General features: G+C 39.2%; 1 protein-coding gene across 1 annotated transcript; it reads right to left on the bottom strand.

Annotated features, from left to right (window-relative positions):
- Positions 1–8,083: 8,083 nt before the first annotated feature.
- Positions 8,084–36,240, bottom strand: lmo1 (LIM domain only 1). Its single transcript, XM_052029290.1, has 4 exons — positions 35,623–36,240; positions 16,667–16,880; positions 9,537–9,662; positions 8,084–8,510 (listed from the first exon to the last, which is right to left on the bottom strand). The coding sequence occupies exons 1-4, from the start codon at positions 35,642–35,644 to the stop codon at positions 8,405–8,407; spliced, it is 468 nt and encodes a 155-aa protein (XP_051885250.1). The 5' UTR covers positions 35,645–36,240; the 3' UTR covers positions 8,084–8,404.
- Between the last annotated feature and the right edge of the window lie 31,766 nt (positions 36,241–68,006).

The raw sequence follows: 68,006 nt of genomic DNA, 5'->3' as shown, positions 1-68,006 counted from the left end.
ACCATGGTCGAGAGAGCTCGTACCTGAATCTCTGCCATTTCCTGCACCTCAGCTCTCACCCCCACCCCTCCCAGACCCAACAGGGATAGGGCCCCCTTGCCCTCACATTTCATCCCATCAGCCTACATATCCAACACATCATTCTCCACCACTTCTGCCATCTCCAACAGGACCCCACTACCATGCATATCTTCCCCTCCCCACCACTTTCTGCCTTTCACAGGGACTGCTCTCTCTCTGACTCCCTAGTTCACTCCTCCCCCCGCCCCCCACCCACTCACCCATCCCACTCCCACCCCAGGAACTTTCCACTGCACCCACCATAGGTGCAACACCTGCCCCTACACCACCTCCATCCAGAGACCCAAATAATCCTTTCAGGTGAGACAGAGATGCCCCTGCACCTCCCTTAATATCATCTACTGCATTTGGTGCTCCAAGTGTGGCCTCCTCTACATTGGTGAGGCCTAATGCAGGCTAGATGACCATTTTGCAGAACACCTGCGCTCTGCATTTCCCTGTTGCCAGTCACTTCAACTCCCCCTCCCACACTATCACTGATATGTCAGTCCTCAGCCTCCTCCACTGGCAGGAGAATTCCAAGTGCAAACTGGAGGAACAGCACCTCATTTTCCATCTTGGAACCTTGCAGCCTAACGGGAAACACATGCTCAGTCTAATCAATGATATGCCAACCATTCCAGTACTGGTGCTAGTTGGAGGTTTAAAAAAAAGCAAATTAAGATCGGTTTTACTTTAAAGACTGCCTGAAATTTACTTAAAAACATTGGCCGCCATTCTACTTTCAAAAAAATTGCATGCCTGCCAGCTCTCTTCCTTGAGTAGAAAATTTGCCAGTAGTACAAGACACATGTGAATTATCTTTCATACATGCACTCAAATCTCCAATAGCAACAGCCACAACTACCTTCACTGACTTAGCACTATTAACTCAGTAAAAGACCCAAGCTCCATAGGAGCATTATTGCAGTACAAGCATACAGCTTGGTCCTGCTCATGTTACTCTGCAAGCATAGTATTAGCAAGGAAAAAAAGTGGGATAATTCACATTTTTAATCAGTTTCCCACTTTAAATCACATCCAACAATGATTGGCTTATAATAAATACAATGTAAACATTGCAAAACATTTCAGTGATAAATTTGATTTATTTCATAATATTTTAGAAATATTTTGTTTGAAGGGAATTTGTTAATTTTGCACTGGGAACAAATACAAGTACAGAATTCATGTCCACTGATCCTTGATGACATGTGTATGTAGCCTTCCTGAACACAGACCAGTTAGCACTAGCCAGATTCATATTAAGATGGTTTCTTGGTCACAATGTCTAACACAGGAGAAATTCCTAGCCCCCTCCTCCAACTTCCCCCACCTCCTCCCCCCCCCCCCCCAAAAAAGAGGGAATGAACATTAGAATAAATATGGGTGCCAACATAATGGAAACTAATAATTTGATATTAAGAAGGGTAATCCAAAACCTGTGTGATTTGTGACATGCTTGAGATTGCAGAACTTTAAGGTTGTAGGCCTGTCAACCTAGTGTTGAATAATCAAGGTTGGAATGAGTTGTGGATGATTGTCTCAGCAGTAGGTGGATGAAACAGGGATAATATTTAGAGAAGTGAAACGCAGCATCTTTTGCAATTGTGGAAATGAATCCCAGCTCAAGTAAGACACTAAAATCACAAGCCAATTAATTCAACCTTGGCTACTCAGAAAGAAAAAAAGCAACACCAGTCGTGTAGCTTGTGGTAGGTGACGATCTTATCAATCTGTAACTGGAGGGATTTGAAGCTCCAGCAGGACCAACCGTCAGATAACTATAGCTGGATGTTGTGGACATGTAGAAAATAAGATGCATTTGGGAGTTTAAATAAAGCTTTAGCTTTACTGCCTTCTCAAGTTCATCCAAATTTAGCAAGACTTCTTAAATAGACAGTGCATTGAGAAACAATCATTATGGAGGCACAAGTTAAAGCAGCGTTGCTTAAACTTTGACTTTGCACCTTGGTGAGCCAAGTTTGAACTATTTCTATTCCATGAATTTTCATATTATGGATAGAGAACAAAAAAATACCAAATATAAATATCATTTGTGTTGTGGTACACTTGTTGGAATGACAGGCTTTTGGGATTTCAATGGGTAATTTGTTAAATTTAGTTCCATTGTAACCAGATTACAAAAGCCTCTCTTTTTGATCACACTACATTTAAAACTATGAACAACTGGATCATTACCACTGGAAAACAATCATATAAAGATCCACCTTAAACCCATAAAATTAGTTCTTCTATAAATGATAAACATGTCAATACTAGCCTATCTTGGTAAAATATTACTTAAATTTTCTTTTAATAAATTAGAGATGGAATCAATTTTAAAATCAGTTCATCATTGGATTGTTATTGCAATACAACAATAATGGACCAAAGATCTTCCAAATACAAACCAAATTACTATGCACAATTCCCTCAAATGGCACTCATAATAAGAGATGCCACGATGACTAGCACCACTACTAGACTTTCACCCTGCATGCCTCAGAGTCAGTTTATTATGTTGTGCAAATGAAAAATTACACTCCTGTCAGCACTTGTGTAAAGTTGAAGTGCAGACCTCTGGGAATGTTTTCTCAATGCTGCTTATTGTATCAAATCTCCATTAATAATATCATTGATAGGAGTGGGCATCAAAATACAAATAGCTCCATAGGAAACCTCTGGAAGACATAACATGTTGGGTCTGATTTTGCTTTAGATCATACTTAGTTTCAATATCTTTTTTCACCTGTGGGCATCACTGGTAAGAAAGTGATGATACAACTAAGGTTTGCTAGGTAATTTTAAAGGACAATTAAGAATCACCAGGTAAAGATGGCCTTCTTTGAATCAGATTTTACCACCTTTTGAGACTAGTTTTGAAACCCCAGATTTAATTGAATCTTAAGCTCCATTGCTACCACAGTGAAATTTGAACAGGCCTCCATTGATAGTGCACACCTCTGGATTATTGATAATTTAACAATGTATGAACTGTATTCAAGGTGGTCTTATAAATAGCACCAGCACACATCTAACATGGACTGAAACAATGGTCCAGTATTAAAACACATTCCCCCCACCTCCACTCTCTTAAAAGCTAACAGCATTTAAAATAACCTCTAATGAATTGGGGAGGAACTGTAGGTTTTAAAGTTTAATATTAGTTTATTGTTATCTTTGATCATTTTTGACTCTTTTCCCAAAGCCATAAACTGCTGGCATTACTTTAAATATTCAGGGGGTCATCCATTAATCAATTAAACTTACACCACTGTTTCATTTTGTTCCCCAGTGAATTACCAGCTAGATTGCTGATAATTGCATCAAATGCTAATGTCAATTCCAACAAAACAATTTGCTCATTGTTACCATACCTGTTATAACAATGTAATAAAAGCAACTGTACTGCCAGTTACAGCACTAGCCCCCATGTAGAGGAAACAAACAAACTACAGCAATAAAGTAGATGAAATCTGAGTAATGATTATTGCAAAGATCCTGGTGCCATTGGTACTTTAATATTTGTCAGAGAAAAACTGGAATGTACATCTTCCAATAATTGAGACATTCAGGGGAAACCTTGATTTCTAAATCACATTTCTAACTATTAAGTAATGTCATCAGAATTGTTTGCATCTTGAATAGCTCATCAATGTTTGTAAACAAGCTTGCTGGACAATTTCAGGAGATCAGATCCACCCACAAATGCAAGATGGACTTGGGAAGTTGCAGGTCAAAACTAAGAACTTGCACATTGGAGCAACAGGGAGTGCTATCACTTTACACCACATCTTCAATATGCCTGCAGGAGCCTTGATTTGGACTGTTCTGGTGGCAGGGATTTAACATTCAGCAATTCAGCTGAAGCTTGCAGGCAACCACTGGTTTTGACCAGAGCTACTTATTTCTCTTCCTTGCTGGATTCACAAACCACACAAATTTTGTTGCTTTGCTTTCTGTGTGTTTAAAAATACAGCCAATGCAATTCCCAAGTATTTGGAAAGTGATAAGGACTTGAGGGATGGCAGACAGAATTAGCCATCTTGTCAGCTCATGCCCTCCACCTCTAGAGGGAAATTAACTTGTAGCAAATTTTGCTCTGCTGTTCCCAAGGATTAGTGTTGTTCCCCATTCTTCAAGATTAGGGTAGGAGACAACTGCTCCAATTGGACAACTCATCAAAAGCACTATATTACTGTGCTACTACTTAAGATACACCAGAATCATCATGACAGCAACTTGACCACAAATAAAAGTGTGATAATGGCTAGAAAATTTTAAATGTGATTTTGCTTGAAGGATAAATGTTGATTAATAAAGTGCCTTTAAATACTTTCACAAGGTAATACGAAAGGATAGAGGGACATTGTTCTACATCCAAGGATGGCATCTGTGATAATGCACCCATTCCTTGAAATGGAGCTGGCACTTTGAACAAGGCAGAGCCTCAAACTCTGAACTCGTTCATGCCACTGTTCAGCCATGGCTGATACCTTAACAACCAGGACTTAAGCCTTTGCAGCCTCCAAGGTGACAATCACATTTGAAATTCCTAATAACTGTCTATACTAGACACAGGGAAGCTGCAGCTATAGAGGTCCAGGAAATATCAGGGCAGCGAAACAAACTCCACATTCAAGTCCAAGTAGAGAGCACAGATTTGTCTGCATGGGTTTCCTCCACATCCCAAAGACATACGGGTTAGGAAGTTGTGGGCATGCTATGCTGGCACCAGAAGCATGGTGACACTTGCAGGCTACCCCCAGAATACTCTACGCAAAAGATGTATTTCACTGTTTTTGATGTACATGTGACTAATAAAGAAATCTGATCTAAAGGGGACGTATTTTCCTCCCCCTATCTGGGAGTGGTTGAATCTGGAATGCACTCAGCAGGTACTCAATATTTAGATGAGCATCATGGCATAGAAAAAGTCCCAGCTGAGTGAAAGAAAATGAGATTAGCATAAATAGGATTTGATGGGCATAGACACTGGGACAAAGGGTCTTTTTCCATGCTGGATGAATGAATCCATATATACATTAGTGCTATATAATTGCATAGCACTGCTCTGTAACAGCCAAACAGGATGTAAGTGGCAAAATAGCAACACCTCTATATACTTGAGCCCACTTCCAGGACCCATGATTTTGCCATTTGTCTATTCCTTCAGTCTTACCAGATTTTGTTCCCCTCACCACATTAAACTGTTCATCATTCTTTTAAATGTCATTTCTTCCCATAAATCAATTTCCAAAACTCCATACTTCTATTTTTGTCAAGCCCTTTAGAATTGAACCAGAAAACAAATGGCTATAGTTGTCAGACCAAATCAGTCAACATGCACAAACGAAATAAATGCTAACCTACAACAGGTTGCAATTCTTAAGTCAAAGGACATTGTACTGAACAGCTTTTGAATCTATTTATGGTTTTATAGTAATCCATTTCATTTACATTTGGAGGTTATAAAAGTTTACAGAACTCTAATGGGAATATTCCATTGTGAAAGATAGGCCCAGTTGTAACTGTTAGTTGGAGTTAATACTAACATTAGTTTGCAACATTTCTCAACTAAAGGTGGATTGGGGTAAGGGGCATGGGCAACAGTACTGAAGTAATTATATAAATTTGAAATCAAGTACCTTATGTTAAACTCAAATGTAACATTAAATACACTCATTGTAACTTCATAAGTGGGACAAATAGTTCAATTTTACAAGCAATGGGTTGGGAGACTGGTCACTAAAAGAACAAATTGGGAGTTCAGTTTTTATAGACCAACAGAAAACCTGGTTATAGAAAACATTGGAAATACTCATTTGAAAATTGAAGTCAAGTTCTCTTTAGAAAAGACTCATCTCTACCTGGACTATTCCTCTATCCCAGTCCTCTAAGATGCAGATGCATTCTGTGTACCTTTACTTATACTGGAGTGGTAGATGACATACAAGGAAGTCAAGAGAAAGTCTATGTTTTTAAATGGTACAATTTCCTCATCAACCCTGTCAGTTGTTTGATCTTGTCCAAATCTAGTGCTGAGTTGAACAGAAAGGTACAGTACTGTTAGTAGTTCCTTATAGCTGACATTGATTTTGAAATTAGACAAATGATCTCAGCAATGGGATTTACCACTCAACTAATATTTCCAGAAGCTACCCAGTCAGCATCACATTGATGCTCAAGATCTTGTGTAATTTGTTACCATATTTCCTACATTACTGGCTGCAAAATATTCTTAACAGAAGTGCACCAATGCCCTGAAAGTGACAATGCTAGGTGCTACAACGAATCTGCACAACCTTTCAGACTTGCATTTAGAAAAATTAAACTCATTTCTTTAAAATACAAATATTAACACTTAAAACCCATTAAACACTTTACTTGCATCGATTTGATAGTCAAATCCTGGATTTAGAAACAAAGTCATTGGACAATGATCCTCAAATCATTTTACAAGGTCATTTACAACCTCAAGGATAAATTACTACCCTTTGGAAAACCATTATTCGCCAGTGTTTTGATTTTCTCCTTAGAGTAAAAACTGCAAGATGCTTTTTTAACCAAGGGTTCATAACAAATGCCTACTGGAATGCACAAATTAGAACCTACTTTGCAGATCCAGATGCAGTGAAAATCACCCAAATCCAAGAAGGAACTTTTCTTTAAAGCTCTCATGGAACAGACTTACAGGGAAAATTCATTAGTGTAAACATATCTATAAACATTTATGACAGGTGCAAGTGCATCATAAGACAGAGGCAGACAAGATTCTTAATATGCATCCAACAGCACAGTAACAAGTTATTGTGACGCTATTACAGTGCCAGTGATCAGAATTCAATTCCCTTCACTGTCTACATATTGTAGATTTTCCCCATGTCTGCATGGGTTTCCTCCAGCTACTCCAAGGACATACAGGTAGGTTAACATGGGTTTAAATGGGCAGCGTGGACTTGTTGGGCAGAAGGGCCTGTTACTGTGCTGTAAATAAAAGTTTAAGTTCAAACACCATCAGGGTTTACTTATGAAATTAGAGTCACTGTAGCACATCTGCCAAACCAGCAGTGATCAGAAAAGTTTTTCATATTGCCACTGCATAAAATATATTCAGATGCACCTGCAAGTGAAGGAACAACATCCACTTGGCATTTTTCATGTTATGTACGCATTATTAGCAATTGCAAGTTAGAAAACAAAAATGCTTGAAGCGTTCAGGTCAGGCAGTATGAGGAAGGAGAAAAAAGTGTCATTCATAAGCAGTGTGAAAGGAAACTAGTTTTCAGTAGCAGGGAAGGCAGAGGGATGGGTAGAACGAAGCAAAAGGGAATATCTGATCTTCTCACCTATTGTTTTACTCATCCCTCCCCCACCTCTGCCGCTGAAACTTTCTTCCTCAGTTTAAGGTCTTGGACTTGAAATATTAACTTGTTCTTTCCACTGACATTGCCCAACCAGCTGAATGTTTCCAGCACTGTTTATTTCCAGTTTCCATGATAGTTTTTTTGATCCAGAAGTTAAACTATTTTGTAGTAACAACATGACAAGTACTTGCAATGAATTGGACACTATATGCATGTTCATCTCAGAATGAAGGCAGCACAGAATACATCTAGCTTATGATGTTTGATTTAGTACGTGATAAACAATACTCAGTTTGGCCCACAAGGATCATTAAACTTAATTCACATAGATGTGCTGCTTACAGGAGCAATGATTCCCCTGAACCCAGTTCCCCATGACATTCCCAAATTCCTAGAGGGCAAGTAAAATTTGACATTTTACAAAAATAGTGTTTAATGGCATGAGTGCCATTTCACAGATTTTTCAATAGTGGCAATGTACTTGTCTAATTGTAGACCAAGGCCTATAATGAAGATGCATGGCTCAATTAGATATCTTGCAGCTTCACGAGCTATTAGAAGTGTAGCAGCTTTTCATGACAGTTTCAATTTTACATCTTTGAGATAATTTCCATGTTCCAAAATAGTTTTAAAAGAATCCATGTTCACAAGCAAAACATTTAATTTTCTTTAATGCACACCAGTAATAATAAAATTGCAATACATTTATGTAAAATAAATGTTCCAGTTTATATATACAGAAACAGACTGTACATACCCCTCCCAGACCCAACATCACAAAACATACAGGCAAAGCACTGCCCAGCTAAACAAGCACAGCTGTGCATCTAAAATCTTAACTGCTCAGTGTTGGAGATTGTTACTTTAATCCATCCTGGACTATTTGAAGTGTTGCAAGCAAGCCGACAGATGCTCTCCATTTATGTTTAAGCATTGGAGCTCACCCCACAATGCTTTTGAAGGCCACGGGCAAGTCACTGAACTTGTGATGAGAAACTTCCATTCATTGCCCCTTCCTCATAGTCCATTTGGCAGAGGATCATGTTATTCTTCAGAAAAAACTTGTCTCCCACACAAAACCTAGAGAAAATTTACAAGGTGAGCTTGACTTTCCATATAATTGATATCCTGCAACAATGTCATTAGGCCCACAGAGATCGCATAACATTAGAGTTTGATGCCACTATTTAAACATAGCACTGAATGTTTGAAGTTTCACAGCTCAGGACCAGAAGGATTATTTTTTTAAACAAATCCACCTGTATTCATTTTGAATGCATAATACCATTGATAGAGTATCCAACATGCTTTCAGCAAACAATACTGAACTAGTCAAAATCAGTCTGGATTATAAGATCCTGAAATTAAACTCTGTACACATCAATAAATGCAGATCTTAAAGCTCATTGGCTGTAGGCACCAGCACATTGAAGTTTTTAAATTTATCCCACTTCATTCCTAATTGTAGATAGGTAAATTATCCACCTGTAGTAAATATGAGGCTTTATGGCCATTGGCTGTGATTTGGATGGTCAAATCAGCTTTCAGAGACAGGTTACACAGAATCTAATATGTAATCAACTGGACCAGAAAGTTCCCTGTAGCATTTCCACTAAACACTGATTAGAATTGTTTCAGATTATTTTTGCCAAAAGACAACTTAATTGGCTTCATAACTGGCCAATCCCCGGAGTGCTCTGGAAGATCAAGAGGTTGGAATTTCTGCCTTCCTGTCAGCCAAAGGCAATCTGGAAAAGCAGGCAAACTCTTTCCCCCTTCTCCACTCATTATTTACTACTGACAATTTTAAGATGCATTGATACAGCTTCCAAGACAACCTGTTTATTCTGTAGAACTGTCCTCCTTTTCCAAAAAAGGAAGAATGCAAAAGGCACATTCAACTTGTCAATATTTTTTGAATTTGTGGTAAGACAGTTCAATTTAGCACCTTTCCACATCTAGAGCTGGAATAGGAAAACTTTAAAACAGAAATTAGACACACAAATCAAGGGACCATTCCAGCTGGAGCTATTTTTATAGACAAAATTGAGGGAGGCTGCATGTTTAACCTTAAGCATGATGCAATTTCTCTCCTGTCCAACTTACCTCTGATTACAAAGTTGACAGGCAAAGCAGTCCAAGTGGTAGACATTATCACGGGCTCTCATCACCATCTCAAAGGCCGGGATCAGTTTACTGCATGCTGCGCAATTCCCGGTGGTACCAAAGAGCCTAGACAAATAAAACAATGATAAAATGCAATGAGCATAAAAGGCAAATGGATAAAACAATACAAAATCCAAATTTAGGGCCTTGAGCTTGAGGATATTAAATTGATGCATTTTACTAGATAGAATATCAAATAACAGTTTGGCAGAGTGGTGTTTTCTCTTCAGATGAGTTTAGTTTCGAGCTCTATCATACAAATCAACAGTTCCATTCAATATTGAGTGCAGATTACTGCAAGGCACATCATACAAGCCCCCACCACTTCCATTTGTTTGTGGACAAGGATCTTTGACCACTATCAAGTACAAGCAATCTGATCTTTAGCTGCTCAGTGTTAACCACCCATCTGCAACAGTCTGCCACATCTATCCAGAGGCTACACAAGATACACAATACCAAGGGTCCCAGAAATCATAATTCTGGGCTGTCAAGCAGCACCTGTGGAGAAAAATCATCGAGTCAATGACCTTTCATCAGAAAAGGATGAGGGAGAAACTGAATGTCATAGTATGGAACTCAATAAAGATGAAGGAGCGAGGCAAAAACCGGTGTTGATGGTCTAGAGGGCATGAAGATAGAAGCTGAAGATTGTTTAAAGCCTCCAATGCTGCCAGAATATTTCAACACTTCAACCATTTGAAAACTAGGGAGCTGGCTCACGATCTAAGCAATTTCCAATTAGCATTCCTTAAATGCTGCCCAGGTGCAATTTAAAAACATTAAAGGCATTTTTCAAAGACAATCAGCATACCCACTCCATTTCCAAAGTCCTTGGGTCAAGTTGCTCACATTATTCACCTCCATTGACTCAAGTCTGCCAGTGGCATCCATCAATACTCAAGCATGACAATCTGGCACACTTTGACACCTACCCTTGCACCTGCTCTGCCCAAGAGGACACAAGTTACAATATCCAACTTTGGAAAAATTAAAAACAGCAAGTCCCTGAACCCTTCCTGGAGAAAACATACCATCTTTCTGCCTATTAACTTTTTAATAAAATTGCTATCAAATCCATAGGCAACAGTTTAAGCTATAAACCAAGAATTTATAGAAGCTAAATTTAAAATCAACTAACATCATATCTGTAAAGTCCTGCATTTTGGTATTAACACCACCCCCACCCCAAACAAATAAAAGCTGGTTCAAACTTACATATTAATTTACTGGTGTTCCCAATGGTCAAAAACTTGGTTTAATTAGTCAACTAATTAGATTGAACCAGATGTTAATGCAGGTGGTAATTGTCTAATCACCTTTGCAATGGTGTTTGTTATTTAGAACCATTTATACATTCCATTCCCCTTAGGTTATTGGCGATGGGGGAAAGGGAAAAATATGCATCTCTAATCTCTTGGTAAAGCATCCATTTCAAATTAATTTTACTCAAATATCTGCATCAGCAGTTTGAAACAGCACAGATTTTTACTCTACATCCCAAATTGTTTGTTGCCAATTGTCCCTAGTCAGCCAGCCTCTTGCTGGATCATTAGAATCAAATTTTGCACCAGCATAATTTAATCAAGTACAGATCAATCCAAATGACAGATTTCTGAGACACTCCACATTTCAGGAATCTTCAATCTATTCATTGCTTGCTGTCAATGTTTAATCCATCCATTTCTTTAGCCATGATCAAAGCTTCAGTTCAAATAAACTGTCCCAGCATTCCATCTCCCCTCCCTTCCCCCAAAGACTTGTTCTGGGAAGCATATCACTTGGGTTGGAATGACTGACCCACGAGCTTGTGGCTATTCCATGGGCATCAAGTCTTTTCACCTGGTTAAAAGATGATGCTCTGTACTTTAGCATTACAAGCATCCCTTCAATTAGAGGACTATTACCCTCCCACTTGTGCTTGTAGGAACCCACTTGTATACAAAGTCAAAATTGTAGTCAATTGACATTTCTCTTAAAGTTTGTGGCATGTTTGACATTTAATCTCCAGCCCCTCAACCTAACTTTTTACCATCTTCCCTTGAATTTTTGTGCATCTCCAACTTCTTTGATGGACATTACTAGAATAGGCTTTTTAGACCTTCAATAAAATTTTAGTTGACCAACATTCCAATTGCATAAACCCTTCCCACCCTCAACAGTTTAACATTGTGATCTTGGATAATCGACTCCAATTGGTATCTGCAAGAATTCAAAACTCACTTCTTGTTGACTTAAAAGATCTGGCTTTAAATTTTAGACAACCTTACTTAGTAAACCCAACCTTAGACTCCATCTGGCAGAGGTAGTTTCTCTTCATCTCCCTTGCTGCCCCCACAATATGCTAAAGATCAATCCTCAGCCCAAACTGATACAAACCCTTGACTTCTCTCAATTTTGTTCACAAATCTATGCAGCAAAGCACATGGTTAATGTCCTTTCTATCACTGCATATCCCTTAATACTCCTGTTTATCAAATGCCAGAATTCCATTAGCCTATGATTTTCTGAATGTCCCAGGCATTCAGGACTTGCACTATTTAGTAGCTTTACCATTCAAAATATTCTTTAGGTCTACCTCACCATCGAGTACTGTTACATCTTATTAAAAATGTGCACTCCCTCCATTGTCAATGCCACCTTAATGAAACAAACCATGCTATCTTAATAAACGAATACAACAACTTTCCTATTCCATTATCCAAGTCCTTTAAAGAGCAAGTAGCTGTGGGTCCCCTAATTCATGCCAAAAATTGCCTGCACATTAAATCCTTCATCTCCAGCCAGCCATTTTTATATCAAGTTATTCCATAAGCATCATGAAGTTATTCAAAACTTGTCACTTTCATGAATGTTTTCACATACTAGTTCATTGAACCACATCATGGGAACAATAGGCATACATTGTCCATGTTCAGTCAATGTTTCCTTTGGCAAGAAAGCAGTGCACTGTAGTTTATAAGCGTTTTATATGCACAAGGAGTGAATTGGTACTCACTTGGAGCTGATAGACTGCCTTTAGTCTATTTGCATTCATGAATTATTGCTCCAAATTTCCTCTTACTTGCTGCCCTTCAATAGATGTTTGCTCTCTTCCCAGAAACACAAGGGCAGAGGATCGCAAGCCACACTGAGAAAGGCCATCTTACCAAGTTGTAGAACAATTCTGGCAACTGAACCAGTGTAGACTGTTCAAGAATGATAGTCATCTTATTACATTTGACTCAAAGAATGTTCATTAGCACCACACCTCCCACCCAAATTCCAGGTCACATCTGCATACTGAACCTTTTAATCAGGCAAAGCAGTATAGCACCCAAATATGTAAATTGGAGTTAAGACTTCAGTCTTATTTGCAAGTTTACTGTAAAATTTACATTTGTGGAATGAGAAAAATGATTGTACACTTTTTTGTACACCCTTTGACTTGAGTGGTCCTGACAACTTTTAAATTACACAACTGGTTTCTTCCAACTAATCAAATTAGTGGTTGACAATTTGAAATGAAAGCCATCCTAGAAGCTGGCTATGCAATTTACAGGGAAACTTCACAATGGTGGACAGGTGAAAATTAGTCTGTACAGTTCCAAAGCACTTAAAGATTAGCTAATAAACTTAGTTCAACTACTGGATAAAAGCCACCATGACTATCATGGAGCAAAGGTTAAAATGTACAGAAATCTCTGGAAATTATAACCCTAGTATGACAGGAGAAATTGCACATCTTTAAAAAGGGAAAATCAAATATTTGATGCTAAATGATGCAGTAATGGAGTGGGCATGGAGGAGGAAATGAGCAGTGGGTTTAAGTTTAGGTTAGATTGCAGGCTAAAATGATCTCATTTCCCCCTAAAAACAGCTAAACTTAGAAATGATACCCTAAAATAAGCAAATCTAGAACACACCCATCACTATTATGGAAAAGATTGAAACTCAAAGTTGATTCGATTGCTGAAATCTCTTGACAATATCACATGCACTATCAAAAGACTTCCAGAACCCTGCCTCATTTGATCACTCGTGCAGTTAAAGCAACCGAAAGATCCAATTGAAAAATAGCTAATGCTTAACTTTTAATTGCAAACTATTTCAACACAAGCCTAGTCATACAAATGAGGTGCACAAGTATTCAATTGAACTGAGTCATACGTAATTTTAATGCCCTGTGTGAATATTTAAGGCCAATGATTAAATAAGTCAGTTAACAGCATCTTTTAAGCCCCACAGCAGAATTAGAATGCAAAATACAGTCAGTGGGTTTATGCAGGTGGGGGGGAATGGAAATCATGTCAAAACAAATCCCAGCTACTTAAAATTAGATTTTAAAATTCCCTACATTTTCCTAGTTTAAAAAGTCAAAACACATACTTCCAATATTTTGCATCTGGAGTACAATGTTTAAACATGGACAAGGCAGAATTGAGTAACCAGATTTGCTGGCTTGAGTGGAAGTGGTATCTCGTCAAGGTGCCAGCAAATCATTGTAATTTTATTTTTGCACTGATACAGTTCGTCAGGACTTGAGACTATAAGCTTCCACTCACTTCCATATTCAAGTTATGCTCTGAGGAGAATTACAAGGGAATAGGTTTTAAAATTTGCAAAATCTCTTCCATGTAGCTTGAAGACTGAAGAATGCATTACTAAATTCCAATGGTGATGGGTTTCAACATGCTTTGTTTTTTTAAACACTGCATTACAATTATGACAAAGTAATTTTGAAATCCATCAGGGAGACGTCCATTCTAGTAGTACATAGCATGCAGTCTGGTCTCAGGTTACTTGCAAGACACTTTTGCAATGACCAAATTGAAGCAAAATTTATCATTTCTGTAGTGCTTTATTTTAATTTAAAACTTTGGGAGTGCAATTGGCAATCATACTGCATCTGATTAAGGGCAAAAGGATAACAAGAATTGAAACTCAATTACAAATTAGCCCAATAATTGTGCATTATTCCAACAGGCAGTTGATGACCCAAGTATCTTTCATTAAATGTCTTCCAGTGATGCATACACTAGTTTCAATGTGCGCTTTGCCTAAACTACACCAAATAGCCATGTCATTTGAAGCATTCATTACTCAACTGGAACAGAAATCAAAGCATAAAGACCTCTGATCTGGAATCAGGTCTCAAATCTGGACCAGAATAAAGTGACCAGTATAAAATCTGTTTCTGTTTTCAGGAAGCTTTGTATTTGCCATGTACCCTAAACAGAACAAAATTCCTGGACTCTAACCATTATGTAGGAAACATGCAGAAATATACAAAATTGGCCAGCAATTATACAAGTTTCAGACTATGGGACAATAAGTCTGAAACACTAGGGCAATAAGTCTAATGTAGTCAAATTTCAAGGCTGGCCATACAAGCTTAGAAGCTAGGCTTTATCATTGACTCATTCATGTCTGAAAATGGGGATGGAGTTCTATATTCCTACAAAGGAAATATTGTTATCTAATTTCAACTTTAAAAATCAGAATAAAATTTTTTTAAAAACCTTAAACATTACTCAATTTGGTAAGCAATGTTAGCATTTAAGTCCATTACACCCAATTGACCTTTTGTCCAGAATTAAAAGGTAGTATTCCAGATGAAAACTGGCCAAAGCTCTATGCAGAAGTGTTTCAGAATTACACCAATTTTTTCTTAAGAAATGGATGCATTCCTGGCCACATGTCTGTCCTTTTAAAGGAAAGATGGACAAATTTGTAAATTGAGTATGGCCAGTTTTCCCTCATCCTCAATTGCCACCTTCTTGAGCCACGAGTCCTTTTAAAGACCTCCCAGTGTTAAGCAGGGAGTTCCAGGATTTAGAACTAACAAGCAGTGATACAATTTCCAAGTTAGGGTGTGATGTACAGGGAATCAGGAGATGCTTCACATGCTAGCTACCCTGGTTTTCTGCTAGTGATGGTTACACACGAGGTCTTTCATAGTCCAGGAAAATAATTGCAATACATTTTATAGATGGCGTATACAGCAGAGGGAGCAAATATTCAGGATGGATGGGATACCACGCATGCAGACTACATTGTCCTGGTCAAGTAATAGGATGTGTTTTGTTGAAGTTGTAGTCATTCAAGTAAATTTATTCCATCACACTCCTGATGTAGGTGGTAGGAAGGTATTAAATGCATGGAAATTTCACTTGCATTAGAATACCCAGCCTCCAGCCTGGTATGTGGCTGATCAGTTTGATTTTCTGGACCATGGGTAACCCCACCCAATCTTACTGGTGGCAAGGGACTCTATACCATTGAATATCGGGTGGTTAGACTCCAGATGAGTTGTCATTGTTTGACACTTGTAGGGAAAAAAGTTACTCATTTCCCAAAATAGTGCCAAGGTCATCTGCAAGCAGCAAGACATTGCATGCAGAGCTCAGTTCCATTTGCATCATTAAATATACACTTTATACCCCCTGCTGGAAGTCAGTGATGAAGCACTAAGATGGTTGGCTCTCAGATACCATCAGGAACTCCTGCAGTAATGTCCTGGGTCAGGAATGATTGACGTCCAAGAGCCACAACCACATTGCTTGTGCAAGACACTCCAACTGGAGGGGTTCCCCTTTAACCAAGACCCCAGTGCCAAACAAGTTCTGTGAAGGGCAGCCAATCTCACCAAGTTCAGTTCTTTAGTCAATTTTACAACCATAATCTCACTAAATCACAGATATTCAGTTATTCTGGAATCTGTATTTGAATATGGGACATAACACTAGATTTTGTAGAACAGCGAGATGAGGTTTGTAAAAGTCGGCTCTTCAGTTTGAATTGCAGGTAAAAGACAGCATTGCTATAGATTTATAAACACTTGATGTGGACCCAAATATTTTTGGACAGCACGTGAAAAAATGTCCTTCAGCATACCAACCACTCCCTAGCCCTCTCCTTCAACCCAAAACAAACCAGATTTTCACAAGTTTGTTAATCCATGTGCTATGGAACTATGATTTCTTGAATACATTACCTTGGGAGCAGCCAATTAGTACTGAGATCTTGCATCACTCAAGTGTTCCCACTTAACTAGTTCAGATTTTATGCTTTCTCACAACTATATTTACCTCAAGTAGTCTCTACGGCAGAGAATTAGATTTGCTTTTGTATAGAGAGTTGATCCGACTTCTCCAAGGCGGCAGTCACAACAGGCACATTTTAGACAGTCTTCATGCCAATATTTGTCCAGTGCCTTTAGCAGGTACCGATCCTTGATCTTGCGATTGCAGCCTGCACAGCCTTTCTGCTTTCCTTTTGGTTGCACAGAAAGCATTGGTACACCTATAATTCAAGAGGAATTTAGTTAGAAAGATTAAAAAGTTCAAAGAAAAATCCTTTTCCAAGATTAGAGGAAAAAACAATTCTAACCCAGATATGATCCTCCAGTTTCTCAACCCCCATTGTGTACAGAAGGACTAGTAAAATAGCTGAACTTGGATCTGCATTTATAGTTTCACCACCTCAGGATCTGAGATTGTTTAAAAAAAGTCAATATTTTATTCCACCACAAAAAAAATTGTATTTTTGTTTATGAACTTGAATTTTTATATACAAAATATACAAACCTATTTTGTACTTTTGAATAATGGTTGGAGTGCTGGTAAAAATTGGACAAGTTAACCAGGGCCTCTAAATTACAATCCAGAAGTCCAAATCCCACCACAGCAGATGCAAAATTTCAATCAAGCTCGAACTTAAAAATTAGTCTCACTAATGGTGACCACAAACCTGCAGACTATCATGAAACCCACCTGCACAGAATAGTACAGGAACAGGTCCTGGAGCCCATGTCTGCACCATGATGCCAATCTAAACTAATCCCATCTGCCTGCACATGGGACGCATCTCTGTTCATCTCCCCAAATTTTGCTATTGTATCTGCTTCTACCACCTCCCCAGCAGTGTTCCAGGCACCTACCACTCAAACTCGTACAACTCTCTCCACTTTTAGTAATTGTTCTTAGTCTTGTTTTTGATGCCAATACCATTGAGGTACTGTTACCACATCAAGTGACTTTTGTACATTTTTTAAACTTACAAACAAAATAGACTTATGTCTGTAAAAATAGACCCTATTTGTTACCCAAGGATGGCCTATAATCAGTACTCCATGTTGAGTGATATGAAAAAAGCATTAAAATAACATGCCCATCACTAATGACTTGGGTACCACCAGCACTGACCACCAAGGACAGCCTTCAGAATCTGGCAGGTTGAATGGTTGAACTGACTTGGCCTGGTCCTCAATCTACCCATTTCAGATTGTTTCCAACAACTGGTTATAGTGCTGCCTATTAGTGTTGTCATGGACAAAACTAAGTCCTCCTTCACACAGGACACTGAAAAACATTGAACTCAGCACAGAAAACTTGTTCCACACCACTGTGGATGACATACTCCACTGTAGGCTAATAGCTCAGTACATTTTGCCCTCTACCATTCCAATCAAACCCCAGAGTTAATTCTAGTGCAGGATAAGCAGACATACTTGGTGGTAACTTGAAGCTGATGCAAGTACATGGCAAAATAGCATGATCTAGACAGCTAAGTGTCTAGATGATGGACAATTAAAGGCAGCTCGAAGAATATTTCTAAACAATGGCAGGACCTGGCAGGCAAGTGTCAAAAATTGAACCATTTGTCAGCATGTTCTGCCTGAAGTGTTCAGAGAATGCTTCAGTTGGAAGAACTGAGGGCAAATGTTATACCAGAGACAACCCAAGTGGGCCACACCTGCCACAAATCCAGACATGAAAATTACATCTTGTCAAACACACATCTCCAAAACTACAGGAAGGAGGGCCACACTAAAGGCAAAATCCTGCAACTTGCAAGGTGAAGCTAATCACCTCAAAGCCCGCCAAACCACAAGCACAGCTGTGCCCAGGTAGCTAGACCACAGCTCCAGCCACTCCACCACCATGCATTCTGGGCCTCCTGAAGCAGAGCAGCACAGAGGGAATGTACTATTGCCCGACAACCATGAAGTTAGTCTGAAGTCCCCAGATGAAGAATCATCCCTGTACCAGAGGATGCCAGAAAATCCTATCAGTAAAAAAAAATGCTGGAGACCTCATTGGGCAGAATGTGACACTGACAACAGCACATGCAAAATGGAACGAGACAGCCAGTAGCACTAGCATTGATGCAACCCACCTCCAGCAAAGGAGCAGTGATGTTTAGAGCAAGTACCCCAACTTCTAGGAAATTGAGAGCAAGCTAAGAGCCAGCAAACAGTTAAAGTTGAGAATTAAATCCTCCTTAAACACTAGCTTCACCACAGAACTCAGCTCCTTGGAGATGTGGACTCAGTTGAAGTACAGCAGCTTACAGTAGGTACACAGGGATGGAATAAGTGGAGTTGTATTTAAACCTACATTAGCAGGTACATTGTTGCAAGGTATTGTTGCATAACATGCTGTGATCTTGGGATACCTTGTCAAGGGACTTGTTTTAAAAAGAGTGCAGCTTACCCCACTTGACAACTGCTAGCTTGTGATAAAGGCCACATGAGCAAGTATTGCCATTCCTCCAGCCTGCTGCAGGGAGCCCAGGGAATAGCCACTGTAGTCAAAAGGTGGTTGGTGGCAGTCTTTCTCCTGGTGTATGAAAATACTCTTCTGATTCATGCAAGTGCCCAACTTGAAAGATGAATGGTTGGCTGTGCTCCAACAGTATCCCAGTCATTTAAACAGGGACTTTGATTACATTACCAAGTCTGGTAGAACTGTTAGTAAGCATCCAGATTCCTGATTGAAAGAGTAAGATGACGCAAGCTGCAAGGGATCTTCAGCAACCATGCAGGTGGAGCACAAGCTGAGATCAGGCAGGTCAACCAGCTGATGGAGATTTCTGTACATCAAGGGCTCAGTCAGATACATTGATGGTATGCCAGCACTGACCACTGCCTCCTGCTGACTGCCACCTACAGAAAGTCAGAAGCTGGCAGGAGTATGGAAGCAATGAAACAAGAATTTAAGCGATAACAGCTTAGCCACAAAACTCCTAATAACCAATACACTGATTGGAAACAAAGGCAAATGGGTTTCATCTTCAAGAGCTTGAAACAAAAGGTAATGTAATAAGAATGTGGAAATGTTTCTTCTGCAGGTGATGGAAGCTGTTGCTGGGAACTCCAAGGTGGAACCAGCGAGTCTCTTGCTCAAGTTCCATGATAACTGCTGCATCACTTGCCTCAATTTGCAATGAATATCTTTAACCATATTTGATGTTTTACAATAAAATGTCTGAGGCTATTCAGGAAAAGGATTGGTGGATCCCTTCAGAAGGTTCCTTAAGCAGACTCATTTAGCAGAATGGCTGATCACCAGAACTTCAAGGGAGCACCAAACACTTGGTTAGTGAGGAGATCCTTCATATATAGCTGCATTGTATGCTGCAGTGGAGCAAGACTCATCTGATTCCTTCAGGAAAGAGTTTGCCAAGTTGGTTTGGAAAGAAATGCTATGGTTTTTGCAATTATGAAAATTCATGTAACAACTCTGATCTACAGGGTGGACCAAGAGTCAATCTTCCAGCCATTGATGTTCGAATAAGACACTTCAGTCTAAAACTGGGTCTTCCATTGCAAGCGCAGCTCATTTTTATTGTTACAGATTGGATCATTCCAAGACCTAGGGCTATGTGCTGAAGGATGAACTGAAGCTTTGTAGTTACCACTAAATATTAATGGGAAAAGACCAGTTTAAGGCTCTCCCACCATTGCAGATCATGAGTTGCACAAACTCTGCGACAGTTTATTCCAGAATGCACTTAAATATTAATGAAATGCACATCTTAAGTCAAATGGCTTGCACTGCAGAGGGTATCCTTTGTATTGTATTATACATCTGCAAAGTTTGAGAAAACATCAACAAAATCAATTCGACAATGCAGAGGCAGTGCCATTTCTGGGTATCTAATTTCAAGCAAGGATCAGAGTGCACTATCCAACTGAAAAAAGCTCAACTCAAATCTGTTGTCACTTTTGGCAAAAATCAAACCAAGGACTGAAAGATTCTAAAACGGGACCATTAGTGAAAAATGAAAACTGTAGATGCTGGAATCTTACAGAAACAAATGCTGGAAGAACTCAGCCAGTCAAGCAGCATCTGTGGAAAAAGAAAGTTTCAGGTCAAACACCCTTCACAAGAACAAAGAGTGCCAGTTAAATGTCTAAAATTGCATCCAATTTCTCTAAACCACCTAATGACTGCATGGCACATTGAAAACATCTGTATTTTTCTTGGTTTTAAGTCAATTTCTAGGTTCAATGATCAATTTAGAAAGCTGTTTGTCAGGACTACATTATGATACAAGCTGTTTATATAAACATTTAATTCCACTTATTTTAATTCTTTGGCTTCAATACTCAACTGGATGGCATTCTTGCAGACTTGCCTGCATGGTGCGGAAAAAAAACAAACCACATTTTCGAAGGCCTGAAGGAATGCGATCAAGCCAAACAACTGAAGTTAGTTATTGAGTACACCCAAATGTCAGATGCCAAAACACTAGCTTGCCATAAAATCCAACTTAAGTGGATAAGCATCAAGGTGTTTAGGTTTAATTGAGACCTGCTAATATTTAAAGTGCTTTTAACTACATTGTCCTTTGGCTCCAGATAGAAATAAACTGGCTTTCTACATAGCCATGTTCTCTTGCAGAGAAGTTCCCACTTTATTCAGTGCCAAGTTCAAATCCTGCATTCAACTCTAATCTCAAGGAAACTGGAACCCAACTTGAGGCAAGCCAGCTACAATATAACTTAAGGACTAATGTTACACAGTCCACTTCCATTAGACGTTTTCAATTACATGAAATGGAAACCAACATTGCAGCCAGAAAGTCCATTAGTTTACCATCTACAAAGAATGCACAAGGAGTCTGAATTATAAATTGGGTACTAGAAAAAACACCAAGGCAAATGAAGCATTCTACTCTTCAGAGAAACTCCAATGGGCAGTCTAAAAGGTAGTTTAAACTAAGTGGGCTAGAAAAAGAATGCTACAGAACCACTGCTCAATTTTAAAGTCAGAACTAAGTGATTTAGGGATGAAAGTGGAAATATTTCCACTCCCCCAGTACCAGTAAATCCAGTATTCTTCAACAATGTGGCACCTCAGCTTGTGACCGAGCTTCAGTCCTAACTTCTGTGGAAGTTCATACATTCTCCTTTTAACTTTGTAGATTCCCCCAGTTTCCTCCCACATTCCAAAGATATGCTGGCTATTAGGTTGATTGACCACTAAACTGCCACTAACATAGATGGGCAGTGGGAAAATCAGCACATGAAAGAAATAAATTTGGGATTGAGATAGATGGGACTGCTGCAAGAGCCAAAGACTGGCGTATGTCACAAGGAAATAGGAAGTGGAGCTGCTGAAATACTTAATCCCAGGAGATTTGTATAGGGGCACAAGAAGGGATCAAATGGGTAAGAGTCAGTGTCAATATTTGGATTAGATAGCAGACAATAAACTGAATAGTTTACTGTTGTCTCAAACTTGCCAATCAATTTGACTCAAGGACTTGTATGCTAGCGCAGGAATTTAACACTTGTGCAGAGATGCAGTCATATCTCCCTACAGTTTAGATTTCCATTCGGTGGTGTTTAACAAGACCTAATACTGAAACATTTGAAATGAAGCAACATATCTGGATAGACTTCAGGGTGGATTGCCATCTTTCAGATGTCAATGTGCACATTTCAGCTGTCAGATGTTGGTTAATTGAGAGGGATTTACATTCTGCTGCAAGTGTCATAAAGCTACCTGTGAAAAAAAATTTAGGGATATGACAGCAAGTTGCTTCAAAGTACAGGAGCTAGCAAGGCACATTATCAACATTCACTAGTTCACTCAGCACAATTTCATAAAGATGAAACCGTACTTTCCCCACACAAAATAGTTTGTAGAGAGGTCATCTTTAAACTCATTTGCTCCCTCACTTCACATTTCTAAAACACATTTTGAAAATTGCCTCTGCTTTTACAGGCCTGATCAATTTTGGCCAGGGGCTGGGTTTTGGAAAATGTCATTAGTCAATTCAGGGTGTATTCCAGTTTTATTAGTCTTTATATTCTTAACCCTATAAATTACTTTCCTGCAGTATATTGTGTACACTACTTTTGTTCAGGAGTTGCAACTGTTTGGGGAGTTTAAGGTAACCCTTTATATACAGATGGACTGTATCTACTCTTCCAGAGATGTGAAGACAATGCTCCATCTCAAAATTTGCTTCAGCTTGAAAATTTCTGTTTCAAACATGATAGCGGTTTTCTTGTAACTATACCTTCACTAGGTGACCAATTTTAATTTAAAATTTCAAAATCCTTGCTTATTGTTTAAGCACATTAGAATGTCCAATACAAAAAGGTTTCATTTCATTTGTAGAACATTTAGCCAGACGAGTTTCGTTGGCCAACAGGATTTCACTTAACATGCATTTATTCTTAGTAATGGGAAATTCTACTGAAGCTCAAATATCATCCCCTTTCAGGGGCAAGTTGTCCACTTCCCAGAGGAAAAAAAGCATCAACACAAGAGCACCAGATTTCTGGCAAAGCTTTGGAAATGCAAAAAGGCCCACAGCAAACAGGAAGATTTTCATTGCAAAGTCAGGCCAAAGCAGCAAAATGGTAGGTCATTACCAAGAGCAGTCATGATACCTTAAATACTTAAGGTATAGCACAGTGCCAGTACCCAAAGCCATACAAGAATAGTCACTGCATTGGAACAAATGCTAAGCTCTGATCATCAGGAAAATGGTGACCCACTAATAAAAGGCTGAGTCCAAATTTTTAATCATTTGTTTTCCTTTCCAGATCAATGTATTCCAGTTTCATAAATGTTTATGAAAACTTTCAAGTTGGGTTAAGGTTCCATAAAATGCCTTCTGTATTTTGTTTACAGAACCCTCTGCCTGGGTACTAACTGAATTGTGCATGATACTGCAAGCTTAAAGTGAATAATACTATGTAAATAAATGCCAAATTGAACTACAGGCAAGTGGAGTTATGGTCCTGGCATTATGGAAACCACCCATCCTTTGGATTATACCCAAGTTGGCAGCAGCTCTGCAGGTTTACCAAGGAATCTGCCAACAAAACCACTTATTTGCATCTGATGGCCATGCTGTCCATCATTCATTCTGAACAGGTACTTAAGCATGAGCAAATCAAAGATTGATAATTGATCTAATCAAAAAAAGTTGTTTAAAATTACATATCACTGCCTTATCAATAGAAAGTTTAATTGCCAATTATCTCATTGAAAAAATTAGCCCCATTCTTTGCCCACAAGTATACAGGGTTTGAAATATTATTTCAATACATAGTTTAATCATGAAGAAATAGCTTTCCCAGTGAAATGACTGAAGTTATACTTACTATAGCAAAACTAAAATAGAGAAAGTATCTGATAGCATCACAAGTTACTGTTGCAAAGGATTGATGGGATGAAGGTAGGGAGTATAATCTTCAACTTAATAACTAAAGCAGATTGGCTATCTTTTGACAAAGAGCACAAGGGGAAAAATGTATCTACCTCAGACCTTCAGGAATTATTTTAGTTCAAGCTAATCAGTTCTGCAGGCTGATGAAGGCATACACATTCGGAAATGGAGTTAAGTTAACAATTGGAAATTTAGGTCAAATCATTTAAATCAGGCGCATAGCTTTAAACAAAGCAGCCGGAGATTGTGCCAAGTCATCTTGGGATCAGTGAAACTGCCCTTATGGTCTGGTGCTCTTTGCACTGCCAGTCACCCCCCCCCCCCCCCACCCCACCAAACCACTGCCAAGTTTAAAGTTGGTATTACATTCCACTAATTGGAACAGTTGCTTATAGCACTCCAGAAACATCCTGGTACCATTCAAGTCAGAGCTGGCCTATTAAATCACAAGTTTTGTAACCAAATCTTGTATAAATCATACACTATTTCTGCAAATTATTAGTGGCCAAAGTTCAATAAATTCTGCCAAGAACAAACTTTTTGAAGTGCAAGCCAGGGCAAGCTAGTGAAGATTTAGATAGAATTTGTCATACTTGTACTTAAGATCCCATTAAGATGTCTTTCAAAATGCCCCATTACTGCAGCTCTTCAGATCAAGATGCCTCACCACTAGCCAAGCCCCACAAATTATTTCTCACCAGTCAAGTAGGAGAGCAATTGGGACATTTTATTGCAGTATACTGTACCATGGATACTGGATTACAAATATACAGATCACAGATCAAGGTTTAATCCAAAGAGGCTTTTAATTTGCTTGGCGAAAACCTTCAAATAAATTGGGATGAGGAGTGGAAAGCAATTATTACATTTCCTTCCCTCTTTTCTCCTCCTCTCCCTCCACATACATCAGAAGTGGTTTTATTTTAGGCTTTAAGATCAGATCTTATTACAAGTCTCTCAATCCATTCTACCATTTCAATTTTATAACCCAGTATAGCCATAACAAATCACCTCCTTCCCCACCCCAAACAGGAGAGAATAGGACAACTGCATAATCTCAGCCAGAGATCAAAATCAATGGAGATTCACAAATAGGACATGGAAAGTGGGGTTTTAAATATTGAAAGATCACATTGTAGCTTCATGTTCTATAGGCAAGAACAGATTGGGAAATCACTAGAAAGGCAAGTGCTGCCAAAAGAGGTAGCCCGAGTTATATTATTCTCCTGGTAGATGTGGATGATGCCCTTCGTCATTGATTTCAACATGCTGCCAGCTGGAAGTACACTTCCAGCAGGTCTTGGCCCATGCAGACCAAAGTACAACTCAGCCACTTTCAGGAGTTTTATTCATTTCAACAGGACAAATCTTGTCAGCTCCTCTATGGAGGATGGTTGGTCCAGATTCTCCTACTTGCTAGCTGGTTGATCCAAAGCAGGACAGAAAATTCTGGGAGATTAGCATCAGTGGTCTTCTGGTTATATAGCTCAGCAAGATCTGAAAATCCTTCCACATCTGACTGCAAGGACAGTACCAAACCATCTTAAGTGTGCTAATATAGAGCTCCCAAAGTGGTAATTGTTACCTCCTAACAGTTGATTGGCTTTGAACTTAAGGTTGTAGCACCATGTAGTGCTTTTCATACTGTGTGTTATTGGTGCTATTTTGAAGCCTATTGTTTACATTTAAGGTCCAAAGTCACATCAGTTGCCCAGTCCAACATGCCCTAGTCTTGTGTAGACTGTACCTGCACCAGGCTGAGATACAGGCCCCAAATCTGAGAATACAAATGCAGATTCTCATTCACCAGCAACCATACTGTTCTTTAAAAGGGGACTGGAAAATTGCAGGCAAGGTCTCCAATAGGTCAATGATAGCTTAAACAAAAATACACAGGTCAGGCAGCACTTGTAGTGGCAGTGAAGCAGTTTCAGGTTGCCCACTGAGTTTTCAGATCTGTTTGCATCTCAGTTACAGCATTTCCTCCCTTCCAGTTCTGATTTGTCCAGTTCCTTCTCCAGACATGTAATTAACAAGCCTTCACTCCTTTAGCCAGCACTGTCACTACTTGTCAGTCTTCCATTATTCTCTCCACCCCTCCCTTTTCTTTGCAAGTACTTTCCAATGAAGTCATCAACTGTTTCCTTCTCCAATGTATTTCCAGCAGAATTTTTATTTCAGGTTTTCAACATGTTTCCAATTCTCCAGTACTCAAGCAATCAGAAAAAAGTCTTGGTTTGCTTTAAGACAATTTAATTTGGGATTGGTTTGAAAGATGTTCAGGAATTGTACAAGGGAGCTTGGCAGAGGATGGAATTATAGGGACTATCGAAAGGCTCAAATCACCAATGTGGCATTCAGCTCCTTTGATCCCAATGTCTCTGCCTAGACAAGTCATAGGAACCTCTAAAGCGAATGAGAATTTCAGCATCCGAAAACCTCAATTGGTTTAGGAGCAATTTATCAGCTTTGAGGATCACACGTGCCTTGTTTGGCAAACACTTACTCCAAGCCCTGAATGCAAAGGACAGTCTTCTGCAACAGATTTGCAGTCCATTTAGAAAGATACAATATATTCATAATAGAGGGCTTCAAGAACCATCATTGCTGCCTGAAAATCAAAGTTCAGTATTCACCTTAGCAGGGTAAATAAAGTCCAATGCAAACTTGGATTCACAAAGCCATCTTGGTCAATTTCAAGAGTGCACAAACATAATTGGTGCAAGAGGAATCACTAGTCATAAGCTTCAGCAAGCACACTGATCAGAGTGGGTCATCCATCAGGTGCTACTGACACCATCAGCACAGCAACTCAGGATCCAGATCCGTGCTGCCTCCAAACCACAACTTTCCACATACAAATTCACCCTTTGCAGTGAGAGAGTCACTTTTAAATATTCAAGTACATTAGCTAAAACCTTCTGCATTGAGCAGTCAAAGGTCATTTGGGGGCTGAGCATTCATGCTCCAAGGTGTGCTGCATCTCACAAGAAGCTGATCAGATGCAGAAGGCAGACATTCACCCTCCAAACCAATAGGTGTGATTGGGGACAAGCAGAGGACCAGAGCAGCAGGCTGGTCCAGGATAAAATCTGGGAAAATAAATAAGAAATGGAAGCAACACCAGATATAGCTGACACTGCAAAACCCAGGGTGTATACAGCTTGTTATTCTGTGCACCAGTGGAAGAGCTAGACACCAAGAGCAGGACAACACATTGCAGCTTCAGTTGACTGCAGTTATTGACCCAAATCACTGTGGTCAGCAGCTGCACTGAGAACTGCCAGTATTCAGCACTTGTAGACAAGTCCCACATGTCTGTGACCAGAACAAGCTGGATGACAGTTATCATGTCACTCAGCTCCACTGGGTTCAATGTGGAATGGCAGCTAAAATGTGGTGAAAAACATGTTGAAAGCTTTGCGCTGGAGAATGTGTTTCTGCAGTCTCTGCCAGTCAGACGCAGGCATCAGGTCCCTGATTGAAATGGGATTTCCTCCGGAGGACAAAATGCAAATTTTGCTATCCACCAATAGAGTCCTGGCCAAGCAGCCATTTAAAGTGCAGTTTAAAATTTCTACCTTAAAATGCTGCAATCACCCAATTTACTTGCAGAAGGAAACGTTCATTTGCCTGAAAGCAACAAGACCAGCTAAACCTAAAAATCTAGCCAGTCATTCCTCCATTCCCAATAAAAATGAAACTTCAAATGAATGACATACAAGTGTGCAAGGAGAATTAAAGTTCCTTTACTGATTTTAAACTATATTCCCATTGTAGGAGCTAGAATTAAATCTTTAAAGGTGAATACTGAAGATTTAAGGCAGCCATAGCATACAGCATAGAAATAGGCCTTTTGGCCCACTGCAACCACACTGTTTATCAAGCACCCATTCACATTAATTATCCACATTCTCAACTCAGCCCAGATTATATCACTCATCTACACACCAGGGACAATTTATATCTGTCAATTAATCAACCCACAAGTGAACATGAGGAAAGCACCTGGCCCAGGCCACATGCTCAGATCTTGTGATCAGCTGGCAGAAGTATTTGCGGACATATTCAACCTCTCCCTGCTTCAATCTCAGGTTCCCTCCTGTTTTAGGAAGACCACTATCATCCCAGTACCAAAGGAAAGCAAGGTAACATGCCTCAATGACTACCGACCAGTGGCTCTGACATCCACCATCATGAAGTGCTTTGAGAGGTTGGTCATAGCACGCATCAACTCCAGCCTACCAGACAACCTGAACCCATTGAAATTTGCTTATCAGTGGAACAGGTCTACAGCAGATGCCATCTCCATGGCCCTAAACAGCTCTGGAGTATCTGGACAGTAAAGACACATACATTAGACTATTGTTTATTGACTACAGCTCTGCCTCCAATACAATAATTCCAAGCAAGCTTGTCACCAAACTCCGAGACCTAGCACTCAACACCTCCCTCTGTAACTGGATCCTTGACTTTCTAACAAACAGACCGCAATCAGTGAGGATAGGCAGCAATACCTCCAGCACGATTCTCAACACTGGTGCCCCACAAGGCTGCATCCTCAGCCCTCTACTCCCTATACACTCAACTGTACAGCCAGATTCTGCTCTAACTCCAAGTTTGCAGATACCACTGTCGTAGCCCATATCTCAAGCAATGAGTTGGAGTACAGGAAGGAGAGAGCGCTTAGTGGAATGGTGTCATGACAACAACCTTTCCCTCAGCGTTAACAAAACAAAAGAGCTGGTCATTGACTTCAGGAAAGGGGGCAGTGTACACGCACCTGTCTATATCAATGGTGCTGAGGTCGAGCGCTTCAAGTTCCTGGTGATGTTCACTCCCAGCCTGTCCTGGTCAAATCACAGATGCCACAGCCAAGGAAGCTCACCAGTGCCTGCTTCCTCAGGAGGCTAAAGAAATTTGGTTTGTCCCCTTTGACTCTCACCAACTTTTACCGATGCACCATAGAAAGCATCCTATCTGGATGTATCACGGCTTGGTACAGCAACTGCTCCGCCCAAGACCGCAAGAAGCTGCAGGGAGTTGTGGACACAGCCCAGCACATCACTGACACCAGCCTCCCCTCCTTGGACTCAGTCTTTACCTCTCGTTGTCTTGGTGTAGCAGCCAGCATAATCAAAGACCCCACCCACCCAGGACATTCTCTCCTCTTCAATCTGGTAAAAGATACAGGAGCCTGAGGGCACGTACCACCAGACTCAAGGACAGCTCCTACCTCACTGTGATAAGACTATTGAACAGTTCCCTTATACAATGAGATGGACTATGACCTCATGATCTATCTTGTGACCTTGCACCTTATTGCACTGCACTCTGTAGCTGTGACACTTTACTCTGTACTGTTATTGTTTTTACCTGTACTACCTCAATGTAACCGCACTGCGTAATGAATTGACCTGTACGATCAGTTTGTAAGACAAGCTTTTCACTGCACCTCAGTACAAGTGACAATAATAAACCAATACCACACATCTTTGGGATGTGGTAAGAAACTGGAGCACCTGCAGGAAAGTCACGTGCAAGTTCCAAACTCCAGGTTAGGACAGCCCCAGGTCACTGCAGCTATGAAGTAGCAGCTTTACTAGTTGGATCACCAAGTGTGCTTATGGGTAAAGATGTCAGACATCAAGTCTCTACTGGCTTATTTTTTTTTAAAAAGAAAAGCTCTGGCCTTAGAACAAAGCAAGTTTACCAACATGATTTGGGAAAAAGATAGGAACCCCATACGTAACCATACAATTCTTGCACCAATATAATTGAAGTAGCTATCATGAAGGATAGTATTAGATCAATGGTTAATGGTTGGGTGTTTGGGGGGTGGAGGGGGAAGGGAAGAATTGTCAATATTGTTTGTTGCTGTTAAAAGACAAACCTCCTCTTGGAAATAGTTTGAGAACATTGATCAAAATGAGATGAAAGATTCACATTCATTGAAGTGTTGGAGAACTTAAATGGGAGGTGGCAAGAACAAGTTGAATATTTTAATCAGGTGAGGTCAATGTGCAGCTGCTTACTGGAAAAAGGTAGTAGAATAAGACCCTAAATGTATTAGGTGGGATTTGAAGTCAATGCTAATATATCAAACAAACACTGCAATTGCAAATCTCTGCTACCAATGCATGGCATATCCTTGTAGAGCTCTTACCATTTTACTGGACATGTTTGCACCCATTAGGGATAACATTTTGTAATGTCTTCTCAGTTCTAAAGGGGACAAAGACATATTGGAGTGCAGCATCAAAAGTGTTCTGGAAAATCTCAAACAACCTCTTGCTCTAGTATCTTCAGGTGGATTAGAATAAAGTTTAAAATTAGGATAACACTTTACCATGGATAGCCAGACAAAATTGACCTACACTACAGAATATTTGGAGTGGGCTGGTTAAAAGCAGATCAAGAAAGTCACTCATTATCAGTTTGTTCAGTTACTACCATCAGCAAATTATTCACAATGAGAGCAAAGTTGCTCTGAATTATTATAGATAATTATGCAAGATAAAAAGCAACAGATGGACAATACTTGCCAATAGTTCTACAGGAGATTTGAAGTTTCTTACTCCACACTTGAATGCAAACATGGTATATTCAAGGCCAAAACAAGGTGACCAAAAGCTCAGTTACTATACACACACACATCCCCATCAGAAATAGAGGTGGTCCCAGGTTCTCATTAGATGACTAGGTTACTATAGCAATGTGTTGTGCATCAAAATACCATCCCACACAACTGGTCACTGCTATTTTAATGTTCCAACCAGAATTTCCCTACTTTAAGAGATGAGAATTTGGCAGCCAAAAGTTTTCAGTATACAAAGTCACTTAGATTTTAAGATGCTATAATTAACCAATTCTATCAGTAGCAAGTTATATTTAAATCCCCATTTATTCAAATGGCTCTTACTGGACTACGTACGCCCAGCAATTTGAATTACAAGTTTTATCTTGCATGACCAAATATTATAGCTGGACAGGAAGCATGCAAATCCACATCCCTCACATCAAAATCGTACACGTATTGAAAAAAGCAATTAAGATGTGCTTGCTTCTCAACCTCTATTCAATACCATCACTTTCCAAGCTGCTCGTCTTTCTCCGTTCACTCCCAGTGGTAACGTACCAGGTTTAAGCAAACAATCATTTCTTGCTGACAACTTAGTTTAGAAAATTCAGTTCTGAATAGAATTTTTATACAAAGTTAAAATCAAACCAGGTTGTGACTGTCCTTTGAACAGCATTGCTGCTAGCATTTAAGCAAGCACCTTTTGACATTATAATTTTAAGATCTACTATATACAATCTACTCTCCCCCATGTTGCCATGATCACTTCTCCCTGCAAAATGTAGTCATGACTGCAGGTAGTTTAGTATCACTGACATTAGTTGGATATTTTTTGCTCTCTCTTACTTATTGTCAAATTACAAGAATTTAAAGCATGTTTCTTGGACACAGTGAAATCACCTCATTACACTGTAAAGGAAAACCTTGTCCTTTTGCAGAACATCCATTCTGAAACGGAAAAAGCCAGAAGATTAGTTTTTTTTTTACAAATTGGCTACTTTTGAGTTTCTACAATTTCACAAGTTCAGCTATTTAACAGATTTTCTCGTGCCACAGATTAGATAACGTTCATTTAAGGCTTTAATATGCATTTTCCAAATACAACAGTTACATTTCAACTGGTTCTTTAATTCCTTGAATAACTTTAGAGTAGCAAGAGCAAAGTTTTAAAGCATAAGGTGTTCACTTATGCATTAAGCAGCCAATGCTTCCAATCCAAGTTTGGAAGTAGTATTTGTGGGGAAATAGCAGCTCTGCATATCAAATTCAGATTCAATTATGCAGAATAGAGTAATATTCTGATTTCAGCCTAATCTATGAAAGTTGATACCATCTCCAATGACTTTAGAAATTATGTAATGATTCAATGAGAAAATTGTACTTGCTTCAAAATTTTTCTAAACTTCAATTCCATCTAGTGTAGTGAGATAAAAGAAAATTGCATTTATAAACATCTCTCCCTTTCAGACCAAAATCCCTGTTTATGAAGTTAAGTGTTGCCTGTGCAGCAATGTAGGAGATAGCAATAATCCGTCCACATAACATTCCCATAAATGACTTCAGGTAACCTTTACCAAGGAATAGGTAAATATTGGCCAGAACACCAAGCACGCTCTTCAAAATAGCAATCTTTGCAACCAGACAGATTTTAAAATATTGGGGCAGAGGTTGGAAGAAATCTGGCCTGTAGAATTTCAAGCTACAGATTTATTCATACAATGAATTTCAAGTTAGACAAGCTGTAGGAGCTCCAGTATAATTGACAGAAACTTAACTGCCTACTGTTATGTGAAAGGATCACCATAACAATGCAAATAAAGCAATACTTAATTTTTTTTAAATACAAAAAGCACACTGAAACTAGTTTTCAGCTACAACAGCCAATCTTGGGGAGTGTATTAGCATTTGCAAAGGTTTCAAGCAGGTACTTTATGAACACTACAAAGCTATTTGTAGATCAAACTAGCTCAGTGAACATGTTCAAATTTTGTTTGAACTTTCAAACAATGCAGTAAACTACAAAATATGTAAAGTTTATAACAAAATATATTGAAAGAATTCAAGCTTAAAACTAGGTTATCTGTACTGAACTGAAGTTAAATCAATTAAAATAACTCTAGGGTACTATATAACATTTCATGATCAAATGAGCCTGGGATAGTGAAAATATTTGTGCATATTGTGTTATTTGGAAGTCAATGTCAACTGAAAAATCCAAAACCTGTGCCAATCAATATATCCAACTTCAAAGCTCAGCTGAGGGCAAAATATTTTGCACTGAAGGGACCAACTGAACACATTTTAATACATGGAATGCAAGCCCACATGAAGCTTGGCCATTATTTTTTGGAATTGGATGCAAAATATTAAAATAGCTCTCAGATGCAAGAAAGCTTTGGAAATTTTTTTCCCCCCCCCATACACCACCCCTATCAGACCAGGAACAATTTTCCTTATTCTAGTTCTTTTAAATAAGAAACCAGCACCATTGTATACTACGCATTATGCCATTAGGTGTGTACTACAAAACAATTCTGCCAGTGTCAGAACCAAGTCAAACCCATCAAACCGTGTTGCATAGCAAACATTCTCCATTTTGAGATTGCCTGCAACATCCTTAAAGGCCTTAAACAAATTGATGCATGTACCATATCAGAAAGAATCTCATGCTTCAATAAATCAAGGATCATTTTTTGGTTATAGCAATTACAAGTACAATTGGAAGATGCAGAAAAGTGCACTTTAAAGTAAACTCTACCAACTACTTATTCAACTGCTGAAACAAGCATTCAGCAGGGAAAGAAAATAAAACAGAACTACAGACAGATGCAATACTTGCATCATGCCAACAGCTTGCTAAATTACACACAACTGGAAAACACTAAACCTGTACATTATAGAAATAGGAACAATCCCTTAAATGTTCCTGCCCAATAAATTGCCATTGTCAAAATTAGTCAAATACAAACATTCCTAAAAGTCTTCACCATGAATCCAGGTTCAAATCCAATCAATAAAGATTGAAATACATTTTAAAATTAATATTTGGATCAACTGTTCAGTTTTGTGAACGTTTCATCACCCCTCCCCCCAAAAGAATTATAATTTCTACCAATTTCTTCACTAATGGCTGCAGATTTTGCAAGTTAGCAGGGGAAAGACATTTGGGATAAATGTTGCACTTTCACAGTCAGTTCATTCTACCTTTACAGCAGACTCAGCATATTGCAGAAATTAACCCAGATTATACGTGTAACTGCTTATTACAGGTACAAGACAAAATAAAAGCAGCACCCAAGAATAGGGATGGACATTTTAATAAAACTGCAAGTACAGATTTGTTTGCAAAATTTATGAATAAGGTAAAACCAAGGATACCTAGCCCTCAAATTCTTCAGGCAGGAATAAAGTAAAAAAATTCTCAGCTATTACTCACAACGACTAGTTGAACCCAGCAAACAAAGGGTGAAGCTTTTAGGCAATAAACAGCAGGTGATCACACTCTTCTGGAAGTCCTAATGCTACTAAAAGCCACTCTCGGTGCAGTGTAATTGGGCTTCAGTAGTTAATGTAGTATTGACTGCATTATATGGTCCTGTGTATCCTCTTTTACTAATGCCATTTGTATCGCCTTTGTACATTTACCATATTGCTTAGCCAATATCTGTTAAAAGCAATCCAAATCATGAATCATACAGAAAACTTTTAGCAAGACAGACATCCAAAGCAGGAAATTTACAGTTGACTTGGTACATGGTCCATTTAGAGAAACAGGATTTAATATTGCTGACTATTCTTGTCATGTGTTATGGTTTTCATCAATTACCACTTACCGAAACAAAGCAATCCACCCTCTATTCTCACCGATTTAACCCCCACCGACACACTCCAATACAATTAGCTGTAAGTCTACCACAAACAAATACGTTCAATGGGGGCTATGAGTCTTCCGCTGTCCTCGAAATTTAGAGGAAAAGATGGGTTGAGGAGAGGGGGAGAAGCGTATAATGAGATAAGTATTATCTACCCACCCCCCACTCACACACCAAGTTGTCCAGTCTTTAAAGAGTTAAGTGTCGGTTTACTTCGCTCGAACCAGTAGGAAAACAGACGCCTGACAAGTCACAGATTAAACCCAATCATTTTAGTACAGAGTTTATGATGATACATTAAGGCAGCATGTTATAGAAGGAAAACAAGTGTTTTAAAACACACGCTCATCGCGGCATTTTGTTTAGATGTGAAGGATATGTGCAGCGGTAAAGGGAGGAGAGTCGGAAACGGTTTTTAAATGCAAGAGGATTGGAAAGTAATTGTGTTAATTGTGTCAATTTCATCTCCGTAGCAACCGGGCAAGCGCCAGCCAGCAACTGATCTGGGGAGAGAAAACACAAGGACAGAACTAGCTTCAGTCGTTTCTTTATGAACCATGATAGGAAATTAAAAAGCTTGAAGCATCTCCGCATCTGTGATCCGGCTGCTAATATTTTATACACCTAAAAGCAACAGCCTATGAATTCACTACTGTAACTTTTACAGAGAACTAGCGGCACAAAAACAATTACATTTTTAACCGCCCCACTTAGAAATACAAAAGGTTTGTAGCACTGTGGTTGGGGAAACGGCAGTAGAAGGGGCGATATCAAACCACCATCACACAAAGTGAAATAACATAGTAGGCAGGGGAGGGGGGAAACCACAAACAGCGCGTACAAAAGAACGAAGCAGTTTATTTCACACAAGGAAGGAGAAAATAAAGAGCTTCAGAAGCGATTGGAGTCCGGTAGGAGCGAGATCCAAATCGGAACCGATAAAGACGCAATGTTCGTAAAAAGGTTATAGGGAAAGAATGCAGAAACAGAGCTCGAAAGTGATCACATAAACATCTTCTACCTTGACTCGGCGGCCGTTCTCATATCACGGCGGACAGACTCCGGTAACAGCGGATACATAAAAACACACACACACAAAAATAGTGTCGCATCTCACCTTCCTCCTTGTCCAACACCATGGTCCCGTGGATGCGGCGGAGTCCGGGGCACGGCGCTCCCTCCTCGGCTTCTCCAGCCAGCGAGCCTCGGTGGCTGAACTGCTATCTATCTTGCCTTTTGAAGACAGGGGAAAAACCGCGACAACCGACCTTTCTCGGTTAGTGAATTCTACAGTGATCGCACACCTTCAACGATCGTTAGCTAAAAAATTGCACTAAACCGCTCTCAAAAGCCGGCAAACCGCGACTATCAGCTTTTTCCTTCAATTTATGTGGTTCTATACCCTTTAGGGTCCCTGGCTGGTGAATAAATGCACACATTTCCCAGTATTCCTCAGGTTCCCTGGTTAATTAAATCAATTCATTATGCTCATATCTGATTAGCAGCCCCCGAATCAATTATTCAATACACAAACATAATTGCCTGTGCCAGAGGTGTCTAAGTTTTAGCTTATTTAACTCCAAGGACACTAATTACCCCTAGGGCAAGGGAACTTTTCTCATTAATTCTGACAAATACAAAAGCCCATTTAAGGAGTGTGCGTGGTTGGCTCACAAAGGGAACATTCTGTAACACACGTGCATTTAGCAATGGAGATCGCGAGAGAGAGAGAGAGAGAGAGAGAGAGGATGGGGGGGCGACTTTTGCTATTAATTTATAAATGGGTAACCTTATTTCTTGCACGACGCAAAAGCAAACCACCCTCGAATCCTTTATTAAACCTTGAAGATAAGTGGGATTGAGGGGCGGGGGGTGGTCGAGAGAGGAGGGGAGACTGATTGGATTCACACCGATCTTCTCATAAAATGATAGAAAAAGCAGTCAGATCCAAGAGTCTTTCCCTTCTCTCCACTACCACCTCCACACCCAGAAACTGACAGACACACACACACACACACTTTCCCCCCTTTTTAACATTCAGTCCAACTTTAATCCTAACTATTAGGAATTAGGCATGCAGAGCTATCCAACGACAGTTCTAAATTACAATCAAACGGTTACCAATTACACAAATTATTGACGGCAGATTCTCTTTTCAACTGCAAATTAAGGCTATTAAGAAAGCCTTTTTTAATGCAAAAGTGACTAATTAACCAACGGATGGGAAATCTGCAGCCCAGATATCAAAAAAGTGCTCTGTGCACATTGCGGAAACACAAGGGAACCAATTAGTTTAATTATCAAAACAGCTAATTAAAATTGCACAGTTCCTAATTAGTTCTTTGCTTTTTCCTCTAATTGACAGGATGGAGATAAATGGGCAGCCGATGAAAAAAAGAGTGAAGGAAAACAGAGAAACTCTGGTTGAATATTTATGCTGACTTTATCTCGGTCTGTGTGGCAGTCTTGAAACTGGGAAATTAATGACCTTAATTCCCAAACTCTTTTACTCTAACTGCGCTCCCCTCTGCGTTCCCTAAGCATTCTGATTTTTATGGGTCCAGCCACCCCGCCAACAATTTACACGGGAAATAAAAGCTCTGGGAGGTGAGGAGGATCCAACAATTCACCGCCTAATGTGACAGTTCCCAGTTAAAGACACAGGGGCCTCTTTGTGCGTAACATTTAATAGATGCCAGGAATCCGACCTTCATTACGCATCGCTTGCAAACCGTCGTCGCAATGTTCTTTGTGACTTCCAATCAGGCTAATTAAACAAGCTTCCAGCTCCATAGCCGAGGAGAGCGAGAATCGCCAAAAAATTGATGCAAGTGATGAGACGATTGTTTTTCATTTGCGACCTGATGTATTTTGATGCAAAATTGCATAGCCGCGGCGCAGAGTTAAACAAAACAAAATTGATGCCAGGTACTTTTGAACGTAGACTGACTAGCCAAGGAGACCTTACTGCTGCATGAGTCGTTTAAATGAAGTCTAGCGTTATTTACAATTGTACCAGTGAAAACTGTTAGCGATATTGAAGAGATGGACTGTTTTATGTTTAATCAGATATATGCCCTGTCTTTGGAAAGTATGCATAAAATATGTTTGCTCCTCTTATTTACCTAGACCCGCTCTCCACCCTTGCTCACCCTCTTCTCCCAATGGAATAACTGCGAACATGGAACTTGCTGTAATGTGGGAAATGCAGATCTCACTCTACCAACAAATAAAAATGTTTGGGAAGTCAATGGCTTACAATGTACGAATTAATAACATTTAAATTTTATCACGCGCAATTACGTGGATTTTGGCCTGTTGACAGTTCTATTTTCCATGAACCGCATATTCATTATACTGCTCAGTTAGTCGGTAGTTACGTGGATTTTTATTCTCCTCACATGGAGGGTACTTAGACTGCAAATCAGATAGTCTTCTTGCACCCCCTTTTCACAGCTCATTTACCAGTAAAATATCTAACTAGACCACTAAAGGTTTGGTGAGCGCAGCATTCCAAAACTGCTAATAATTAACTGACAACTTGCTAGTAGTAAGTTTTCTTCATACCCTGGGGTGTTGTTCAAATCTTATTTGATAACAGTATATGCATTATTAATGAGCTTGATTAAAAACGATTATCTTTACACAACAGGTACGTTACGCGAGTTATACTACTCAATGTCCATATGGAATTGCAACAACAGAACACTTACGCTGCAAATTATGCAGAGTTTGCAATGCATTCATACATTTTCCTTTGTGTTTCACCAGAAAGCTAAATATGTCCGCACAACTCACTCATGAAATTGGCAATAGTTCAGCTTGAATTAATCCTGTAAATTTCAAGTTTATTTCTGAAAGCAGGATTTTCAGGAAGGTGATTATTCACCTCAAGAAGGACTGCCAACTGACAGTGGTTACAGAAGTGTTTCTGTATGTTTGCTTAAAAAAATCTCCACTAAAAAGGAAAAAAAATATTGTAAGCAAAATAATCACATCAGAAAGCTAAATGCAAGATAGAGTAACTGGTTTACTCCATTTTACAGAACTCATTTGTGAAACCTATTATCTCATCTTTGCTCACTGGTTCTCATTTCCATTTACAACATTGCCCCTAAATTTGAATACATGTGAAATTCGCCACATCCTGAAAATCAAAATGGGCAGGTCTTTGGGGGCTAAATGACATTTCTAACACTCAAATGCTCTATGTTATAACATTACTGAATATCCTTGTTCCAACAGGCAGTGGCATAAATTATCCAAGAGGGTACTCAGCTTGATTTGATTGATAATAGTCTTGCCATTGAGTCAGATGGTTGGGGGTTAGATCCTGTCCTAATCCAAGACGTAGACTGACTGCTGCTGTCATGGAGGTACACATGTTTGGGAAAGATGCTTAGCTGAGACCCTTTCTGTTTGACCCTGTAGTTCAGCTGGATGATGATGAAGATTCATGACATCAGCTGAAACTGATCAAGTTGCATTGGTCAACATTCCTCCCTCAGAAAACACTACCAAGTACCTATTCATTGGTCATTCACATTGTTTAAAATTTTGCCAACAGAACTGAAGAATACATTTTCTGCCTATTGAGCTGCTCGGAATCTGAATAACTTGACAATGGTATTTTAAAGTAATTCATTATTGGGAATGTACTGAATTGAATACAGTGAATGAAGATAATGACATATCCTGATGGTATTTTACTATATATTTTAAGAATAGGACATTTTTAGAAGAAGGTTAAGTTATTCATTACTATATGAAGTGCTGAGAGAGATGATCAGATGTTATATAAATTCAAGGCTGTAATTTAATTGGAAAAAACTTATCTCTGACTGACATATTCATGAATCATATGCTGGCTGGTTATATATCATTTCATTTTTACATAGGTTTTAATGGCAACTATCCAAATATTTTTGGTCTTCATATTAAGCCATAGATTTAACCATTTCCATCAGTTTCATGATGGAAAGTATAGGTAGTGCCCATGCCCATCTAGGTACATTTTCAATGTGGCAGCCTGTTATAACAAAATAAAGGTAAAATATGTTTATTCTATATTTATCATCTACATTAAAGTGAAATTAGGAAAAACACACATCAGTTATATTGATATATACAGAATCCACAGTGTAGCCCATTGCAGTTGCATTTGAGAAAGTTGCTCAAAATAAATTCTTCCAAGTGAACTATCCTAACTCCCTTGCATATAGAATAAACTACATATTTCAGATCATGTGTACTTTAGCTTGCCACTATCCATTTGCTAAGTTGAATGAAAACTGGAATAATGGCAAAAAAAAAGTCATTTACACTTTTACCTGCTGTGTTTCTGCAACTACTCTCTGGCTGTTACCAAACTGTGGATGATTGTTTCAATTTAACAGTTGGGAAATTGGTGAAGGGACACTGCCAGCAATGGCTCTTGTGGTTTGAAGACATGGTGGACAAATTTGAAGATTTATGGGACAGATAAAATGCTTTATCCTGAAGATAGTGAAATAAAACCCATGGCAAGTAGAACGTCATCTGTTAATGGTACATCAACTGAATGGAAATATGGAAAATAAATGACTTCAATGAAGCATATTTGAACTGCTAGCACTCCAGTAAATACTCAGTGTAATGATTTACATTAAACAACAGTAAAGCTCTAATCTTTACATAAGGCAAATGAAAGTAAAACAATCTGGTGAATCAGAATAATTCATTGTAAGAAAGGGACTGTATAGTAATTGGGTGAATGTTTATAAAAGAAACTAATTTAATTTTTGCTTATTTTCCAGAATGCTTAAGTGTGCCAGGATTCTGTCAGTAACACCTGGGTGTATATATTTCATGTCTGCAGTCATTTGATTCCTCTGGGGACTTAGTGGAATATGTAGTTTTACTTATTTTTCTTTCAGGTGCAAATAAATATCATATGATGAAGAGGATCTGGTCTTTTCCTGTGCAAAGACTTGTTAGTTCCAATCAGCTAATTTGGAATTCTCTGTAGAGCAGAATACAAAAATAATTAGAGACATTGGCCTTTTATCTTTCAGGAACCTCAAAAATAGGGGAAGAATAAAATAGTAATTAAAGAGTACTATTTTATTCATCTTGAAGCATAAAACTATCAATTAATATATCTTTACTGATACTGTTGCTCAGAGAAAGCACCTGATGGATTGAAAGATGATTTTTAAGTGAACTCGACAACACAGTTGAACTTCAGTCTCAGAGCAGCAGCTAGTTCTTCCTTTAGAACCAATATTTAATTTTAGTGGTGTGTTAAATTGGACAGCTGGATGAAAATTGGCCTAAACTATTTACACTTAGACACTTAGCTATGAAAGAAGGATTTTCATTTCATCTGCCTGGTCTGAATTTGAACACAGGTCACAGAGGAGAATGGACATACTTTGACCAGCTGTGAAAACTAGCCCTCCTGGAGACGATATATCATTACATTTTAATGGTTGGTGGGGTAGGTTTTGGCAAAGATTTAACTCCTATGGAGTAAGGAAACAGTCCTGCATTTCCACTCCACAGGAAAGTTACTTGTAAATAAATAAAAATCGCTACATACCTTCTGTCAGTTGGTAAATGTTATTTTCCTACACCGCTCATCGCCAGCCATATTTTGATAGGGGATGTCAAATAAACATGCCCCATGAATTTAGTAATGGAACCAAAACCAGAACAGATTAAATCAGGGTATATACAAAAATGCATTTTTTGAGCTTATTTAAAACTCAGAACATGGATGCAATACATTTCTATTGCTATACATTTTAAATGATCAAGATATATGTTTTCTCCTTTGAATTTTCATTGTGAGGCACACATTCATAGAAAATAACATTTCAATCTGTTTGTTGCTTTAGTAACTACAGGAAACTGTATTTCAAAGGTCTGTTTCATCAGCGCCTGAAAGCCTTGGTTTATAGAACTGAAGTAAAACCAGTTTTTTTTTCCAAAATACTGACTGAAAACCATGTTGCTGCTGAGCTTTCTTACTGAAATCTTCATTCTGTTTTTCTTGAGGAGTTATATATAAATGGAATTGACTTGAACTTTTGCAATGACAACAAAGAGTTCTATGTTGCAGCTTCCTACTGAAAGACATTTGATAACTTTCCTTATTGAACATTTTATAGTTCTAATGATCTTTTAGTAGAATCATAGAAATTTGTGAGACAGAAGGAGGCCATTTTGCCTCCTGCAACTGTGCTGGTCAAAAAAGAGCTACCCCAGCCTAACTCTACCATCCAGCACCAGGTCTGCAGCCCCACAAGTCACACCTCGTCGAGTACACTTCCAAATGCCGCTTAAATGTGCAGCAGATTTCTGCCTTTTGTACAGCAATTTCCAGATCCCGAACACCCTCTAGGTGATTACCACTCCCCTTCCTGACCTGCCCTCTCTAGTGCTTCTATCAATTACCTTCAATCTATGTCCCTGTATTTTGACTCCTCTCCTAAAGGATGTAGGTCCTTCTTATTTGCTTTATCCGGGCCTCTTATAATTGGTCATAGAGTTATACAGCGGAGAAATGGGCCCTTCCATGTTGACCTTTTTTCCTACTTGCCGCATCCTTCTATGCCTTGCCTATTTAAGTGCCTGCTTAAATGTCTCTTCAATGTTGTAATTGCATCTGACTCCACCACCTCCTCTGGCAGCGAGTTCTAGATATCAACCACTCCCTGTGTAAAAAGAAAACTTTCCCTTCTTTGAGGAGGCGACAAAGGTGATTGATGAGGGTAGGGCAGTGGAAGTTGTCTACATGGGCTTCAGTAAAGCTTTGCACAAGGTGCCTCCTAGTAGACTGATCCAGAAGATTAAGGCACATGAGATGTGGTAGATTGTATTCAAAATAGAATACAAAGGGTGGTGGCGGAGGGGTGTTATTCCAACAGGATGTCTGTGACCAGTGGTGGTTCTCGAGGATCAGTGCTGGGACCTCTTGTTTGTGATGTATATAGAAAAATAATTAGGACAAAAATATAGGTGGGCTGATTAGTAAGTTTGTAAATGAAAACAAAAATTAGCAGAGTTGTGGAGAATGAGGATTCAAAGGATTCAGCAGGATTCCAGACCAGTTGGAAACATGGGCAGAGAAATGGCAGATGGAGTTTAATCTGCACAAGTGTGAGTTATCATACATTGAGGTGAGGTCAAATGTAAAAGGAAAGTATACAGTAAATGGCAGGACCCTTAGGAGCATCGATGTACCGAGGGATCTTGGTCCAGCTAGGTCCATAGCTTCCTGAAAGTGGCAACACAAATAGATAGGGTGGTGAAGAAGGCGTACAGCAAACTTGCATTCGTCGGTCAGGGTGTTGAGTGTAGAAGTCGGGAATCCATATTGCAGTTGTATAAAACTTTGGTTAGGCCATATTTGGATTATTGGTTGCAGCCTGGTCACCACATTGCAGGAAGGATGTGGAGGCTTTGGAAAGGGTTCAGAAGAGGTTCACCAGGATGTTGCCTGGATTAGAGAGTATTAGCTATAAGGAGAGGTTAGACACACTTGGATTGATTTCTCTGTAACGTCAGAGGCTGAGGGATGATCAGATAGAAGCGTATAAAATTTGAGAGGCATAGAAGGTAGATAGTCAGAATCTTTTTCCCAGGATGGAAATGTCAAATACTCAAGAGCATAGCTTTAAAAAGGAGGGAGAAAGTTTAAAGGAGATTTATGAGGAGATTTAAGTTTTACACAGAGAGTGGTAGGTGCCTGGAATGCAGCACAGTGGAAATGGTGGAAGCAGATACAATAGCAATATTTAAGAGCCGGTTAGACAAGCAGATGAATAGATAGGGAATGGAAGGCTATAAACCATGTGCAGGCAGATGTGCAGTTCAAATTGGCACCATGGTCAGCACAGACATCGTGGGCCAAAGGGCCTGTTCCTGTGCAGTACTGTTCTATGTTCTAAATCCCCTTTAAAACTCTTTCCTCTCACCTTAAACCTGCTCTCTCTTGTTTTTGACACCTCTGCTATGGGAAAAGAAGATGCTCTCCATCTCCCCTCTCTATGCCTCTTCCAATTTTTAAACATCTATCAGATCACCCCTGAGCTTCCTTTGCTCCAGGGAAAATGAGCACAGCCTAACCAATCTCTCCCTATAACTGAAATCTTCCAATTCAGACAATATCCTGTGAATCTCCTCTGTACTCTCTCCAGTGCCACCACGTCCTGCCTAGACTGTGGTGACCAGAACTGTGCATAATACTCCAAATGCAGTCTAACCAGTGTTTTGTACAGTTACAACGTAACAACTCAACTTTTGTATTCCATACCCTGACCTATGAAGGCAAGCGTGCCATATGCCTTCTTCACCGCCCTATTCACATGTGTTGTCACTTTGAGGGAAATATGGACTTGAATCCCAAGGTCCCTCTGTTCATCAACATTCCTTAGCTCCCTACCATCTACTGTATATGTCCATCCCCTACTGGACTTCACAAAATGCATCACTTCTCACTGTGCAATTAAATTCCATTTGCCAACGCTCCGCCCAACTTTCCAACTGATCTATTACCTGCTGTAGTTTTAATCAACCTTCCTCACTATCCACAACACCACCAACCTACTCATCATACCTCCTGCATTCACATCTAAGTCATTAATATATATCACAAACAATAAGGGCCCCAGCACCAATCCCTGCGGTATACCACAGAGCACAGAATTCCAATCAGAAAAGCATCCTTCCACCACCACAGTCCGCCTCCTGTCACCGAGCCAATTGTGGATCCGATTAGCCAGCTCTCTTTGGGTCCAAAGTGCTTTAACCTTCTGGACCAGCCTACCATGTGGCACCTTATCAGGTTATTATATAAGTCTCCCCTCTATTCCAATGAAAATAATCATGGCCAAGCAACTATTCTTCATTGCCAAAATGTTCACTCCTGGCAACTTCCTTGTGACTCTCCTCTGCATCTCCTGACCAGAACTATGTAGTGCTCAAGCTGTGTCTAACCAGCATTGTACACAATTTCATATTCAATGGTCAGCCAATAATGGAAAGCATCCTATATGACTTTTTATCTTCTTTATTGATTTGTTCTTCTGTCTTTAAGGATCCATGGACATATATGCCAAGGTTCTTCTGTTGTTCCATGCACCTTAGTATCCTTTCATTTATTGTCTATTCCCTTGTTTCACCTCCCAAAATGCATTATCTCATACTTATCTGGACAGAATTCCATTTGCATTTTTCTACCCAACTGACTAGACCATCTGAAGCCTGTAGAAGCCTTCTGGTAACAGCCTTCCAGTGCAAAAGAACCTGTAAACTATTATCCTTTGTTCCTACTTCTGAGCCAATTTTGGGACAATGTCCCACTTTATTTTGATCCTTTATCCTAGACTTTAGGAAGGGTTGGGTCAGAAATTCCATTTCATCTACAGATCCTGAGATGAGCCTCAGAGAGAAGAAAATCTTTATTATTCTTCATCTCAGATACATGGAGCAACAGAATTTAAAGCACAGTAACAGGCCATGCAACCTCTAATGTTTAAGCCTCATATGAGCCTCCTCCCACCCTACCAATTCTTCTGTTGCCTTTTGCCTTGTATTTATCTTGCTTCTCTCAAAGGCTGTATGCTACTTGCCTGAACTGCTCCATGTTATATACGTTCCACTTTCTAACTACTCATTAGGTAAAGAAGATAATCCACCTGAGACTGAAAATCATAACCCTCGGGGAAGCCCAAATGAACATTTGGTTTAAATTGGGTTTCAAATTTGGCTCACTTCATTGAGAATCCAATATTCAGACTTCAGTTAATCCTTTTGCATTCTTTATGGAATCAAGAATACTCAAAGCTACTTAAAACACAAAGAAATTTCAGTTCATTGCAAAATTAACAATGTCATTTCAACCTCAAATTGTTAAACTCTCCGCCTCTAACTTTAGTTGCACTTTGTGTTCCCAGGTGATATTTGTCTATGTAGCAGCTCTTTCAGGCAGATGGGCAGGTGACTGAGAACATACTTTATGGCATTCTGGATTCCACCCATAAAAAGATCACTTGCGAGAGGCAATGTGCAATCATTTTTTTTCCTCTGCCGAGACTGAATGCTACAATTGTGAAATAAAACCCACTGAGGATTGATTTTAAATTTCCACAAGTTTGCCTGAAGGATTCAAGTGCCAAGGACTCAAGGAAGGTTTCCTTCTCCATCCAACTCACCCTACCATCATTAAGAAAATATTACTTTGCAGGTGATCAGTTCCACAAGTGCAGCAACACTCCAGTATTTTGCCTAAGAGGCTGCTTTAAATGTATGAGCCTAGATAGTGTTGAAACATGGTTATCATTACTGATGCCTCCGTTTGATCCTTAACCAATATTCTCAACCTGGAGTCATTCTGGCAAAAATATCTTATTGGCTCAGGAGTGGGCCTTTTCTGTCTTTACCTCCATTTATTGGGAGCAACTGAATCAAATATCATAATCATACTGGCACGCTGGGCTTAGATCTGCTACAGCTCAGAATGGGGTTGCAAACCTGACGCTTTTTGATCCGAATGACACACTTCCCCAGTGGATGTTGCATCTACTCACAAAGCCATTAAGAAAGTCTTGAGGGAGGTTTGTGAAGGAAATTATGAATCCTGAAAGATACACCGATCTGGGCCTAAATGTTTCATGGATAGTTCTGACACCAGCTACTTGAGGTTGGTTTAATTAATGATGGCTTCCTGTAAAATTGACAAAAAAAAAGTTAAACTTTGGTATACTAAAAGCATTTATAGTAAAGCTCTTAGGACTTATTGCCAATTTATTATCTCTATATAAATTTGAGAATTTAAATAGATGTTTTTTATTCAATAAATGCCCTTATCACATTATTGCTCACTTAAAAATCCTAATGACAAAGCAAGATATAGTTTCTCATAAGCTGAAATGAACCTTCTCAATTAGGTGAGGGACTACCCCATTATTAGATGTTTATAGAGGTGGAAGTTGTTTCAATTTTTGCGTAACCTTGAGAGCACAAGGTTTTTCATATTAAATGTCTTGAAAACTCAGCTCTGCACGTGTCATGTGGTTAGTGAACTCACCAACTGACACTGAATTTGTATTGTAGACACCAGAGTTGAAGTGTGCCAAATAATTTGAGATGGACAGAGTTCAATAACATAGCCCACCCATGTAATGGGGAGCTTCTAGAGTTCAAGGAAATAGCCTGGGATGATTACCAGATTATATTCATTTGATGTAATGTACAGACCTTGCTGTCAATCACCAAAACTACTTTAATGAGAGAGCAGAGCGGGGTGTTTTTAGACAGTGTTATTGCTATCTGCCCTGTCGAACTACCTCTACCAGAGGACTGCATAGTAACAGCAGGAATGTATGCAAACTTTCTGGCCTTGTTAGGTCAATCTACCAATGAACAGGGTTACTTTATCATTTAAAGAGCTATATGTTGATACTACTGAGAAGTCACAAAACATTTTATTAAAATTTCTCAAAATTATGAAAATGCACCACATCACATATAGCAATCATTTTTATCAGCATATTAAACCACTTTTATCTCTGGCCATAGCAGTCTCTTGACACTGCATCCAGTGAACATTGTAGCACATTGGACTAATCAGTGCTGTACCATGACATGCTAGAATTGGGTGAAAGCTCTTCCTCAACAGGCAGAAGAAACCACTATGCATTCTTGCATCGCAAGGTACAAGTTACTGAAAGGATAGTATATGAGGAGGCATGGAGAAATGAGAATGGTACATAATGAGCATAGAAGAAAGTATAATGAGTGAAAAATGAGGGTAGGGTATAATACTGATTGTCCTTTTATATGCGGAGTAAATAGGATAATAATGTGTAGGTTAATGAGTGGCATTGCAACTTCAAAAATTCTACAAATAATTTTGATATGTTTTACAGGCTATATTAATTATTATACATAAATATTGTTTTACTGAGAGCATATTGTCGCTTAACTATTTAAGAGAGATTCATCAAACTCTATCACAAGATCTTCACTGGTATTAAAAGCTGAATCCACAGTAAAATAACTTTGCTGCCAACACTGGAACACATTGCATTCTGTTCTGCAAATACCTACTTTAACACAAGCACAAGATATCAGCATACAAGTGGGTCACTTGAAAAAAGTTTATTGAAAATATGACTGGTGTTTTCAATATGTTAATTGGTTTGCACAGTCTTTACTTTAAATGTGAAGGGAATCCTCCATGGAATGAAAGGACAATTTGAATTATGTAAAATCATCCACTTTAAGTTTTGATGATTAAAAAATAATGCAGCTGAGCCTAAGGTGTGCTTGGTTAGTAGAAAGTGGGCTTTATATAATTTATACACCAGCTGTTGCAACAGTTATCTCTATATGCTTTTCGAGGCTGTTTCTTTACAGACCGTCTCTGATGAAATTCTGTTGTGAGAGCATTGACTGGGGGAAGGGGCAGGGGTGAATTGAGGGTTTTAATCCCACTGACGTTTCTGAATGGAAAGGCATACTGGTGGGAACTTTTAATGGAAGGTCTGTAATCAGAATACGCTTGTATTCAGCCCCTACAATAATGAATCTCATCAAATGTTAAAGCACAGGCATGTGTGGAAGGATAGAATTTCAAGGTTTTAGACTGTCCCCATTTTAGACACTCCTCCGGGAGCGTGTGATTACTCAGGTTTAGCAGTTTATTGCCTCATCTTTCAATATCCAGTGAAGCACAAAATTCTAATCTAAGTTGTTCTTTCTACTTAAAGAAAAGGGCTCGATATGCTCAGAGACTTTTGTTAACATTGTGGAGAGCTATTTCTTGCTCTGATTCAAAATGATGTGGGTAAAATGATTTTCTGATGTGAATAGGCAGTCCGTTATTGGTGCAGTTAACATTATTTAAAAAGAATATCAGAAAGAACAGTTTGTGCAATCTGAGAATAAATCGGGTCTTTTACTGTTTAAAAAGATACGTGCGCTGATCAAAAGCTTAGTATCATTATAGGGCTTTCATTACAGGAAAGACTTGTTAATCTGATTTTGCGTTAAAGAGGTAATAACACTTTTGTTTGTGCTGAAAGGATTTAAAATTGAATGTACATAACACTCCCTTGTACAGCAAGGAATTTCAAATCAACAGAGATATAACCAATAAGTGATAATGTTAAATATTATGAGTCTAGCACAGCTGAATGGCCCTTTTCTATGAACCTAGACAAACATTGCATTTACCATCACATTTTGTTAAATACATATGCTCTGAAATATTTCAAATAGTTTATCAAATTCTAATTATCATTACCCAGTACTTCCTCTATACTTTTCAGACTGTTTATTATATATTGAATTTTTTTAAAAAAATCAGTCTGTTTCTTATTTAGACACATTGGAATAAAGTTTAAATTGCTTATCCAAAAAAAAGGTTCAGTTCATGTGAGGTCCATTTACCTGTAAATTAGCATAGCTTTAAATGTGAAGCCTAGAAATAAAACAAAGTCACAGAGAGGAATGTTCAACCTTTAAAGATTTATTTTAAGTAGATGACTAAGTCTACCAGAAGAGAATATGTCTTTACATACAGCAGTCTCCCACTATTTTTCCTCCAATTGTGCAATTTTCTGTGAAAATTAAATTTAATTATCCAATTACTGTGATTATCCCGCAGAAGTTGCCTACAACTGTGCCTTTATTATCCAGTGGCAGCTGTTATATAACACCGCAAAGAACACAGTGATCAGAAGTTGACCGCTATGGAGAATTGCAACAATTGGAAAATGTTAGAAAATATCAGAAGACCATTTTTGACTCAATCAAAGCAGCTTAAAAATACAATAAACATAAAACCTTAACATTCTTCTGTGATAAGTTTTATGCATAAATAATGAGATATAGATCAGCATCTTCAGAACCGGTGGCTGGGGGAGAAGTTACTGAGACGTGTAAAAAGATAATGATGAATTAATGGAGAGCCAGCTTCAATGGGTACATAATTTCAAATCTTGACTTGGAACCCTTCGTGTCTCCTCCAAGTCGTTTACCTTAACGTTGTCATCAAATATAAAGTCAAGACAAATAAAAACATAATATTGATTACAATTATTTGTAATTTTTAAAGTATAGGTCAATCATTTAACCTACATTTTATCATTTTTGTTATAAACCTTTAACAATAAGGAATACTGTAGTATTTCTTCTTCATGCAAGAAAACAATGAATGTGAAAATGTTTTTGACTCCTCAAGCCCATTCCTTCCACAGACAATAATTAATCATAATGGTGATTCTTTCCCATTTTTGAGGAAGTATTGAAAGACTCACTGATCTTCAAAGATTTACACGCAAAATCCAAATAATTGTTTTATTTCCAAATCTTACCCACTGTGTACAAGCTATCGTCTTCAATGAATTATTTTAACATCCCAGCCTTTACTAACCCCTACAACCTTCTACTCCATTTGTAACCAGACACTTACCCACATCTTTTTAGAGGGAAACTGACCGATATTTACCTTAATTACTTTAACAGTCTGTCTGCTTCTTATAACCACCACATGGCAAATAGAAAAGCAATTCTTATTCCTATATACCCATTTGATATTTACTAATCTTATTTCCCTATGCCACAAGCTAAGTCAAGTGTTTTGCTTATCTATACCAGATTGCCTATCAGCACTTTAAAAACCTGGGTCATGCTCACATTTAATTTCTTTTTCCCTGTAAAACAAATTTTCTATGAAGTGTTTCTTACATTAAAACAATGACTACATTCCCAAAGTGCTTTGGAATATACTAATAAGGATGTGGAAGGTGCTATGTAAGTACCTGCCTTTTGTTAAGATGTTATCCAAATACTCTGTAGTGCATCAACATAATCAATTGCAAAACAATGATTGAGTACTGAGAGCTATGCCCAAGAATAGGGCCTAACAGGAGAAATAATCTGATCAGAATTGCTCCTACAAGGAGATATTTTCTTATAAATGTATAATATATTCTATTGTGACTATCAGGAATTGATTAAATTTCCCCTTTAACCCTGCATTCACTGCCTGGTACATATTGTGTAGTGCTTCCCAGAAGCAAGTCCATTTTCCATCACACAAAATAATGGTTTGAAGAAAAAAATAATGCTAAACATTTTAGGCAATAACAAGAATAAGTGTATGGATTATAACTGGATCTAAGATAAAGGGACATCATCTGTTATTGGGATAAAAGGATAATCGTCTGTTATTGTTGGGAATCATAGCAACAATGCACCTACAGTCCTCAGAGGCTTAAAGGCAGTAATAACAAATGCCTTCATGGCCACGCTGCAAATTAATTGTAGAGAAGTTGATTAAAGGATGGCTTGATTGTCCTCCTCCTTCTGTTGAGTTTATCCTATACATTTTCAATTATCTTCCTATCCTAGTTATCTGCTACTTTCTTCATTGAATTGGACCATCCTCAATTACCAACAATGTTCTGTAGTCATTCTTCCAATCCCTAATTGCCAATTACATCTGCTTGTCAATCTGTTAATTACTGGGTGCATCCTCTATCATTAATTAAACTATTCTCAAGGTGATCAACTAATCCTGATTATTTTCTTGTCGGTTAGTCTATCCTCATATTCTGGATGCAATCATTAGTCAGTTCATTCAAAATTACAGTATATCATACATTCTTTAAGATGATTAACCAATGTTCAATGATTTTGGAATACTGTAGATAATAATCTTATTCTGTGGACTGGGGAGTCAATCAGACCATCTTCAATTATGCACCTTCATCCATTTTTCAGTCACTGTCTAAACAGTCCGTCAACAAAACTGGGTTACATTCTTCTGTCGCTCAACCTGTCCTCAATTACTGAACACATTCTTCAGTCAATCAGCTTATTTTTCAATTACCAAATATATTCCCTAATAAGCCAATTCTCAATTACTGGCTCTACTCTCTGGAAACAGCCAAATCTCACTTAGTGAATATTTCAGGTCAACGATCCTCTCTTCATCTCCTGGTTCTGTTCTTCAATTATTCCATCTTCAATTACCACTATGTTCTCCAATTATTCTATACCCAATTAATGGCAATGTCCTCCAGTAAGCCTATCTTTAATTTTTTGATTAAATTCTCCAATTAGTCTGTCCTCTATTACTAGATATATTATGCATTTGGCCCATCTTCAAGTACTACCATGGAAGATTGATAACTTGATGGTTATGTTACTAGGGCTAGTGATTCAAAAGGCCAAGACTAATGCTCTTGAGAACATGGGTTCAACTCCCACCATGGCAATCTGAGTTCAGCAAGTGTGAGTAGAAGTAACCCTGATGCTTTGTTATTTAACTTTAGATGGGACTCGAGTCTCACACCACTGTTATCAACTCTTGACAAACTCTGAAATGCCCTAACAAGGCACTAAGTGGGTAATAAATCTTGTCAGCAATGCCCAAATCCTGAAAATGAACAAAAATGAATTTTCCAATTAGCCTACACCCAATTATCACTGCATTCTCCAATTAGCTTATCCTCAATTACTGGCTACATGCTCCAATTAGCCTATTCTCAATTATCACTATATTCTCCAATTAGCCTATCCTCTATTGCCAGGTGCATTGTCAAGTCAATCAGCCCTTCCTGATTTGCTGGCCATATTCTCCAATTAGCATCCCTTTAATTATCAGATATATTTTAAAATCAATCAGCCAAGCATCAATACCAGCTTCATTGTAAATCATTACCAAGGATAGTCTCCAAACAGTTAGTCCATAGTTACTCATCCTCAGACATATTTGGTTCTTCAGCCTTTCTGCCTCTCCTCTTTCTTTATCTGTCTAATTTTAGATTCAGAATCAGGTTTATTACCACTGACATGTATCATGAAATCAGTTGTTTTGTAGCAGCAGTACAGTGCAAGACATAAAAATTACTATAAGTTACAAAAATAAAGAGAAATAACAAGGTAGTGTTCAGGGGTTCATGGACTGTTCATTAATCTGATGGCGGAGGGGAACAAGCTGTTCCTGAAACATTAAGTGTGGGTCTTCGTGCTCCTGTATCTCCTCCCCGATGGTAGTATTGTGAAGAAGGCATTTCCTGGGTGGTGAGGGTCCTTAATGATGGATGCCACCTTCTTGAGGCACCGCCTCTTGAAGATGTCACGATGGTGGGGAGGGTTGTGCCTGTGATGGAGCTGGCTGAATCTACAGCCCTCTGCAGCCTCTTTTGATCTTGCGCATTGGAGCCTCCATACCAGGTGGTGATGCAACCAGTCAGAATGCTCTCCACTGTACATCTGTAAAATTTTGCAAGAGTGTTTGGTGACGTACCAAATCTCCTCAAACTCCGAATGAAGTAGAGCCGCTGATGTGCCTCCTTCATGACTGCATCAATGTGTTGGGCCCAGGACAGATCCTCTGGGATGTTGACGCCTAGGAACTTGAAGCTGCTAACCCTTTCCACGGCTGACCCCCCAATGACGATTGGTGTGTGTTCTCCCGACTTCCCCTTCCTGAAGTCCACAATCAGTTCCTTGGCTTTGCTGACATTGAGTGCAAGGGTGTGGTTGCAACACCAGTCAACCAGCCGATCTATCTCACTCCTGTACGCCTCTTCATCGCCATATGAGATTCTGCCAATGACAGTGGTGTCATCGGTGAATTTATAGATGGCCTAGCCACACAGTCATGAGCGTAGAGAGAACAGAGCAGTGGGCTAAGCACGCATCCTTGAGGTGCGCTTGTGTTGATTGTCAGCGAGGAGGAGATGTTATTACTGATCTGCACTGACTGTGGTCTCCCAATAAGGGAGTCCAGGATCCAGTTGCAGAGGGAGGTACAGAGGCCCAGGTTTTGAAGCTTGTTGATTAGTACTGAGTGGATGATGGTGTTGAATGTTTAGCTATGATCGATAAACAGCAGCCAGTGAGATTGCCAGTAGATCACAGGTCCACTCTAGACCCGTTGTGGCAGTAGACAAATTGCAGCAGGTCCAGGTCCTTGCTCAGGCAGGAGTTAATTCTAGCCATAACCAACCTCTTAAAGCACATCATCACAGTAGATGTGAGTGCTACCGGGTGATAGTCATTGAGGCACCTCACTTTGGTCTTCTTAGGCACCAGTATGATTGATGCCCTTTTGAAGCAGGTGGGAACATCCGACTGCAGCAGGGAAAGGTTGAAGATGTCCTTGAACACTCCAGCCAGTTGGTCGGCACAAGTTTTCAGTACCCTGCCAGGTACACTGTTGGGGCCTGACGCCTTGCGAGGGTTCACCCTCTTGAAGGATGTTCTGACATCGGCCTCCGAGACAGAGATCACAGGGTCGCTGGATGCTGTGGGGATTCGCACAGGTGTAGTGTTATTCTCCCTTTCAAAGTGTACATAAAAGGCATTGAGCTCATCGAGGAGTGAAGCATCACTGCAATTTATGCTGTTAGGTTTCGCCTTGTAGGAAGTAATGGCATGTAAACCCTGCCACAGCTGTTCTGCATCCGATTGTGTCTCTAATTTCACATAGAATTGCCTTTTCACTCTCACAATGATCTTCAGTCGGACGTACCTGGACTTCTTGTAAGGTTCTGGATCGCCAGTCCTGAACACCACAGATCTAGCCCACAGCAGACTGCGAATCTCCTGGTTCATCCAGGACTTCTGGTTTGGGAAAACTCAGTACGTTCTCAACAGCACACACTTGTCCACACAGGTCTTGATGAAGTTGGTGACGGCTGTGGCATATTCATTCCGATCCAAAGATGAATCCCTGAATATGGTCCAGTCCACCGATTCAAAGCAGTCCTGTAAATGGTCCTCCGCCTCCCTTGACCGTACTTTCGCAGTCCTCACCACTCATGCTGCAGTCCTCAGTCTCTGCCTATATGCCAGGAGTAGAAGTACAGCCAGGTGATCGGACTTGCCAAAGTGCGGGTGCGGGATGGCACAGTAAGCCCTGGGAATTCCTATGGCTCACAAACAGTGCACTGCAGAAATTCTGCCAATTTAGTTTGTGCATGATATTGTTGTCATGGTTGCTTAGAATGTTACCATGTAAAGGTCCTTGTATGAAAGTAGTTAGATATTTGTGAAAACATTGTCTCCACCCGCTCAAAAGATTACATTTCAAATATTCAGGTTCTGATCGAATATACAAATGCATAGAGATAGTTTTGCAGCACAAAGAATTGATCATTTCTTTAAAAGAAACCAATCTTAGAATGGATATATTTACAGTAGCTCCGAGGAAGAACAGTGAAGATTCACCAAATGGTTGCACGGCTTAAATGGTTAAGTTACTGTGAACAGTTAAATAACCTGGACTTGTATTTCCTGGAGAATAGAAGGTTGAGGAGTGATTTAGTTTAGCTGTTAAGGATTTTGTAAGGAATGGATAGGGTAGGTATTTGGTGGGGGAAAACTAAGACAGAGCAGCATCGTCATAAACTCAGTCAGCCCATTCAGGAGAGAAGTGAAGAGACATTTACTCACACAAAAAATGCTGAAATTTGGAACTCTCTCCCACAAACACTGTGGCAATAGTTCAAGTCATGAATTTAAATCTAAGAGTGACAGATTTATGCTGCCTAAAGTATTAAGGGATCTGGAGCCAAGATGGATAAATAGAGCCACAAGCTCACTGAGAAACAGAACAAAAGCTTGAATGACCTACTCCCCATGAACTGGATTGTCAAAACCTACCTTCACTTACAACACGTTGTTAGAAAATAGAACATAGAACAGTACAGCACAATACAGGCCCTTTGGCCCACCATGTTATGCCGACCTTTAAACCATGCCTAAGACTATCTAACCCCTTCCTACCACATATCCCCCTATTTTAAATTCCCCCATATGCTTATCTAGCAATCTCTTGAATTTGACCTAAAATTGCATTAAAATAAGTAAGGTTTATTTTTAAACATTTCCTTTTGCTAGCAGTATTCACTGTTAACAAGACTTGCAAGACTTTATTACGCAGATAATGTTTGTGACCAAGTGGAGTGCTTGAACCATTTTATGCACATTTACATCTGTTCTTTATGTGACCAGGACCTTTAGACTTCCAGATATGACATCCAACAAAAAACCCAAACTTGGCTTCATTCCGTTATCAGAAGAGTGTTTCAGGATTCGTTACTGGGAGGTGATGCTGTTCCAGCTTCCTTCCTGGGTCTTAGAGCATAATAGGGCTTGGCCTCCACTTACCTTTCCGAGGTTCCGAGCAAAAGAGTTTAAAAGTATTTTCAGAGGCAGGGGGACTGGGTGGGTTGGTCACTCTCTCCATGTAAGGCCAAAAGTCTTACCACAGCTTACACAGCGAAACTGCTACAAATGTCAATCGCATTACGCAGCAATTTCCATTTTTCATTACAGCACTGAAGGAGGGTATTCAGCCCATCAAGTGGATGCTGGCTGTCAGAGTGTTCCCATCAATCCCATTCCTCCACTTATTTCTCTGTAATCGATTCAGCCCTACATGCCCATCAATGATGATGTTGCCAGGACTTGAGGGCCTGAGTTATGGAGAGAGATTGAGCAGGTTGGGACTTTTTTCAGTGGACCATAGGAGAATTAGGGGTGATCTTATAGAGGTGCATAAAATCATAAGCGGCGTAGATAGGGTGAATGTGCATGGTCTTTTTCTCAGGGTTGGGGAATCGAGAACTAGAGGGCATAGGTTTAAGGTGAGAGGGGAAAGATTTAATACGAACCTGAGGGAAATCATTTCACCCAGAGGGTGGTCAGTATATCGACTGAGCTTCCGGAGGAAGTGGTTGAGGCAGGTACATTTACAACATTTAAAAGGTACTTGGATAGATGGGAATCTTGGTCAGCATGGACCAGTTGGGCTGAAGGGCCTGCTTCCATGCTCTATTACTTAATGTATAACTCCTGGTTCTTCTGTCAGCCACATGCACTAGTGGACCTTAACTGTAGCCAATTAACCTGCCAGTACATCATTGGAATGTGGAAAGTAACTTGAGCACCTACGGAAAACCTTAGCAGTCAAAGGAACAATGTACAAGCTCTGTACAGACAGCATTGGAGGTCAGGATCAAACTTGGATTGCTGGAGCAGTGAGGCAGCAACTCTTACTGTTGCACCACTGCACTAAAGTGCATTAGGAGTAATTTAAATCTCAGGCAGCAAGTGATCTCCATAAATAGATCATTTAACTGCACTGAAGCTTTTAATGGAAATAATTGGACATCTCAATTAAAGCACTGCTTTATTACTTCCATCCTTAGATTATTTAATGCAGTAGGAATAGGTAGATTAATGTGAGGAGACGCATCAACATTAGGAATTCGACAAAACCTTGACACAAAGGCAGTATATTGGTGTAGCTGCCTCAAAGCTCCATGAACCTAGGTTCAATCCTGACCTCCAATGCTGTCTGTGTGGAGTTTACGCATTCTCTCTGTGATGACATGGGTTTCCTCCGGCTGCTCCAGTTTTCTCCCACACTGGTGGGTTAACTGAGCACTGTAAGTTGTCCCTGTTGTGTAGGTGAATGGTAGAATCTAGGCATCATTGAAGGGAATGTGGGGGAATAAAATGGGTTAGAATAGTATTAGTGTCAAAAGGTGTACTTGATGGTTGGTGCAGACTTGATGAGTCGAAGGACCTGTTTATGTGTTGTATCTTTCTATGACTATGACAATAACTCCTTCCTTCAAACAACAGAACACCAACAAAAGCGTATTGAAATTATAGGACCAAAAATATGAAAAATCTCAATTCTTAAGATTCAGGCAGGCAGTGTTGATTGTTCGACCCCATCTCATCACATCGGATGGATCAAACAACGCCACACAGACATCAAGGCAAACTCACATGCACACACAACAGATGAGCACATTTTTCATTCCAGTAACAATAGTTCCACTGCTAAGGTCTTATTAGCCTAATGAGCAGTCAGTCAAATTAATTTGAAGGTCACAAAACATTCAAGCATAAACTGAGTGGATTGGAAATTAAGTTAAAATAGCAATTGGACTTGAAAGCAACACAAAATGAAAATGTTGAGTTAAGTCAGAGGACTCACTGAAGGCAGAAATTCAACACGTTTGGCTGATCACTGGTGATAAGGCTGTTGTTTGGTCTATGATTCTCCTGATCTTCCATGCCCGCTCCACCCGGAGAGTGCCATGGTGTCCACATTGAACCAAGCAGGATGGCTGCTTAAAGTCAGTAGGGGCTTCATGAAAATATCAAAATCAGTATAATGAGTGGGATGTACTTCCATATTCAAGCACAGTTCAAGATCTCATCCCAGTCGTCCTGGCAATGACTTCCAATTGGTTATTCCAACTCAGCTAAACACATTTTTTGTTCTCACCACAAAATATAGGGAGAAGGGTGAGGGGAGGGTTGGGAAAGGGCAACCAAAGAGAAAGTGACAGAGATATAGAAGCAAAATACTGCAGCTGCTGGAATTCTGAAATAAAAACAGAAAATGCTGGAAATACTCAATGGGTCAGGTAGCATCTGTGGAGAGAGAAATATAGCTGATGTATCAGGTTGATGGTCATCAGAAATTCAAATGAAAGCTCATCAACTGGAAGTATTCAACAAATTGAATTTAGGCTTTCTTTTTCCCTCTTATCTTCCGAAAATGCTCACCTCGGCTTGAAAGTGGGTCAATGGCATTAGTTGTTCCTCAAAACCAAGAGCTTATTTTTCACTAATGATTTAGTACATATTCAAGCAAATAAATGGATGGAGTTTGAAATTAAAATGCAGCAATATTCACAATCCACCTCAGATCTTCTCGTTCAGTGGTGGTGGGTCAGGGATGGCCAACCTATACCAACAGAAGGTTGCCCATTTATGTGCTTAAATGAAGCTCCATGCCTCAGGTTTCACCATTTCTTTCTGGTGTGATGCTGGTGGATTGGGTATCCTGTGCACTTGTGGAATGGGAGCACCAAGAGTGTTGACTCTATTGCCCTCCTGCTACATTGTTAACAATTTCATCAATCACCCACCATACCAATGGGTCTTAACCCTCCTACAACCGCACACCTTGAGTGCACTCACTGCACCATCACTCTGGTGATTACTGACTCCCTGATCACTGAACTGCCCCAGAGTCATTTATTTCCCTCCTAAACCTCCATCTCTCCAATAAAAAGATTAAAATGCTAGAAATACTCAGTAGTTCAGGGAACAACTGTGGAGAGAGAAGTAAAGTTAAAATTTACGGTCTATGAGCTTTCATTGTAATTGTCAACACCACTTCTCACTGCTTTCAGGGAAAGTTGGATTTTTGAGTTAATTCTTTTGACAGTCCACACCATTAAATCACAGAACACTACAGCCTTTCAGTCACTGTCAATCCACCCGATATCTGCACACTCACTTCCCATGGGATGAGTGAATAGTATTTGCAAGTGAGAATCTTGGCTGTTTTTCTTCTTTATTTGATACAGGACACTGAGACTGTTTGTTCTGAGATCAGCAAACTCGCCACAGGCTAGGGAACTAACTTAGTGCTTACTTGCCTGATCCAGGTCATCAGGAGTTAACAATTCAGAACAGAAAAACAGAAGAATGTGGAAGGTGTAATTTCTTTCCCACCTACCTATGGATCTTTACAATAGGAGAGGTCTTTGGAAACAAGAAAATATATAAAGCAGGGGATTAAAGAGGGCTTACCTCATCCTGAAGGTTATATCCAGCAACATTAAATTTATAATTATCTTTAGTACTACTCCATCCTACCAGCTAAAGAAATCTTTATAATTTTCTTGTTCAATTTAGAGGCCTCCCTCCAGTGGTCCAGTGTTAATTTCAAGACCTTTCATCTATGTTATAAAATTAATCATACTTTTTTTAAAATTACATGTTATTAAACTCTATGGGCATCTTGTGCAAAAGGGCACCTGAGGAAGAGACTTTAATGGCACTATGGCTTTAGAATTGTTCATATATTACTGTGGAAATTGAAATAATATTGTGACATTAGCAATATCACCTAGTTCAGCTACAGCTTATTCCAGTTTCAAAAGTAATATAAGTGGATCATCACAAAATATATGTTTGCTAGATTTTTTACTTACATCTCAGTTTTACCTTCCTTATCTGCTCCAGAGCTGACAGTGCTGCACCCCCTACTTTGGACTGATTATACTCACTGCTGTTTGAGGTAACAAGAGTCGCTTCATTGTAGTAATCACCCTCCTTCCACCACTAGCAGTACCGCTCCTCAAGTGCAGGGAGAAACCTCTAATTGTGGCTTATTCTGATGGATGATCCAAGATTATGTCACTTCACTGGAGACAATGAACGTAGCTTTTGCACCTTTCAGATCGCATTTTCTTTTTGCTGTGCTTACAGAGATGTTCTAAATAAACAATGACATTTTTGAAATAAAATTTCCTTTCCATTTGAGTTTCTGAACCTAACTTGTTCACAGAATTGGAAAATGTTTTACGATAGCCACACAGTGACATCCCCACTCTGCAGAAGGCATCCCCATTCGATGGACCATGGATTCAAGATGATAGACAAAATGGTATAAGGGGCAACTAGAAGGTAGTTCAGCAGGGATCTGTTCTGGGACCAGTGGTCTTTGTGATTTTCATAAATGACTTGGATGAGAATGTGGAAGGGTGGGTTAGTAGGATTGTTGATGATACAAGGTTGGTGGTGTTTTGTGGATAGTGTAGAAGGTTGTTGTAGATTACAACAAGATATTGATAGGATGCAGACCTGGGCTGAGAAGTGGCAGATGGAGTTCAACCTGGATAAGTGTGAATTTGAATTTGAAGGCAGAATACAAGGTTAATGGCAGGACTCTTAGCAGTGTGGAGGAACAGAGGGATCTTGGGGTCCACATCCATAGATCCCTCAAGGTTGCCGCACAGGTCAATAGGGTTGTTAAGAATGCGTATGGAGTGTTGGCCTTCATTAGTCGGGGTACTGAGTTCAAGAGCCACAAGGTGATGTTGCAGCTCTATAGAACTCTGGTTAGACCACACTTGGAGTATTGTGTTCAGTTCTGGTTGCCTCATTATTGGAAGGATGTGGATACGCTGAGTGAGCTAGGGCTTTTCTCTTTGGAGAGAAGGAGGATGAGAGGTGACTTGATAGAGGTGTAGAAGATGATAAGAGGCATAGATCGAGTGGACAGTCAGAGGCTTTTTCCCAAGGTGACAACGGCTAACATGAGGGGACACAATTTTAAGGTGATTGGAGGAAGATATAAGGTGGATGTCAGGGGTAAGTTTTTTACACATAGAGCATTGGGTGCATGGAACACACTGCCAGCAGAGGTTTTGGGGGCAGATACACTGGGGACATTTAAGAGACTCTTAGATAGACGCATGAATGATAGAGAAATGAGTGCTATGTGGGAGAGAAGGGTTAGATAGATCTTAGAGCAGGATAAAATGTCAATACAACATTGTGGGCCAAAGGGCCTGTACTGTGCTGTAGTGTTCTATGTTCTATGTTATGTTTTATGTTAAGGTAGATATTACAACTTTTCTTGACTGAAGGTAAACTAAGTTCGAGTAAAAATTCTCCACGTGCAGTCATGGGAGGTTGGAAATGAACAATGAGGCCGTAATTTATGCAGGGTGTTTAAATGGCCACATAAACCATGAGGGAAGCTTGGGTAGTTTATGGGTCTCATTTGAACCTATGGCATTAACTCACACCCTTACACACTACAATATCTACAATACATAATGAAGTTTTAATAAAATGAAAACAATGCCAGTGACATCTCTCAAACGACACTGATTGACGATTATGAGTTTAATGTGATGGCATCATTGCAGAATATTGTCACATGATTCATAAGCGAGGGCAACCAAGAACTGATTTAACAGTTTTGAAAGTGGAACTATATTGAAGCATGTCATGTTGGCATTGTATGTTCTATTCATAGCACTTGTAGTAAGTTTTAACTTTAAAGATGGATTGATATTGTGTGGTTGTAGTGATTTTGTCTAAGTCTGTTATTGCTATATGTTATTAGCAGAAATCTTTTACTATTATGTCCACTGATAGTTTTTGTAGGAGAACACTTGTAGGAAAAATGAAATACCTTGGTCTGATATTGCTATAACTTTGCTGTCTAATTCCAAAATGACTTTTGTGTGTTCTCCTTACATGAGAAAGTTATTCAGTAACATGGCAATGATACTTTTTTGGTGTTCAATAGATAGAATCTTGATAGCATTTTAATACGTTATATTTTAATTGTTACTGAACCCACGTATACATATTAAGGAAGAATATCCTTTTTCAACTTAGGGTCCAGGTGGCATCCTTAACCTACATCATCTTCAAGATTTCTAGTTCCAACGGAAATTCGACATTAAATTGTACCTTTATTTCCTGTTCTTAAAATGCATTGTGGCTTTATTATTAGATATAGATGCATCAATAACAAACTTGAAAAGTATGTAAACATCAAGGTTGATTTTGGTTTTCATAACTTCATAAAACAAAGTATTTTTCCCATCTGCCACCTACGGTTCTATTGGATTAGTTGTCAAAAATCTTAATCTTCACAAATCTAAAGATTACCAGCCTGCAATGGTGGTCAAAGGCCATAATAATTTGTGCTGTTATTTAAAAAAAAAACTCATTTATGCAGACTGACATCCTGACATAACAAAGAATAATAAATCAGAAATACTCCCCTCAAGATTACATTGTAAATGTCAAACTAGACAGTAAATTGCAATTAAAGAAAGAAAATTGCTTCAAAGAAGCACTTGATTCTAAATGAACAGCGAAGGATTTCTTAAGCATTTAATGATGGTTGAATTTACTCAGCTATTTTTAGGTAGCAGGATGATATAATTTTAATGTGCTTTGTAACTATATTTTGTTCCAAAAGAATCATTTCAGAAACTAACCACCGACTACCTGGGAAAACATCACAACACATCAACAGCTGTTAGAGCTGACTTGAAGGTTAAATATTAGGAACAAATCCAATTTCTCTTGTCTGTTCAGCCCAGCAATGTGTTATATTACAGTTGGATTGTGCTTATGGAGTGTGGGATATGAAGTGGGCTAATCAATCCCCTCTGCTCCTGTTCTCAGATTCCTCTCATATCAGGTCTGTGCCCTCAGGCATCCTTGTGGTTTCCAAAAGCTAATTCCATAAAAATCAAAATTGCGACCTGCAGCCAAAGGGGGAAGTTATGTTTTTTTTCCCTCATGATTAATCTCCTCTTGGGTGGCTTTCAAAATAAAAACATGCAAGCTGCTTCCACATGGACGAGAGCTTTCCTTTTTCAGTGAACCTTGATCTTTGGAGCCAGATCATCATAAGAAGAGTTCATTTCTGATGATACCTCTCCCTGACATTGAAAACATTAACTACACAATACTATTAAACCATTTCTGCTATTCTTAACATCAGGTTAAAGAAATAGCCTCTGCAGCTACAAATTAGCAACGTTTCAAAATAAACCCAAACAGTCAAAAAGAAACCATGATAGAATTGATAGCAGTAATTGGGAAATAGCAACAATTTTGCTTATAAGAGGATTTTCTTCTTAGGTGATCTTCCTAGAATTACAATTAGTTCTGATATATGAAAGGATGTTGATCAATGGGATAACAGATAACCAAGAGCCATTTCATTGCTGTAACCACTCACTGATACATTTTGAACATACTTTATCAATTTATAATCAGGTTTACATTTTTATTATTGTAATGTTCCAGTATGAAATTCAGATATTGCACTGATTAACAAAGCATGTTAAACTTAGTTGTAACGGTGAGTGGTTGGATCTTATTGGATTTTAATTTTTATTCAAGAGACTATCATGCACCTTTACCTTGATCGGGGATGGTCTGAACTATAGGGATTAGTTGCAAATGTTTCTTTAAGTGTGGGTCTGAAGCGAACATTTGCAGAATTGACACAATACTCACCATAATACCACTGGTAATATGAAAGAGGAATCCAACTAATTCAGAAGCCATAAAACACTTCACTAAGAAAGATGAAATAGCAAGCTGTTCATTGTCCCTCTCAGACATCAGATCGACACTGCAGGAGCTGACTTGTCTCAGGAATTGGATAACTCCAAAATAAGTCAAATTATAAATTTATAAAAACATGGGTGTGTATGCTTGCAAGGAACATCTTGCTCATTTGCACTAACAGAAAGATTTGAACTAATAGAAATTTGCATACTTGAAAAGATAAATCTGGTCCTTTGCATGCACAACATCTTCTTTATATCTGGGGATGTATGTCCACCCCAAGTTAAACACACACATTCTGAGTTAAAGTTCTATAAATACAGGTGAAGCGGTCACACTTTTGGACAATCTGAGGTTTTTCAGTTCGCACCGTGCTCATCATCAGTTTACTGGTGAGAATTATAACATGACTCACTTAGGCATGTGTCACACTTATAGACTTTGTCCTGAAATCTCCTGGTATGGTATTTCTCCATAAAACTCAACTAGCTTTATGTAATTGTACATGTGTGAACCAGCCAACTGCTAAATGTAATCTCACTTTCCACACAGAGAGCCTTTTGCCTTGATATGAGCTGAATGTTAAATGTAATTCAAACTTCACCCTATGTGCATAACCAATAACATAGAATAAAATTAGTAGCACTACACTGTCACAACCCATGTGAACTCAATACAGGAAAAACACAACAAGCACTCACGAAAGGTTAGTATTTTGATGAACTTCACACACAATGCATAATTCAATTTCCAATGTACGAACACATCAAGTTGACACAGGAATATTTGATGCCCCTACCGATAGAAACAAGAACGAAAAAGGAAATGGAACAAACTTCATTTTCAGCAGCGGAGGAAAAATGTAATATTATTGGATGAGCAGAAGAGGAGCGCAAACTGGGAAAGAACTCAAGATGTAGAATAGTTACCATCACACAATGCTCAAAGGATCAATGAAGATAGGTGACTAAGATCATCAAGGAGTACAGTTGAAAATAAGACAGAGAAAGGAAGCCATTCTATTACTAACTCAAAACCCAGATACACTAAGAAAGTGACAGGTAAACACCATGCAATCTCTCACAGGGAAAAAAAAGGTCAGTAGTATTAATAATGCCGGGCCAACTGGACAAAACATTACAAAAAATCATTTCCCCAGCAAAGCAGAAAGATGACACAGATTATGAACCTTGCCACACAAGGAGCAACACTAAGAAGCACAGGTATTTGAAAGAGAATCACCAACCATTTATCATAGTGCCAGACAGGAAATTCACAAAAATCTACCAGTGTAGAAAAAATGAAGAGAAGGAGCAAATGAATTTCAGTGAAAATCATAAATGACAAAGTTGAACAATTATGTAAGGAAGACTAACTCAGCAGCTACACACCAGGGCGAGCAATACATCTCTGGATATTCATTGCTAGGGTTTATTTCTAACAAGAATCAATAATAAATGGGATGAAGAATATTGAATCAAAATAAAAATGTTAAGAATATGAGATAAAAGAGGAAAAGCTAGAAAACTGAAATTAAAAACACAGTAAATGCTATAAATTCAGAACCAAGCCCATCAGTATCTAATAGAGAAAACCATATTCATTTCCAGTAGATATCCACTAGATTTGAGACTGGAGTAAATGCACAAAGCAACTGCAGCAACATATGTACATATATGTAATACTGGTTGTATTGACTCCAAGATGTTGGTGCAAGGGTAACCAGTGACCTTGAAATTTCATCTGGGACCAAAGTGTAATGTCCTCAGAAACTACCCCATTAATATCAAGATATTGCAGATAAAACCAATATGTCATGTGCCATTGATATACAGTTAGACTATGTTGAACCCTGCTGGGAGGTGCTCCATGAAGATTGTGAAGTCAATGAATCACAACAGGTATGATGTGGATTTTCCTCATAGTAGACCAGAAAGACATTACACTTCTACTTGGAAATATTATAATAGAGAAGATGGGACTGATAAAGATTCACAATGATAGGATCATGTAGATGGCTTCAGTGCAAGCAAACAGTCCAACTTGCAGATGAAACAGGGAAAATAGAAGGCAAGTACCATAAAGTTCTAATTAAAAGGAAGTGGATGGTAATACATGTACAAAGATGCACAGTGCACCTCAAGAGAAACTTTTAGTCATATTGGAGAGTCTGACTATAGCTCCAGTAAGTCCAGCTACACTCTGGATATTTAACTTGGTCCATGTTGAGAAATCAAGCAACAAGCTGGGAAACCACCTAGATCTGAGAGACCTTAATGGTGCTCTGAAGAGGAGTCATTACCCAATGAAGGTGATTGAAGATATTTTGCCAGATCTGAGTAAAGCAAACACTTTCACTGCACTGGATGAGAAGAATGAGTTTTGGCCTGTAGAATTTGATGAGGAGAGCTAATATTAACATAAACCTAAATGACACAGAAACAGGCAATTACGCAAATGGAATTAGAAACAGGCAAATGACACAGAAACAACCAACCACTCTTTGACAGCTTCAATGTACCACTCAAGTTTCCTGTCTTTCCTTGCCTAAATCTGTCAGCTTATTCCTCATTTCCCTTGCCCTCATATGCTTGTCCAGCCTCCCCTTAATTGCTGTTCATTTCCACCTCCCCGTATGGTCACAAGTAACACATAGGGGGAGGTGGAAATGAACAGCAATTCTCACCACTCTTTGGGTAACAAAGCTTCTTCTGAATTCCCTTTTGAATTTCTTGGTGATGATCTTTTATTGATGGCCTCTGGTTATCCTCTTACCCACAAGGAAAAACATTCCTTCTAAATTCACCCTTTCAAAATCCAAGGCCTCTATTAGTTCATCCCCTGATTTCTTTTCTCAGTTGGTTTGGTTTGTTCATCCTTTCCTGTGATGTATCTTCTCACATTTCTGGCATTGTCCTTATAAATCTTCCCTGCACCCCTCCAGTGTCACCATTTCCTTTTTATAATGTGGCAATCAGAACTGTAAGCCACACTCTAAATGTGGTCTAACCAAGCTTCGATAGAGGTTGGCATACCTTCCTTACTGTTCACCACTAACCTATCAGAAAAGCAAGCTTTTTTATGGCCTTGAAACTTTTAGAGATTGCTATATTTGTACTCTAAGTTTCCTTTGTTTCGCTACCTTCCAAGAAATAAAATACACTTCCCATCTTTCTACCAAATGTGCTAACTGTCATTTGTGTGTTGAAGTTCAATTGCCAATTGTACCAATGGTGTCACCCTGCCATTTGGCAAATACCATTGGAGAAGAATACCAAACGGTATAGTCAAAGCACTTAAGTAACTTCAGCAAAGACCCAATACTGCTCTGGAACGTCTCAGATGGATAAAGACCTTAGTAAATGGCAAATTGACCTTTAGAGGAAGAGAAGCAGGCAAAGTTAGACTAAAAGCTGGGAGCTTTAATGAGCAGATGTAAGAAAAAGCAGCTGAAGGTAAATGACCAAAACATCGTCAAAATTAAGCAAGTCTCCTGAGCCTGAGACAATCAACATGGTGAGACAGCCAGTCATACCTAAAAACATGGGAGTTAGGAGCTAGAGTAGGCCATTAGGACCTTCAAGCCCATTCTGCCATATAGTAAGATAGAGATGATGTGATTGAAGGGGCATAATGACAACACAATGCAACATCTGAAGTCAGAGACATACAGATGAGGTTGAGCCTGCGCTCAGACCATATTTCCATGTGAAAGAAGAACAGAACACTTAAAGAGGACCAGATTTCAGAGGCAAAACTGCAAATGTTCCCAAGCTTTTCTCACATGGGAGTGAATGGTTGCCTCTGCAGAGCAAGAGGGAATACCTTCTGGCTAGAGATGAATGGGGAGATGAAGGCCCGTGTGCAACAAGATTGAGACCAGCAGAAACAAACCAAAAGAAAGGCTTAATTCTCATCAAGTTCCAGAGATATCCTTGGAAAAAATGGGTCAGATCAGTTTCACCTAGATGGGAAATTTATCTAGTGTTAGTACAATATTTGTAAAAAAATTTTGGGAACACCCATTCAGCAATTGATAACCACAAGCTCAAATGTCAGTTTCCTAGACATGGTGTTCATAGGTGCTGATCACAGAGAATGGGCTACAGTTCACAGCAGATGACTTTGTGTCATCTTCAAGGATCTACCAGTTTGATCAGTGGAGAATATCAGCTCACTTTCCACTGACAGAGAAATCAGGCTAAATCATCACAGTCAGATCCCTATCTGAAGCATCCCAGTTTTCCACAATACCGGAACTTCAGGGACGATGAGCAGTCTCGTGCAGAGACTTACTAGTGCTTGATCCTGATCCCAATCCCACATGAGCGGAGGAACTGTAACTCCACTCCCAACAACAGAACCTAATAAGGGCAAAGGGTGCAGGTCAGCAACTGGAGGCCGTCAGAAGAAGTCAGGTATGACACTAAACAGAGGCGTCACTAGACATGGCAGATAGCAACTGCGGCTGGATACACACCTAACCCCAAATCATACAGGGTCATGATGGAGAAGGGCAGCACATGTTGGAGGAGCAGGTGTCATCTCAGAAAGGCCACTAAC

This window comes from Pristis pectinata, chromosome 14 (assembly GCF_009764475.1).
Source record: "Pristis pectinata isolate sPriPec2 chromosome 14, sPriPec2.1.pri, whole genome shotgun sequence".
Classification (NCBI taxonomy): Eukaryota; Metazoa; Chordata; class Chondrichthyes; order Rhinopristiformes; family Pristidae; genus Pristis; species Pristis pectinata.
This window is presented reverse-complemented; position numbering and strand designations above follow the sequence as displayed.

What these genes read in the sequence shown, in the direction of transcription:
- lmo1 (XM_052029290.1), bottom strand. Translation starts at nt 35,644, where the DNA reads ATGGTGTTGGACAAGGAGGAAG. An exon ending in GGTGTTGGACAAGGAGGAAG is followed by an intron (nt 16,881 to 35,622) that starts GTGAGATGCGAC and finishes CTTGAATTATAG; the next exon opens with GTGTACCAATGCTTTCTGTG. An exon ending in TGTCAACTTTGTAATCAGAG is followed by an intron (nt 8,511 to 9,536) that starts GTAAGTTGGACA and finishes AATTTTCTCTAG; the next exon opens with GTTTTGTGTGGGAGACAAGT.